Source organism: Aplidium turbinatum, chromosome 7, assembly GCF_918807975.1.
Source record: "Aplidium turbinatum chromosome 7, kaAplTurb1.1, whole genome shotgun sequence".
In the NCBI taxonomy this organism is placed as follows: Eukaryota; Metazoa; Chordata; class Ascidiacea; order Aplousobranchia; family Polyclinidae; genus Aplidium; species Aplidium turbinatum.
In genome coordinates this window covers 15366323-15419310 of record NC_137478.1, presented here as the reverse complement: position 1 = coordinate 15419310, position 52988 = coordinate 15366323, and the positions used below count along the sequence as shown (strand labels likewise).

Below are 52988 nucleotides of genomic sequence, written 5' to 3'. Positions count from 1 at the left end.
AACCAATCAACGTTTAAATTTATCAACTCGTCTCAGGATCTTAAAATGCTATATCTGGTCGACCCTATTATACAATTCTGAAACTTGGACAATGTCACAAAAAATGGAGAAACGGATCGATGCCTTCGAGCTCTGGACATACAGGCGAATGTTAAAAATTTCATGGAAACAAAAGATCACTAACGATGAAGTACTTTCCAAATTCAATTCAAGCAAAATGCTCTTACAAACAGTCAAAAGAAGAAAATTGAAGTATTTCGGACACACAATAAGGCAAAATTCATTACAAAGATCATTAATAGAAGGGAAGATAAACGGTAAAAGAAGTAAAGGCAGACCAAGAATGATTTGGACAACAAACATCACAAAATGGACAAAATTAACTTATGAATGTGCAGTACGCGCAGCTCATGGTCGAGAACAATGGCGCATTGTATCCAACCCTCCATACGAGGAAGGAACAAAATGATGATGATGAGTGAAAGCTCTATATTATTGAATTGATTTTTCTAATTTGATGTGATGTTGTTTACTGTACTTTATTTTAAATTGAGGTTGACCACATCATTTTTATGTCTTTGTGAAGTCATAATGGCTCTGAAGTCATAATTGTTATCCAAGAATTCACAACGGCTTAAATATATAATAATTATTAGCTTGCAATAGGTATGCTTACAGTTAAAGTGATAAAAACACTTAGAGAAAAATGCAGTGAAAGATATCTGATTTCCTGGTAACTGAACAATCACTTTACAAAATGGAGCCAATCAGAAAAAAAATTATGCAATCATGGGGGATTGGGGAGACCTTAAAGTTTAAAGAATTTTTAAAAAATAACATGAGAATTTTCATATCAAGCAATTGTTTTTTTGATATTTTAATAGCATAATTGAATTCCTCACCCCTGAGAACATAGGAATAGACACTTTGCTCATCATAATTGGACAAGAAATGGTGACTTTAGAGCATTTTTCACAAAATATTCCCATGCACAATGGCGCCACTGGTGGCAACAATGTAAAACTTTAAATTGCGATAACTTGAAAACGACACAAGGTACCGTAGGCTATCGAAAAAATTCCAACAGTTATGAAAATCATTTTAAAATATGTACCAAATATGTAAAAATGAAGAAAATCTAAGAGATGGCGGTGTTCACCATTTGTTGAATTATAATGGAATGACTTGGTGAGCATCTTTGATATAGGAAAATGAAATTTTGTCAAAACCACTATATCGCCGCTTTAATTCAAGACTGACTTAAGTCCACTTTTCATGATTTTGACTTTTTTGCATTTTTTTGCTAATTGGACATAAGCCCATGTTATGAGCAATTTGCTAAGCTGTACCTGCCTTAAAACCAGAGATACTGTAGGCTTATGTCCACACATTTTTCCAAGTTTTAATAATTTATAGACTTATGTCCATGCATGGACATAAGATAAATTTTTTTATAAAACATTTGGACTTAAGATATTTTTGTGGACTTATGTCCAAAAACTATCAGTGTAATTTTAGTTGTAAGTCCATTACCAATTACTGGCAACTAGTTAAGCTTGCATTGTATCAACATCATAATAACAATCACTTTGCCTTGCAACAAAACTACAGCAGTTGGCCTGCACTTCAACTGGCAGCATGGCAAGTACGGTTTAATTGAACAGTCGTATGCACATTGTATCTATGCGTTCGGGGCTTTAAGTAACTTTCAGATTGTACACCTGTACATAACATACGAACAGAAACCACACAGTCTTGCCATGATCTCTTAGGTAATAGATATTTTATACCAATACAGCATCAGAAAAGGTTGTTGGCTATACCTCCTAGCAGGGAAAACGTTCTTTCATGACAGTATGATACAGGAATGAATCAGTCATTTGTTTGTAACATCTTTAACATTTTTTGACAATCATTTCTACTTATAGCCTACCCCTACCTATGGTCATGGTATTTACAGCAGCCTATACCTGAATTATGTTGATGATTGCAAATATAATAATGTGTTGTTTTTAAATAGGTTGTAGTATTTTAGAGTATGGTAAGATAATAACTTAGGGCAGTGAAAATGGAAATAGCAGAAAGCTCAAAAGGTGCAGGTACGAGAAGTTGGATGTCAAGCACAGATAAAATAAAAGCGAATGATTGCATATTTGTTCAAGCTGATTTATTCAACAAAAGTGATGTAGGACCAAAGTATACAGATGGCTTATTGTACAAAGAAAAGTCTCTCCTCAAAGGAATTGTGTTGAGTGTATATAGTAACACACTGAGGGTAAAATTTCTGATAGATAATGATGTTACATCCATCAACAAAGAATATGCTATAACAGAACAAAGACTTGGTGATCAACAACAAAAATGTATTCTTCCAAAAACAAGCGATATTGATGATGATTCAGATATGGATCCTGCTTTTGTGCCACCTTCATAGCCCCATAATCATGCTGTTACTGATGTGGAAGTTACTGCCAATGTCAACACAGAAGAAGAGGAAGTGTTTCTTAGTGAAAGTGGACAACATTTATTTAAAGCTATGATAGATGAAAGAGATTGTGGTACAGTTCACGGCGTACAAGTTCAGTCCTTTGAAAGGCGATATTTTATTACAGAAGTGCTAAGTGATGCATATTTGTGGGAACGTTTTGATGAAGATGTACACTGCAAGGGAAGTGCAATACTTTGGAATGAAAGTGCTGTTTCAAAGGGTGATTTGAAGTATGGAGTTGAAGGAAGACCTCCGACTCCATTGGAGAAAAGAAAGCGCAAACGGAATGAAGCAGAGTGGAAGAAGAACGTTTTAAAAAAGAAGAGACAAGCAGGAGAGCAATACAGTTATAAATCAAAATGTGGTCAAGATTTCGTGAAATCTGCTAGAGCAGTAAAGCAACCATGCTCTGGAATCTGTAAAAAGAAATGTGCAGAAAACATTACAGAAGAAGAAAGAAAGCTAATCCATGACGAATTTTGGGAATTATCTAATATAGGCATAAAACGCACATTTTTAAGTAAATTAATTAATGTGTCAAAAAAGAAGAGAGAAAGGAAGCGTAAGAACCCGAAAGGAAAGTTATGCATATTGATAACGCATCATTCTGTTATGTCCAGTGAACTTGTCAATGTCATTATGCAGTATGGTGGTATATATAAGTTGTGCCAGTTAATAAGTGAAGTGAATGAAAGCGCATTGAATTTAGCAAATATGAAAAAAATTGAGGAAATTTAATAAGGAGATTGTGCTGGTGAATTGTAACGAGTTGGCAATAGTGGTAATTAATGAAGTGCAGTGGATTTAATAAACAAATTAAGTGCAGCAGTTACTATGTGCAATAGTTGAGTTAACAGTGGTAGTTGTTTAAGTATGGTACATTAAATTCAATTACAGTGACTACAGGTTGAATTGCACTAACTGTAGTCTGTATGAAATGGCAACATGTTAATTGAACAGAGAAAGATAATTCAGCACAACTAGTCAACTACACAGCAGTTTTACTCTCTTTTGGGAAAATGTTGCAAATTCACAGTTAGTGTGAGAGTTTGCTAAGAAGAAGAAGAAGAGTTTTTTGGAAGAGTTGTGTCAGTGTGATTGAATAATTAAATTTGTGATAAAGAAATTTTGAACATGAAAGTTTAAGTTAAAATTACGTTATTTTGCTGTATGCTATGATACTTTACCTCTAAAAGTGATTCATCAAATGAAAATGAATGATGCTGCACCGGTATTAAACAATTCATTCGTGTTTTTCAGCATGTAGGTATCTTAACCTTAAGGATAAATTAGACTTATGTCCATTTACATAAAAATGAATCAAAAATATTTCAGAGCAAGAAAGACTTAAGTCCAACAACATACAAAAAAAAAATTGATGGCACCACCTAGTGGCAAATTCTTCGGTGATTTTTGTGGACCAACATATTGCCTATCACTGGTAAATAGTAAGTCTCTGTGTGCACATCCATGTCAAAGAAATTTGTTCAGTTGTACAGGCAAATGCAGTTATTTGCAATTATCTCAAAACGCTAAAAATGGACTTAAGTCAGTTTTGAATTCAAGCGGCGATATCATACGACGTCTTGTTGAAGTTTTTTTTGAATCTTTAAAACATCATAACATCAGGAGATTTTGATGATTCTATTTGCCGATTATTAAACACCCGCCGACAATTAGCTCACCTGCGTGATGCCTGCATGCATGCCAGGAGTAACGATTTATTTAACTTATTTTGGATGGCAATACAGCCAGCTGTGACGTGCCCAGTATTGGAGCTGGTGGTGACTTTAGAGCATAGATGACCGTTTGGTCTTTTCGCAGTCTCCTCGTCATATGACACACAACCCATTATTGTATACTTTGTATTCTTTTCATGTTTGTGTTTGTGACAAATAAATGAACTGACTGACTGACTGAAATTAAATGTTGACTGGTAGTAGGGTTGCCAGAGGTTAATATAAAAAAGAGCCCAAGCTTATGCAAAAAGTAGCCCAATTTTTTGGGGGGTTTTGAAATGGAGCCCAAATTGGAACCCAAGCAAAGAGGCTATTATACAATATTCTTCCAGAGCGCTTGATCACCAATCCCAAATTATAAGTGTTATTCCAGTTCTTCACATCTTTCAGGCAGATTGGCAACCATGCATTCACTCAACTGTTTGTTGAAACAACTACCAAACAAGTACCGGTAGCACACCAAATAACACAAAAAATTGTTTAATTGCTTTTTGTGATGAACTAACGCATCAAGAGTGTTCCCCTCAAGACCATCAACAGTTTTGATAACCCACCAAAGTCGATCAACGTAGAAACTATCTTTCTTCTCTTTGTTTTTACTCATTAAGGGTCGAATGCAGAAAGGTAGCTCAAAACTAGTTTTAAGCAAGCCGGGCTTAAATAGTGGCTTGAGCCGAGTTTTGCGCTGCAGAAACTATTCTTACTTTAAGCTTAGTATAAAACTCGTTTCATTTCAGGTTTTGAGCCACCAATTTAAGTCGCCAAAAATGGCGACTTAACAGCGGCAGATCTTGACTTTAGCATTTTTGCAAACTGGATTTCAAAGGATTCCGGTGAAGTTGTGTGTTCGGTGGAAGTTCCTGGCCATGATGCGAAAATATTTGTAATGCGTAATTCTGCATCAACAATGCACTGGGTATTTATTGAGAAATAGCCTTTCCTGTTCCAGAAAATTTCAGCGTTTTCACCAATTGCATCTATCACACAAGGAAAATAGGCAATACCATAAAACTTCTGTTTGGTATTTAGAATTTCTGCTGGCGATGATGGAAACTTTATGTATGTGTTTTTCCTTGCAACAATGTACGCTGAAACTTTTTTTACTGTACGTAGGGCCGTAGCCAGACTGCAGAGAAAGGGGGGCCCAACTTTTTTTAGGGGGGGGTGAAAAAATTTAAATGGGCAAAGTCATTATATCTGTAGCTGTTGCTCGAGAATGTTTGGATTTTGCCAGGGGGGCAAGGCCCCCCTGGCCCCCGGCTGGCTACGGGCCTGACTGTACGGCATACAGTCGTTTGGTGACATTGAATCAAGTCACCATCACTCAGTTTAAAATGTCCAGTTGCATAGAATCTTAAGGTAACAAGCAACTGTAGCATTGGTGAGTGGGATTGACTTCGCTCTGTGAAACTATCGTATAGTTGCTGGCACAGTTCTACTACAACAGCTTTGCTAAATCTGTAGCGTGCATGAAGCTGGTCATCATCGTAATAATCAAATGGATTTTGTGCATCCCTAATCATCCTGCGTGATAAGTTAACCGTTGGTTCTTCATCTTCAATGAATCTTTCAAGCAAGTCTAATGTATCCATAAAGTACCGTATGTTATTGCTAAAAAGTAAACCGTTTTCTGGTAAAAAATAAACAAACGTTTGTTATCCTCCTCTTGCTAGCAAACAAAATATTGGATGCATGATTAACCAATGCTTATCACTTTGACAATTCTATGTTTTTGTTGTAAAAACTATTTCCAAAGTATACCTGCAGAGGCTGTAGTACAGCATGCAGGTAAGCTATTTTATGGCTATACATTCAGTAAGATGAGGCTCTGCCTTTCTACAACCATTTTTTATCAACGAAGTTCTGTAGATATAAAAAAAAAAACTCTACAGTACTTGTACTAGTTGCTGTTTGTTCATACTTGCTAGTTGATTTTTTGGCTCTCATAAAGAATCATTTCTCTCTCGCCATTTTGTAGACTTCAATAATACTTTTAATTTTTATTAATAGCCTACCCCTCCCTATTTAGCCCCTTGACAAACCTCCAGATAGTTTTGGTTCACTGCTATTTTTCAGTTACAATGTTGTTAAAAAACAACTGCTACTTGTAGCCTACAAATTGTTGTCTACCACTACATGCTTGCTAGTTGCTGTCAACATGCTTTGTCAAAAATCACCATGGCAAGTCGAGTGACGTCACACTTTGCGTCAAAAACGTGGCTTAAAACCAGTTTTATTATGAAGCGCAGCTCAAAGAGTGGCTTGGCCAAGCGACCTTGCAAATTAGTTTCTGCATCGCGCTCAAGTTTTAAACCGAGCTTGACTAAAACTCCGCTTGCCTGAGAAGAGCTTGGCGTTAAGCTAGGCTTATTTTGAGCTACCTTTCTGCATTCGACCCTAAAATTGTTAAAAAAAAGGAAGTGGCTGCGTTTACGGCGCCGTAAATACAGCCGTTCCATGCCTTTTTTCTAATCTTTACGTCGCTTTTAGTGCGCATGCGCGCTGTTGCTGAAAAAAGCTGGATATATAACTAAATTCAACTGTTTTCGCCAAGTGATTCAGTGGCGCATACGGTCTGCGTCTAATTCGTACTCCCAAGGATATGAGTTCGATACTTCCAAGAGGTGTGCTTTTTTTTAAGCTAAATTCTCACCTGAAGTGACTCAATCGTTAGGCTGCGCATTTTTGTGGCCGTTTAGTTTGTTTTTAATTCTGAACATCACAACGAAAAAACAGTATAGATGACAAACATAGCAGAGATCTAGAAAAAGGCCGAGTGGTTAGCGCGTTGGGCTCGCAAGAGTCGCAATCGAGAGCCTGCATGTTCGACTCCAGCCACCCACACTTGCTGTTGTTTCTCTGGGCAAGAAACTTTACGATAATTGCCTCTACCCAGTGATCGATTTCGAGTAATGGGTAGTACCAAATTTAAGTCATAAGTAGAGTAGACAACCGGAAACAGACATTGCCGTCGGCTGCAGTGTGGGTCAGGTGTACGTCAGAAGGCGTACACCGATGCATAGCGCTCATGTCCGCTTTCCCGCAATGCAGGATAAAGATAAATAAATAAACAAACAAACAAACAAAGGTAGAAGTGACAAAACGCGGACGTTATACCGTGCATGATACCAGATAGCCGAGAACGTCTGCGCGGCGTTCGAAAGAACGCGGCTGTGTCTCGGTAAAGACACTTAGGGTCGAATGCAGAAAGGTAGCTCAAAATAAGCCTAGCTTAACGCTAAGCTCTTCTCAGGCAAGCGGAGTTTTAGTCAAGCTCGGTTTAAAACTTGAGCGCGATGCAGAAACTAATTTGCAAGGTCGCTTGGCCAAGCCACTCTTTGAGCTGCGCTTCATAATAAAACTGGTTTTAAGCCACGTTTTTGACGCAAAGTGTGACGTCACTCGACTTGCCATGGTGATTTTTGACAAAGCATGTTGACAGCAACTAGCAAGCATGTAGTGGTAGACAACAATTTGTAGGCTACAAGTAGCAGTTGTTTTTTAACAACATTGTAACTGAAAAATAGCAGTGAACCAAAACTATCTGGAGGTTTGTCAAGGGGCTAAATAGGGAGGGGTAGGCTATTAATAAAAATTAAAAGTATTATTGAAGTCTACAAAATGGCGAGAGAGAGATGATTCTTTATGAGAGCCAAAAAATCAACTAGCAAGTATGAACAAACAGCAACTTGTACAAGTACTGTAGAGTTTTTTCTTTTATATCTACAGAACTTCGTTGATAAAAAATGGTTGTAGAAAGGCAGAGCCTCATCTTACTGAATGTATAGCCATAAAATAGCTTACCTGCATGCTGTACTACAGCCTCTGCAGGTATACTTCGGAAATAGTTTTTACAACAAAAACATAAAATTGCCGAAGTGATAAGCATTGGTTAATCATGCATCCAATATTTTGTTTGCTAGCAAGAGGAGGATAACAAACGATTGTTTATTTTTTACCAGAAAACGGTTTACTTTTTAGCAATAACATACGGTACTTTATGGATACATTAGACTTGCTTGAAAGATTCATTGAAGATGAAGAACCAACGGTTAACTTATCACGCAGGATGATTAGGGATGCACAAAATCCATTTGATTATTACGATGATGACCAGCTTCATGCACGCTACAGATTTAGCAAAGCTGTTGTAGTAGAACTGTGCCAGCAACTATCCGATAGTTTCACAGAGCGAAGTCAATCCCACTCACCAATGCTACAGTTGCTTGTTACCTTAAGATTCTATGCAACTGGACATTTTAAACTGAGTGATGGTGACTTGATTCAATGTCACCAAACGACTGTATGCCGTACAGTCAGGCCCGTAGCCAGCCGGGGGCCAGGGGGGCCTTGCCCCCCTGGCAAAATCCAAACATTCTCGAGCAACAGCTACAGATATAATGACTTTGCCCATTTAAATTTTTTCGCCCCCCCCCGAAAAAAAGTTGGGCCCCCCTTGCTCTGCAGTCTGGCTACGGCCCTGCGTACAGTAAAAAAAGTTTTAGCGTATATTGTTGCAAGGAAAAACACATATATAAAGTTTCCATCATCGCCAGCAGAAATTCTAAATACCAAACAGAAGTTTTATGGTATTGCCTATTTTCCTTGTGTGATAGATGCAATTGGTGAAAACGCTGAAATTTTCTGGAACAGGAAAGGCTATTTCTCAATAAATACCCAGTGCATTGTTGATGCAGAATTACGCATTACAAATATTTTCGCATCATGGCCAGGAACTTCCACCGAACACACAACTTCACCGGAATCCTTTGAAATCCAGTTTGCAAAAATGCTTAAGTCAAGATCTGCCGCTGTTAAGTCGCCATTTTTGGCGACTTAAATTGGTGGCTCAAAACCTGAAATGAAACGAGTTTTAAGCTAAGCTTAAAGTAAGAATAGTTTCTGCAGCGCAAAACTCGGCTCAAGCCACTATTTAAGCCCGGCTTGCTTAAAACTAGTTTTGAGCTACCTTTCTGCATTCGACCCTTAATGACAAGCCAAAATAAGGGGAACAGCTGACTCGAAGACTAAATGTCACTTCGCTGCTTCCTGTTGTCTGTTGTATCGCATCTGTGATCGCAGCGTAGGCTACTGTAGGCTATGTTATCGCAATGGGCGCAAATGAAAACACGATTATTATTATAAAGTCTTTGGTTTCGTCATCCATGACACGCAGACCTTCCACTCTCCGTTAGGTGGCTTGAAGATGGAACAGTCATTGATGATGTGGTCTGCGGTCTGTTCCTCGGCACCACATTCACAGAAGGAGGAAGAGGCCATTTCCCATTAGTGCATGGTTGAGCGGAAAAGCCCGACGTCCTGTCCTGGTAGTGTTAGGCGGATTGGGCGTGTGTCGGCGTCGGGGATGAACGAATAGAGTTTGGTGGCGCTTGACTTTTATTCAGAACTCCATTTATGGTCCGCCCAAGCAGCCGCAGAGACGTCTTGTTCTCAAACCTTTAGTTAGGCTACGTTACGATTCAATCGTTAGGCTACGCATTTTTAGGCTATGGCCGTTCAGTTTAGTTTGTTTTTAGTTCTGACCATCACAACGAAAAATCAGTTTAAAATATGGCACGGTCATAAACATCTATAAATTTTATGAATAAGTTATAGAATTTTAAAGAAAAAAAACTCACTAGCCTTTTTTTTCTTTCTAAATTTATAAAAAAAAATTATTAAGGTGTTCGACCGTGCCATATTTTAAACTGATTTTACGTTGTGATGGTCAGAACTAAAAACAAACTAAATACTGAACGGCCACAAAAATGCGTAGCCTAACGATTGAATCGTAACTTAGCCTAACTAAAGGTTTGAGAACAAGACGTCTCTGCGGCTGCTTGGGCGGACCATAAATAGAGTTCTGAATGGAAGTCAAGCGCCACCAAACTCTATTCGTTCATCCCCGACGCCGACACACGCCCAATCGGCCTAACACTACTAAGACAAGACGTCGGGCTTTTCCGCTCAACCATGCCCAATGGGGAATGGCCTCTTCCTCCTTCTGTGAATGTGGTGCCGAGGAACAGACCGCAGACCACATCATCAATGACTGTTCCATCTTCAAGCCACTTAACGGAGTGGAAGATCTGTGTGTCATGGATGACGAAACCAAAGACTGGCTGCTCTCTAGCCTTCCAGTGTAGTCCGGAAACATCGTGAATCTGGGGTGGTAAAAGGATAGACACTCGGCCCAGGGGCGCCGGAAGCGGGGGGGCAGGGGGGCGTTATTTTACTAACTGGCTTGACAGCTAATGCTTGACTACAAGATTGAATTCTCCAAGGCTCCGTCGTTTATTAATCGATCCACTATTTTCAGAACAGAGATTGTTTGTTTGTTTGTTTATCTTTATCCTGCATTGCGGGAAAGCGGACTTTAGCGCTATGCATCGGTGTACGCCTTCCGATATACACCTGACCCACGCTGCAGCCGACAGCAATGTCTGTTTCCGGTTGTCTACTTTACTTATGACTTAAATTTGGTACTACCCATTACTCGAAATCGATCACTAGGTAGAGGCAATTATCGTAAAGTTTCTTGCCCAGAGAAACAACAGCAAGTGCGAGTGGCTGGAGTCGAACATGCAGGCTCTCGACTGCGAGCCCAAAGCGCTAACCACTCGGCCATCGCTGCCATGGCTGCCGATTTAAACATAGCGAACTAAGTGTAACGTCGGCTTTGTCTATTTGATTGCTACGTTACAGTGACGTATTTTGTTTATCGTTGTTGACCTTTGCTCTCTTTGAACTGTCTAGATTGCTAACAACACGACACATGAGATTTAATTGGGTTTCACGTGTTCTTATTGTGCGTTTTTGGACAATCTTTTAAACACAGGTAACTTTGAGATTTCTTAATTTGCGACCGTCTAGACTCTAGAGAAAAGCAATTTTTGGAATGAAACAAATCGATTTAGGCTACAGTACAATTTACGAATTCCCTTTCTCAAGGATTGACAATTATTGAAAAACGAATAGGTCATAATGGTTGTATAATTCAATGAAAACTGACGTTATATCGTTGACTGATAAGTTATTGATTTAACAAAACAAACCACAGGTGCAAACACAGATGCGACAGAGGCAAAAACAATTCCAATCAAAGAAAAACAGGCAGGGCCGGATTTAGCTGATGGGGGGCCGGGGCACTTTTAGATCGGGGGCCCCTGCAAAAAAATTTTTCGCACCTACGGCTCGAAAAACCACCTCTGTGTCTACAGTAGCATCAATCCAGCACTGCACAGCATTTTGTAGAAACTTCAAAAGCTGAAAGGAAGAAAAAACAGCACAAAATCACATTTTTCCACGTAGGGGGGGCCTTCAAAAGTCGGGGGGCCCAGGGCACCTGCCCCCTCTGCCCCCCCTAACTCCGGGCCTGAAAACAGGTGGCTTTTTTAGTACAATAGACTTGCAAAAGAGACAAAAGCCAAATATTAACAAACGAGCCACAAAATGAATGCAGAGGGCTTAAATAAGAAATTTGGCAGTAACATTCCCTCCCCTTTAAGGCCTCGTACATTTGTTCAAATACACAGGTATAAACAACATGAGAAAACAAAATCAGCACAAATTTACATTGGTTTTGCAGGAACGATCAAGCATAACTTTTGAATTGGTCTGACAATCAAGGACTGTTTAGTTTGAACGCTAACGCTACGGACAATGCCATTTTTGTCGGGAAACGTTTGAATTACGCGACTCATGAGACAATTGTTTCGGGGTGTGTTTTCTGCGATTAAAACTATGTCCCCCACAGTCAGATTAGGAGATTTTTTGGTCCACCTTTGTTTTTGCTGTAGCAAAGGTAAGTACTCTTTTACTCACCGTGTCCAAAAGACGTCGGCCATGTATTGGACTTGTCTCCAGCGTTTTCGAGAGTAAAGCTCTTTTTTGTTTGTGAATGAGCCTGGAGGAAGGTTTATTTGCTGTTTTAGAAGAAGCAAATGGTTCGGTGTGAGAGCCTCCATGTCATTAAGATCGTCTGACGATTTTGTAAGTGGATGACTGTTAATAATGTTTTCTACTTCACACATGAAGGTAGTCAGCGTTTCATCTGTTAAATTTTGGCCTTTAGCCTACAGATAGCTGATAAGATTTTCCTAATGGATCTGATTTGTCTTTCCCACACACCTCCATGATGGGATGCACTTGGAGAGTTAAAGATCCACTTGATGCTTTTCTGTGTTAAAGCATCTTCAATTTAACTGTTGTTCCATGATTTGATGGCTTCTCTCATTTCTCGTTCACCGCCAACAAAGTTTGAACCATTGTCAGATCTAATTTCTTCTACTTGCCCTCTTCTTGCGATGAATCGTCGTAGAGCGAGTATAAAAGATGAAGTGTCAAGAGAGTTTGCGATTTCAATGTGTACGGCTCTTATTACAAGGCAAGTAAAAATGACACCGTATCTTTTATGTTCTGTTCTACCCTTTTTAATAATAAATGGACCAAAATAGTCTACACCAACGTAGGTGAATGGAGGTTTGTCTGGTGTCAATCTGTTTTTAGGAAGATCAGTCATTTTTTGTGTGCTGAGTTTTCCGCTTCTTTTGCGGCAATCAACACGTTTGGATAAAACCTTGCGGACTGCTGAATTGGCTTTTATAATCCATAGATTTTCGCGCACGGCAGACAGGACGTGTTCCCTGCCACTGTGACCCAATGTGTCGTGCATTTCTTGAATGATGAGAGGAACTATTTGGGAGCGGTTTGGAAGGATAATTTGATGTTTTGCATCGTGTTTGAGAGATGCAGCTTTGATGCGGCCACCAATTCTTAGTAAATTGTTTTTTAAGAAAGGGTCGAATTTTATTAAGCTACTGCAGTTGTTTAATGGCTTTTGTGCTTTCAGTTGGCTGATTTCGTTGGCAAAGTGTTTTGACTGAACAAAGGTAAAAATAAAGTTTTGCGCCTTTGTGAGCTCATCTAGAGACAAGCAAAGATTATGTGCTGGAGCATTTTGTCTATTTGCAAGGTTAGTGAGTCTTAAAGTCAAAAATTTATGCTTACAGCGGAAAAGCCAAGCAACGATTCTTTTCAGCTTGTAGCCTACCAAGAAGAATACTTACCCAAAAGATCTTCCAGAAAGTGGGATTCGCTTTGGATTGCAAAACACGTTTGTTTTGGTTGTTTAATTTCTGGGTCATTGTCCACGACTTCGAGAAATTCTGGTTGCTTAGGCCATTGAGATTGTGGTTTCCATAGAAATTCAGGGCCGTTTTTCCATTGATTACATTGAAGAAAGTTTGGAATTGAGAGACCCCTTGAAGCATGATCAGCAGGATTACATTTAGTGGGAACGTATCTCCATTGGGAAATTGTTGAAGCATCTTTAATCTGTTGAACTCGATTTGAGACGAAGTTATGAAACGCTTTGTTTGAGTTGTTGAGATAGCGCAAGACAGTTGTGCTGTCGGTCCAAAAAATTGACTCTTTATTAAGATAAGATGCCTTTAACTCTTTTTGTAGTACTTTTTCAGAGCTAATTGAGATTGTAGCAGCTGATAACTCCAATCGAGGAATCGTCATTGCCTTCATTGGTGCAAGTCGAGTTTTTCCCAATAATAGGCAACAGTGAATACTGTTTGTTGTGTCGACTATCCTAAGGTAAGAAGCAGCACCATAGGCTTCTTCCGATGCATCTGAGAAATGGTGAATTTGGGCGTTTTTGACAGCACCAAACTTTAAAGGCTTGTAACACCTTGGAACGTTAAAGGATTCGAGCATTGGCTGAAGTTCTAGCCATTTTGTCCATGTGTTTAACTCTGGTTGTGGAATAGGCTCATCCCAATCTAATTTCAGCTTACAGAGCTTTTGAGAAAGCACCTTTAGTGGTTGTACAACAGCAGCACCAAGACCAAGGGGGTCGTATATAGAATTGATTACTGAGAGAATGCCTCGACGTGAAGCTGGTTTAACCTTTTCTTTATTTTGAAGCGTAGGCTATGGTATCGTTTTCCACGTTCCAATAAAGTCCAAGAGCTCTTTCAGCAGGTAGGTCATCTCGAGAGATCCATATCCATAATTGACTTGCAGCGCTCTGACTTTGGAATTGATTGGATCACTTCTCGGTCATTGCTTATCCATTTTAAAATGCAAAAGCCACCCTTGGCCAGTAGCTCACGAAGTTCCCTTACCAATTTAACTGCTTCTGAAACATTTGCTGTTGAAGCCAAGCAATCGTCTACGTAGAAAGACTCTTTTACTGTATCTACAGTAGTTGCACTGAAAAGAGATGAGTTGTCCTCAGCTGTGCGTTTTAAAGCAAAGTTTGCACAACTTGGGGAGCAGACAGTGCCAAATATATACACGTTCATTCGGTATTCTTGTAGGGGTGCTTCTAGATTCCCATCTTTCCACCATAAGAATCGGAATTGATCACGGTCTTGTTGAAGAACCTTTACTTGGTGAAACATAGACTGTATGTCTCCTTGAATAGCAATTGTTTCACGGCGGAAACGAAGAAGAACGCCGACCAGGTTATTTGTGATGTCTTGGCCTTGTAATAGAGTATCATTGAGACAGATACCTTTGTATTTGGCAGAGCAATCAAATACTACTCTGAGTTTCTCAGGTTTTTCTGGATGATATACACCATGATGTGGAATATACCAAGTTTTTCCATGTATTCCAGGGACATTGTCACGATTTCTTTCTATCTCTTACCAGGAAAAAGACTTGGAAAGGTTCGATGACGTAGTTTAATGGGTTATAACCGAAAAGCAGTCAATTAAATTCACGGATAGTTCTACTAGTGAAATGATATATAAAAACGCTTGAAGGACTCCAACGAATGGTTCACCACTTCCAACAATTAATCAAAGTAATAGTAAACAGCAATAGATTCCAATGCTTGCGACTATTGATCGAGTTTAACATGATCCACTCACAGCTTCTCATACGATTCTAATTTCAATCAGAAATTATATTAGCATCAACTTTGCTTTACAGTACTCGTATTCAATACTTCCACTCTCGATCAACAATAATCTTTGCGTCTATTGACAACTGCTACTACTACAACAATGATCTCTCATCACCAACTCATCATAATACAACTCCCATAATAATAAACATTACACAAACTACACCACTATTTATAGTAGGTGGCTTCGGTCTGGTAACATCGAGAAGGTTACGTAATGTCACATTGTTCTGTCAAGTTGCAATAAATGTCAACAAGCAGAAGCTTATAGAAGTCTAAAGAATGTCACGTTCGCAAGAAGATTCTTACATAATAACGATTTCGCAATCGGACATTTACTGATAAACAACCTTATGACGTCATGACAAACGACGCTCAGAAATCATGGAAAACAACAGAACCTTCTAGATTTGCATGCTTACAGATGATTCTAGAAATATGTTACATAATACAGATTTCTCAATCAGAGGTTACTTCAGGTCATAACTGATAATAACACATCGCACCAGAATTCCACAACCAAATCAACACGCTCGTTGAAGATACAAAGCAAGCCATCGTGAGGCATTGCACCTGATTGTGACAGACATCGGTAACGTTTTCGGCGTATTGATTCATGATCATGTCATCAACAGACCTTTTATAGTCCATGAAGAAATTAGCTTCCCTTTCAAACTTTCGTTTCAAGCAATTAATTCTTTGGAGAGCTTGAGATTTGTTAAAGGGTAATTTTAGGTCCGGATTTCGAACGGGCAAGTCGATTTGGTAGTGCGACAAGGGCGCGGGAAGTAGGGGTGCTTAAGGGGCTTCAGCCCCCCCTAGAGCTAATTCAGCCCTCCCTGGAATTTTCTAAAATTGCTTCAGCCCCCCCTAGATAATTCTGAAAATTTAAGGTACATAACATATTTTCAGAAAATTATTCGAGCAATAATTGCTACGATGAATTGAGTTCCTGTTTACGTGTGGTCGCGCTCATCATTCACAATAAGAGTCGTCAATCACAGTGAGCTATAATACCTCGCAGTAGCGGTACCAGCCACCCTCCTTACTAACACGGCGGTCCATCGTTTATTGGACGTCATTCTGCAATATCCACTTTGCAGCATAAAACAGCAAGAGATCTGGTTGTTATAACGTAGTGCGGGCCAAACTTAAAGCATTATGCCCTGGGTCGCAGTAATCATGCTCTCGATTTGATTTTGCAAGACGTTGTAAAGGAGTTGAGGCTTATTGCAGATGCCTTAAACTTCGTTCAAAGTTTTGCAGTTGTAATTCGTGAATCGTCTAAACGTAAATCTTTATTCATGTCGTTTTTTGGTTCCGATGAAGTTGCCTGCAATTTGCTGGGTTTGTTTCCTACTCGTTGGTGCGTTCGTGCTTTTGCCCTCGCTCATGTTGTTAAGTGCTACCCTACCCTGTTTGGCTGTTGCAATGTCTGACCCACATGACAGAAGATAGTGCAATGAAAGGAGACGCACGTGCAAAGATATTCAGCTTGGTAAAATAAGCACACATGTTATAATATATTGTTTTACGTTATTTCTACGTACTTTGTTTCTGTACTGGTCCTTGTTCTACTGATTACTTTGTTGGCGTGTTTTGTCCTTCTGGCGGTTCTCTATTTTGTGTTGCTTGTTGTTGTGAGCTACCTGCCTTCATTTTTAGTATGTTTTAAGTTGGGGTGGCCGCATTTTAAGTTGGTTAAAACTTTATCAATAAAGTCATCTTTAGTTTCATGACAATTTAACCAACTTAAAAATTTTCAACTAAAAATCGCAAAGGATGGAGAGGTTGTTAAAACCTCAGCGATTAGACATTGAGCCTGGCAATGTACAAGCGGCCAGAGAATTTAGACACTGGCGACAAGTCTTTGAGAACTATATTCAGGAGCACTTACAACAGGGACCTGCCGAAAACGAAGCCAACCGTTTAAGACTTAAATTAAAAGCATTGATCAGCATGATTTCGCCCCAAGTTTTTGAATACATTGATGAGTGCGAGACTTATGAAGGAGCCATGCAGCTTTTGGAACAAATTTATATCAAGAAACCAAACGAAATATATGCGCGACATGTGCTGGCATCTGCAAAGCAGAACTCAGATCAAACCTTACATAAGTTTCGGCACCATTTAGAAAATTTAGCAAAGAACTGCAATTTTAAAGCTGTGTCTGCAGCAGAACATAAGAATATTATGCTGAGAGACGCATTTATCAATGGAATATTTTCGCGGAATATCAGGCAGCGTCTTTTGGAGAATAAAACTTTGGATTTTGAGTCGGCTTTCAACCAAGCGTTATCGTTAACTGAAGCAGAAAAAGAAGCCAAAGATTTTGAAGTTTACAACAGCCACAAAGCTGAATTCTCTGAAAAGGACGTGTTAGCGTCAGCCTCTAAGAGTGACATAAACGTTAGTGACAACAACGAAAAATTAGACAATCTATCAGCCACTTATACTCAACATCAATGTTACTTCTGTGGGAGTAAGCGTTCTCATAACCGCAAGAACTGTGTAGCGCGTTCATCAGTTTGTTTTAAGTGCAACAAGAAAGGACATTGGGCAATAGTCTGTCGAAAGAACGGGAACAGCTCTGGCCATCAAGCAAATAACACGGCGGCAGCATCGATTGATATTCAATGTCCAGCGACCAGTACCGGTACGCCCTCTCAAGGTAATGTCTGTTCAGCAAAAACTGTGAACAATGACTTGAAACAGTCAACAATTTTTATAAACATTGCTGGTCATGAACTGTCCGCTCTAATTGACACCGGAAGTTCTAAGAGTTTTATCAACGAACGATCAGTTAAAGACTTAAACCTCAAAGTTTTTCCGGCAAGGCTCGAAGTGACGATGGCTCAAATGTCAGCCAAAAGTCGAGTTCTCGGTAAATGTGTAGTAAACCTAAACATTCTTGATCGCACGTATAACAACGTCGAACTTTATATTCTAAAGAACTTATGCTCTGATATAATTCTTGGTTTAGATTTTCAAAGCAAGCATAAACGTTTAGTTTTCGAATTGGTTGGTCCTGAAAATGACCTCATCATTTCAAATAATATGTCTGGGACATGTGCCGTAGCCGCCGCCCAAGTAGAGTGTCCATCATTATTTTCAAGTGTGAAAGATAATTGCAAACCCGTAGCGACTAAATCTCGGAGGTACAGTCACAATGACTTAAAATTTATCGATTCAGAAGTTAACAATTGGCTTGCTGAAGGAATCGTTCAGCCGAGTAATTCGCCATGGCGTGCTCAAGTAGTCGTAGTAACAAATCCTGAGTCTGGACGTAAAAGACTTTGCGTCGATTACTCGCAAACAATTAATCTATTTACTGAACTCGATGCTTACCCCATCCCCCGCATCGAGGACATCGTGAACAGTCTTGCACAGTACAATAGTTTTGCGACTTATGATCTTAAATCAGCCTACCACCAGATTCCTTTGCTTGACCAAGATAAACCTTATAGCCTACTGCCTTTCAAGCTGGTGGAAGATTATTTGAATTTAATCGCATGCCATTTGGTGTTAAAAATGGTGGCCCAGTATTCCAACGCATAATGGACAATGTTGTTGCTTCGGACAAACTTGAAAACACGTACGTGTACTTTGACAACGTCATCATTGGCGGTCGTAATTCTGAAGAACTAGAGAAGACCGCTGCAAAATTTCTACAATCCATGAAACGACGTAATATGACGCTCAATAATAACAAAACCGTCTATGGTGTGGGGAACATTAACATCCTGGGTTACTGCGTAGGAAATAGACAAATTAAGCCCGATCCTGAGCGTTTAAAAGCTCTTTGGGATTTACCACCACCCACTTCTAAAAAATCGCTACAGAGAACAATTGGGTTGTTCGCCTATTACGCTAAGTGGGTTCCGGGCTTCTCTGACAAAATACAAAGGCTAAAGGGAGTTGATGCCTTTTCTTTAAGCAGGTTACAAATAAGCGACTTTCAATTCCTCAAAGAAGCTATTGCTAATGCATCCCTTCAAGCAATTGATGAGAACTCACCGTTTACCGTAGAATGTGACGCATCAGATGTAGCAATATCGGCTACTCTAAATCAAAGTGGGCGACCGGTAGCATTTATGTCTCGGTCATTACAAGGGAGCGAGCTACACTACCCTGCCATGGAAAAGGAGGCTACGAGTATTATTGAAGCCGTAAGAAAATGGTCCCATTTTCTGATTCGAAGGCATTTTACATTAATTACAGACCAAAAATCAGTAGCTTTCATGTTTGACAGCAAGAAGCGGACCAAAGTCAAAAACAATAAAGTGCTATGTTGGCGCCTCGAACTGGCATCCTTTTCTTATACTATTCGTTACCGTCCCGGCAAAGACAATACAGCACCCGACGCTTTATCGAGAGCATTTTGCGCAACGGTACCTGCTCGAAACATTAAAAGTTTGATGGATATTCATAAAGAATTGTGTTGCCCGGGTTTAACTCGTTTGTTGCATTATGTGCGTTCGAAAAATTTGCCTTACTCGACAACTGATGTTAAAAGAATATGTGAATCATGCAATGTATGCGCTGAAGTTAAGCCACGTTTCTTTAAACCCGTCCAGAGTAATTTAATCAAAGCGACTCAGCCCATGGAGAGGCTAAACTTAGATTTTAAGGGCCCCTTACCATCATGTTCTCGTAATATATATATATTGTGTGTCATTGATGAGTATTCACGATTTCCGTTTTGTTTTCCCTGTGTTGATACGTCGTCTGGCACAGTAATCAAGTGCCTTTCTCAACTGTTTGCAATGTTCGGTACCTGTAGTTTTATTCATACTGATCGAGCCCAAAGTTTCATGTCTAGGGATGTTAAACAATTCTTGTTGGAAAGGGGTGTAGCTGTGAGCCACTCAACACCCTATCACCCGCAAGGCAATTCGCAAGTTGAACGTTACAACGGAGTAATATGGAAGGCGATACAATGTAACCTCAAGTCATTCGGCCTGCCTGTAAGCAAATGGGAAAATGTCCTTCCGAACGCCTTACACGCATTGAGATCGCTACTGTGTACATCAACAAACTCTACCCCGCATGAGCGATTCTTCAACTTCTCTAGACGGTCGTCACACGGGAAGTCCCTTCCTGATTGGTTAAGCACTCCTGGCCCAATCTTACTGAGAAAGTTTAACAGGTCTAGCAAACACGACGATCAAGTCACGAAAGTGTTCTTAACCGAAGCCAACCCATTATACGCTCGGATCAAATACAGCGACGGCCGAGAGTCTAACGTGTCTCTAAGAGACTTAGCCCCACATCCTGCTAATAATACCTCTTACGGGGATATTGTGGATTCTCCTCAATCATCGGAATATATTGTGGATTCTCCTCAATCATCGGACACAGAGGAAAAGTCATTCACACCGAGTGATAGGTTGCCTTGCAGTGGCGCTTCACCGGGAAATAATTTCGATCAAGTTGAAGAAGTTGTTCGCGATCAAGCGATCGACTGCGATCCAGCAATCAATCCGCAATCAACAACGACTGGTGACCTAACCCGATCAAGCCTTTCCAATGAAAATCCAAGAAGATCGTCTAGGTCCACCAAAGGGGTTCCTCCCGTTAGATATGGGAATCCCATTACCTTTTAGAGTGGGTAAATGTTATAATATATTGTTTTACGTTATTTCTACGTACTTTGTTTCTGTACTGGTCCTTGTTCTACTGATTACTTTGTTGGCGTGTTTTGTCCTTCTGGCGGTTCTCTATTTTGTGTTGCTTGTTGTTGTGAGCTACCTGCCTTCATTTTTAGTATGTTTTAAGTTGGGGTGGCCGCATTTTAAGTTGGTTAAAGCTTTATCAATAAAGTCATCTTTAGTTTCATGACACATGATGTAGCTTTATTTTGCGATTACCTGCAGCGGTGAAGTTTTTCAGTTTGCAGAAGCCGTCGCAAGACTGCTCCAAAACAAAAAGATCTCTGCTTCTTCATCTTTGGATCATCACCATTTTCCGCAAACGGATCAAAAATCTCAGAAAAGATTAATCCGTTTCCATTCCATGCTTGTGGAAGCAGCAAACGTCTTTGCGTCTGCCTATAACCTAAAGACGCCAAAGAATCACCAAGTGAGCAAAACTCTAGCAACATTTCGAAACACAGGGGAATCGGATGGTTTGTCGTCTGCGGGAGAAGGAGCGTGGAAACGGCAATACGTACACCGAAGCCCTTGATTTGGTTCAAGCTAAGCTTGATCGAAGATTCGACCAAGTGGATCTGCTTACAGCAGCCAACAGAGAGAAGGCCCTTCTGAGCTGTGCAAACGGTGAGGAAGGATCTGATACTGAGATCAGCTTACCTGATGCCATCAGAAAAGATCGCCTAAGAACGGAACTTACCTTGCTCAGCGATGTTGTAAGTGGAAAAACCGCAAACTCCGTTAAAAGGGTTGCTGAGATACTATCGCAACTAAACCCTCAAAGATTAGATCTTTTCAAAGAAACGTGAAAAGTTGTGGAGCTCTGCCTTTGCCTCCCGGTTTCAGCTGCATCATCAAAACGTTCTTTTTCTGCTCTATGGCGCCTGAAAACGTGGTTGAGAAGCTCAATGACACAAAAAAGACTTAGGCTACTCGTCTTGCGTTGATACGTGTCCACTAAAACATTTTGAACACTGTCGATGTCAAAAAACTCATGACACAGCTCATAAAGAAAACACCTGAGCTCTTCGGAAGCGTGTGAGAACTCATTTCCACAAACTGTCGTTTTCATATCACTTTCTTATTTGTTCGTTTTCATTTTAATTTCCTCAATAGTGTTTTGTTGTTGCCGTTCTTCGTTTCTTACAATTTACAAAGTGTGTGCTTTTGGCGTCTTATTACACCCAGTAGGGGACCGATAATACCTTCTACCAGTTTTTAATGTTCCCCGACATAAGGGGGGTCTGGGGGGCGAAGCCCCCCAGAAGCTCACAACACTACGGCAGCTTCAGCCCCCCCTAGAGAAGAATAGTTCCCGCGCCACTGAGTGCGAGTCTTCCAAAAGTTTGATACTAGAGTTAACAGATTTCATGAATTGAGCTTGTTGAACAGATAATTCGGGTTTAGCCTACAGTTAACAATTGAGTCAACAACGACAAAGCACATGTCGCACATTCGATGGGTAAAAGTTTTGGTAAAGAAATTTTTAGTTCTACTTTGATCCTGTTTGCTGTTAGGACAATTCACTAGCCAACCAACGGCCGTTTTGATGGCATAATAGCCACCTTTTGCTTGTATTACTTCTTGTGGTTGGAGAACGTACGGATTGTCATTGCCGATAAGGAGTCCTACCTCTGCGTCAACATTGGGAATCGAGATGTTTGCAAATTCTGGAAAGTGTTTAGTGTCTTCTAGCGTAGGAATATCTGCATTTGAAACAGGAATTTGAAAGGTGGGGTAAAGAGAGCTTAGAGAAATGTATTTGTTTTCGTCAAAATCTGACATTTCGACATTTGTGACCACTTTTACCTTGTTACGTTTGCCAGTGTTGTTTAGCGTGATGGTACAAATATTAGTTTCTTGACAGTTGGCAAATTGTAACTTTTCTATCAAATCATTTGTTACGAAAGATGTTGTACTTCCACTGTCCAAAAACGCTTGTGTAGTGATAGTTTGATTGCTTCCTTGCAGGCGAACCTTTACTGGGATTATGGGAAGCAGACTGCAAGAATTTGTTCGTGTGTTGACAAGCCCATTGCGTATTGCTTGTGTAGGTTGATTAATTTTTTGAGTTGTTGTGTCTTTGGGTGTGATATTTGTGGTGATTTGTGTTGCATCTGAGGGATGCAAGAGAGTAGTGTGACGTTCAATGCATCCTGGTTTTATGCAAGGGTCCTTCCTTTTACATTGATATGCCCAGTGACCAGCATTTAAACAGCACTTGCAGAGTTTGTTGTCGATTACAAATTTAAGCCTTTGGTCAATATTCATCATTCGAAATTGTTTGCATTGATTGAGAAAATGTTTATCTCTGCACAGATGGCATGTCTTTTCTTGGTTCGACGATTTTATTTGCGTTGCAAAGGTTACGCTGCTCCTACGTTTGGAGTTGGAATCATCGAACTGTTTTTTAGTAGATTTTAGAATATCGCATGCCAAGTTGGTCGTTTCTCTCGTTTTGCGCGAGACGTATCGTGAGAGATCTGAAAGGCTTATTTCTTGATTTTTTTCATGCAAAATTACGTCAACTTCGCGTAACCAGCCAGAATACCAGCCACTTGGCAAGCGTCTTATTATTTTTGTTATGGTGTCCATGTTGTCCATTTTCTGCAAGTAATTCATGCCAGACAAAGTACATATGCAGGAAGTAAGTTCCGAAGAGAACTTGATTAGAGAATCCTTGTTAGAATTTTGAAGAGATGGTCCGTTTATGACGGAATCAACACATGCGCAAGCTATTTGAAATTTTTGACCGAAGGTTTGTTGTAGCAAAGCTCTTGCTTTTGTGTTACCTTCGTGGGGAAGCATGTATTGACACCCTTTTACCAAAGTGTGCGCAGAGCCTTTGGTGTATTGCAACAGATAAAAAAGTTTACGTTTAGGCTCTGTGAAATTACAATCAATTAACGTATCAAATGCGTCTATAAAACCACAGTATTCAGCAGAATTTCCATCAAAGATTGGGGGTTCTACAGACAACACTGGGGACGGGTTGATAGTAATATTTGGAATTTGTTTCGAGTTTACTAATTGATTATTGTTTATTTGATTTAGTACAGGGGCCTGGGCGTGCGACGTACTCGGCTCATGTCTCACAAACGACTTATTTGCTACTGCTTGTGCAGAATTAATTTTGTTTGAAACAACAATAGGTTTGTAGATGTTAGACGTCACGTCACTCAACGTTAAATGGGATAACATAGGAGACACAGCATTATTGTTTACATTAGTTGCTAAATTTGATTGAAATTGTCCGTTTATATCAACATTGTCTTTAAACATTTTATTGCGCTCACCACCATCTTCTTTCGAAAGTTGGGCAATCGTCTCTTGGAACTCTGCCTTTAGTTTAGCTTCCTGGATTTGTTGCAGGAATTTTCTTTCTTGTTCTTCACGTAGCTGACTTTGTTTTAGGACCATTGTTTCAAATTCTGCCCTTGCTTTCGCTTGCTCTTGCTCCAACTCGCATAGTTTTTTTGTGATTCCAGTCGAGCTAATATTACGCCTTCTTAACTTTAGCGCTCATTGTTGAGGAGCGGCTTTTGCTAGAATCTTTGCTGGCGCTGTCGCTTGGGTGCAGACTGCCCTTTGTTGCTTGTTGGAGCCTTTTGGATTGTGATCTTGTTGTCACCTTTGATGTTTGGGGTTCTGGATTTGTTGATTCTTCGGCATTTAATTTATCTGCCGCGTCTTTCTCCTTTACAGAATTTGTTGCCATTTTCTTGACATTCACCTTCGCTCACTGTCAACAACGACGACTTTCTTGATTTGATTGTCTAAAAACTGAATGTAACGTCCGCTTTGTCTATTTGATTGCTACGTTACAGTGATGTATTTTGTTTATCGTTGTTGACCTTTGCTCTCTTTGAACTGTCTAGATTGCTAACAACAACACGACACATGAGATTTAATTGGGTTTCACGTGTTCTTATTGTGCGTTTTTAGACAATCTTTTAAACACAGGTAACTTTGAGATTTCATAATTTGCGACCGTCTAGAGCAGTGGTTCCCAACCTTTTTGCCCTTGCGGCACCCTATCAAAGAAATAAATAGTTTGCGGCACCCTGGCAAAACTGGGTCAATTTTATGAGATTTCAGTATTTCAAATAACTGTATGAAATAACACAGAATGAGTTGTACAGTATAGCGCGCGTAAATAAATGTATTTATTCAAAAGTTAGTGTGAAATTTGGGCTTGACTTCTTGCACAAAGTCCCTTAATATCTCGAGGCACATTCGACAAAGCCACCCACATTTCTACCTCGACTATAAGCAGTCGTTCTCGTTTTTAGTTTTAATGTTCGTTTGTACGGAAAATCCACTAATTTGGAGACCCAATTGTAATCGCAAAGCAGTTCACAAAATACATTCATAAGTAGGCTATAAAGAACAAATTAATTATAACTTAGCCTTTTCTCGATTAGCTATGTAGGGCTGTAGGCTATCGTGTTTGTATGTGCAGGTATGGTATTCCCCATGCAAAAGTTTCTATTTTATAATGGTTCGCAAACAATCGTGCAATTTTATAATCGTGCTGGGTCACACAATCCTATAATTAATCCATCACTGCAATTTGACTTTGTGCGCCGTGAAACGCAAAATAAAATCAGGAAACCTGGCAATAATGATGCGTTTCAAGCGTTTTTATGGAAAGAACAGCAACGAGTCAAAATCTCTTTCACGCTGTTTTTCCTGGGCGAGAAAACAAAGGCCTACCGTGGATTAGAGTTAAAATAAATAAATAAATTCCACACTTAACGGGTTAAAGTTACAATATCTCGCGGCACCCTTGAGCATTGCAATTGGCACCCCAGGGTGCCGTGGCACCCCGGTTGGGAACCACTGGTCTAGAGAAAAGCAATTTTTGGAATGAAACAAATCGATTTACAGTACAATTTACGAATTCCTTTTCTCAAGGATTGACAATTATTGAAAACCGAATAGGTCATAATGGTTGTATAATTTAATGAAAACTGACGTTATATCGTTGACTGATAAGTTATTGATTTAACGAAAACAAACCACAGGTGCAAACACAGATGCGACAGAGGTAAAAACAATTCCAATCAAAGAAAAACAGGTGGCTTTTTTAGTACAGTAGACTTGCAAAAGAGACAAAAGCCAAATATTAACAAACGAGTCACAAAATGAATGCAGAGGGCTTAAATAAGAAATTTGGCAGTAACACTAAGAACACCGAACTTTCAAAGAATAGAACTTCAACTTGTAGAAATCAAATAGCCAACTTGGTTGCAACCAGAAAATAATAGCGAACCTTCTTGAATCGTCTCGAATAATATAGTTAAATAGTAAAGTAAAATCTATTACAGTAAAGGTCTAGTAAAGTTCTCGATTACAAGTACCATATCCTTTACACCCAAAACTAAAATTCTCGGTCTGTCGAATGGCCGGCCAAAACGCGATATACATAGTCGCTGAGGAATGAAACATCTGTAAGCTATAACGTTGAAAAGACGAAAAACTACGCATATGTAATTGAAGCTACAGGTTGTAAGAATGCTTTTAGCTGATTGGCAAACGATTTCTTAAGAGGCAAGCAAATTCCTAATCATACTTCAGGAAGCCCGAAGCATACTTGCCAAACTACATGAATTGGTTGACTTACAGAGTAACATTACATATATGCAACAGAACGATGATATCAAGGCGGTAACAAGCGTTAAGGAAGATTGAAAAGCCTTAAAGTGAAAACACAGGGCGCTACAGGCGCCATCCAAAAAAGAGCGCCCAACGCGAATTTTTAGCGCCTGCAGAAATCATAAGTAGCCCAACTGGGCGTTAAAGCGCCCAATCTGGCAACTCTAACTGATAGCCTAACCTGTATGGTAGCCACTTTAACAAGTCGAAATTCTGCCACTGAAATTGACTACAATGCAACCGCCAACCAATCAGAACGTGTTATAAGAGGCTACCGTCCAATTGTGACCCATCTAGCACTCATCCAGAGAGTTAATGCTTGTTTTGAACTTTATTTGGTAATTACAGAAGAAAAAGAGCAATAGCAGTGGTGAGAATCGAACACGCGTCAATGAAATGACTACTTTCTAGCCCTAACCCCTAAGCCAACCAGCTGACAAAAAATCCATCACTTAATTTGCTTTCTATGATCTTCTTTTCGCCTTTTTTACGTCACTTAAACCGTAGCTTATGATTGATTGAAATTAAAGGCATTTCTTTGTTGCTTCTGAAGGAAAACAACTTTGACATTAATTGGCAAGAAAAAAGATTAAAGACAATCGATCTGTGCTTGAAGATTCAAGTGAACGAATCCAAGCAAGTTTTGTGGAACTTTAGGACTTCATATATCCGTACAACTACGGTATTGTGCATTTAAATTCTTTTTGCATTTTTACGGTTTTTGCAGTTAAGTTTTTTATAACTACTGTAGCCTAGTAATAGTTTGTGTGTTTGTGTAACTTAATTTTTTAATTGTTAAATTTAGCCCCAATATTTAATATGTCTACACTCGGTGGCGATAGGGACTCGACCGCCGTCGACTCGACTGAGTTTAAGCCTAATGATGTTCTTTGCGGTCGGGCAGGCCATTCTGGAGAGGGACCCAGTAACGATGAGGCTAAGTCAGTTCGAGAGGTCCGGCATCTTAGAAGGGATATTTTGACTCAAATTGGGGAACTTTCTGTGGCCCTAGGTTCTTCAATTGAGTGATAAGCAGGAACTGTTAATGTTTAGATCTAAGTTCTCTACTGTGGAAGAGGATTTACGGCATTTCCATGCTCTTTTGACTAGAATTTTTAACTCTGCAATCTTGGCAGAACTTCGTGATGGGGTAGATCCCGAATTTAACTCGTTAAAAAATAATTTCGAACAAAAAGTAAGTGAGTTCTCAGATATGTTCGATGCTGACATACATCCTGAGGATAGCGCCTCAAATGTAAGCACTAAGATGTCTAAGAGTTCGTCTCGGATAGTTGCACAAATTAACCTACAACTAAGACGAGAGGAGCTCCAGATCCAAGCTGAGGCCGAAGCAAGAGCTGCTGAGGCCATGGCGAGAGCTGAGGCCATACGAGCTGAGGCTGCCATGAGAGCTGAGGCCGACGCGAGAGCTGCTGAGGCCGCCGCGAAAGCCGAAGCGAGAGCTGCTGAGTTCGCACTCAAAGACGCTCAGTTGAGGGCTGAACAACGTAAAGAGGTAGTTTTAGCTGAATATCGATCAGAGGCGGGCTCCCGGCGTAGCTCTAAGAAAGGTTCTTGTAGAATATTTTATATCTTTTTGTTTGTGCCGTAAGTTGTGTGCGACGTCAGCACGCTGGTCAGTTAAATGAAGCGTAAATTGGATTGCTAAAGGATTGTTTTCGCTTCGGCGACGAAGAGTCGATGACATCAATTTATTGGTATCTCTGGGCAGTCGAGTGTAGCGAAGAAGATTGGCAGATGGACAACACCAACGAAAGCGTCGTTTCTGTGATGTAAATTCTTTCACTGACCGAGTTTATGTACAGTATTTGATTTGTTGAGTATGGTTGCAATGTCAGAGCTAGAGGTAGGCCTAGTAGTCATAATGCAGAGAAAAGAAATAGTTGAAATATAGTTACCGTATGTTATTTGTTTTATTTCACAGCAAAACTTTGTATTAGACCTTTGCAGTGGTATTGTTTTGTTTGTTGCTGACTTGCTGTATATTGGAATCATCCGCTTAATTGCGTCACTTTGGATTATCTGCACCGTGGACACAAAATAGTTTGGTAAATAACATTGTGAATTTATTATAGTACCATAGATCCATAATTGTCAAACTAACTCAACCAAAATTATTAGCGTTCTGTCTATTTAGTATTCTGTGCCAATAGCCTATTCATATGTGTTTCGTTCTTTAATAGAAAACCGCTAAAACTCCGAACAATTGGTCTGTTGCTGTTGGACAGTGAGGAGAAAGACGAGCGTTGACACAAGTGGAGGTTGCAGATATTGACGGACGCAGCTAGGTGTATCCTGACGTAATAAGGAGAACTCTTAAGCCTGGTCTACACTACAAGCCCGAAAAGCGCAAACGCCTGCCTTGTCCAGCCTCGACTGACTAAAAACTGTCTACACTGGCAAATTTGATCTTGCAACCGTGTGCATTCAAGCGCTAACAACGTCACTTTCTGCTTGGTTACATCATCTGGCTGGAAATTCGCCTTCAATTGATTCAAACTTATCAATCAAACGCATCCATCGCTGTACTGACACAGTGTAATAGGTCAACTGAAAATAATCTAGAATAGTATTGTAGACCTACAGCAATCCTTTAACTTCTACAGTTGAACACTGCAATCAATGCAAGGCTAGCAGGTAGGCCAACCCAAGTTTGACCAAAAGCCTGGTGAAGTGCTACCTGAACCTGACCAACAGCTAAAGATAGTTTGAATCCGTCTAAGAGGTAGGACCACCATACTAGCTGGAAGGCCAACTTTAATCATACCAACATCCTAGTGAAGTGCCACCTTAACCAAACTAACAGCTAAGTAGGCCTATGTAAGACTTTTTTAAACCTAACCTTTTAATTTTTATCTACACTCACCAACTAACCTATTAACTGAAACAGAGTACCATCTTTCCAGAAAACTGAAACTGCCTTTCCGCCAAAGTCCCACAAAATGCCAAGATCTGAGCTCAAACTACATTTTGAGCCAGAACCTTGGTCAAGCGAATCTCTCCAGAGCGTAAAAAAAAGCTCGCGATGACCAGACATTTTCAAGCCGAAGGCGGCGCTGTAGACGAGAGAAGCTTTGTCTTAAATAAACAAAGAATGCGCCAAGCTCAGCTCAAAATATTGTGTAGTGTAGACCAGGCTTTAGCCAAGCCGAGCTGTACACGGCTTGTAAAATATTACGTTCATCAGTTTTCAAACTAGTGTAATTGTGCCTTTCTTACTTTATAGTGTTGTAAGATTTTGTGGCTACTGTTTAGTCTATTATTGTGGTTGTAGACTAATTTGATTTAATTGACATCTGCTATTACATTAACATAGCTTACTGATTGTGATTATTGTTGACTAGTTTGATTTAAATTGCATGTGTTTTGTTATTCACTTTATCTCAAGTTGTTCGTCAGACCTAAATTTCAAATGTCAGTTAAACAAGGTTATCCCCCTTTGCCCGAAAGTTCAGTTTCTGCTTTTGATAGCGTTTCAAATGTTTCTTCGCGAGGCAGCCGCAGCTCTGCAGCGTCGTCGACACGCTTCAAACAACGAGAGAGTAGAGTGAAAGTGAAATTGGCCAAACTCGCAAAGGCACAGACAGCAGAGCGATTTTTGGAAGCTGAAAGACAAGAAGCTGCTAAACGGGCAGCCGCCATGAGAGAGGCGGATAGGGAAATTGAAATGGCTGAATTGGAAGCCGAAGCTTGGGAAGAAGAATCTCAGAGCGGTCGCCAATTTACGGTTTTGGATGAGACTGGTTTTGAAAGTGTCAACCAGCATCGCAATTCCACTGAGCGCAGTCCACCCATTTCGATGCGAGATAATTCTGCTTCACTGCTGTCGAAATATCTCCAACAATCGGATCCGGATGGTAATTGGGACAGTAATGTAGATTTAGACACTGGACGGTCCGTTTATGTTCCCGCCACTGATGACACAAGGGAAAGCGAAAAGCCAACTGTGGTAGGGTTTTCGCAATCGCGGCAACCAGTTGATGAAAAGAGAGCTAGTCGTCATAGCGGAGGCCCAATAGAAGATTCCTTTTTGCCAAGGCCAGTTATCCAGAAATTTGATGGTGACTCGTTACAGTATTCAATGTTTGTTCATAACTTTGAAGCGCATATCGCCTCAAAACTGCCAAGCGACGAGTTGCGGCTGGTATACCTGCTTCAGCAATGTTCTCCTCGTGTTCGAGAAAAGGTTGAGCATTACACAGCCGATGAAACTCAGGGCTACAAGTTTGCACGACAGAGATTGTACTATGATTATGGCCAGCCTCATATCATAGCGAACTGCTGTGAAGAGACCCTGAAAGCTTTTAAGCAGTTACGAGCAGAAGATGTAGAGAGGTTGGCCAAATTCTTCGTTGTCCTGGACAAGTCTCTAGCAACGCTCAGAGACATTGGAGAGTATGCGAGCCTCAACTCATTGGGGACCATGCTGCATTTAGTGGACAAGTTGCCCCATGACTTGGCTGTGGAATGGGTAAAGACCTCTGTCCAAATCCAAAGAAAAACAGGTCATCAAGCAAAGTTTTGTGACTTTGCGGCTTTTGTACGTGAGCAGTCTGAAATTGCAGCCTCGCTATTTGGTCGTCATGTGTTCGGTCCCGGAAGGAAGTCTAACGAGTCTAAGCCACTACCGCCTGTCCGACGTCACAAAGTTGGGGTTTTCAACACTGGATCAGAAAGTCTTACCCCCTCTCCTAGTGGTAATAGATTTGGACAATGCTGTTTGTGCAAGGGCCAGCACAGGTTGGACAAGTGCAGCAAGTTTCTAGACTTGAATCGCTATGAACGCTTTGCGATGTTAAAAAGGGAAGGCTTGTGTTTTAGATGCCTTTTAAAATCGCACATAGCCGCTGATTGCAAGTCGAAGGAAAGCTGTACAGTGGAAGGATGCACGGGACTACATCACACGTTGCTGCACAAACATGACGGCGGTCAAGATGCCACAGTATGCACAAACGCGTGCCATAGCGTAAACGGTGAAAAGTCTTCTGAAAAGCCTTTCCTCCTGACTGTTCCTGTGAGGGTTTGCTACAAGGGTAGGGAAGTCACCACTTACGCGTTTCTTGACACAGGTTCGGAAATGTCGTTTTGTGACGTCAGCGTTGCCAAAAGATTAAACGCTACTGGGAAAGAAAGGGAAGTACCCATTCAGACTATGGCAACAAAACGGGAGACAATGAAAGGCATGATGTTGTCTCTGATTGTGAAACCACTTAATGGTGAAACAGAGGAATGTTTGTCTCAAGTCTTGACTGTTGACAAGGTACCAGTCAGAGCAAAACCTGTCCCGGACTTTGAAGAAATTGAGGAACTTAGCCACCTCAAGGGAATAAAGTTTCCCGAATTGGAAGACAAGTCGGTTGGCTTTCTAATCGGCGCCGATGCGCCATTCTTACTGTCTGTGTTGGATAGTCGCTACGGCAAAAGAGGCTCTCCTGCTGCTATGAAGACTCCACTCGGCTGGGTGTTGTATGGCCCATCCATTTGTAAAGAATCAGGCGCATTAGAGAAAACGTGCGACTATTCCTGCATGTTCTTGTCGGCTTCTCGTGATGCTGAGATCTTGTTGCCACCTCATGAACATGTTTACCCTGGAAAGTTGGACTGTCCTAACTCTAGAGAGGATAGAGTGTCTTTGGGTATGATGGAAACATCTGTTGAGTTAATCGATGGACATTTCCAACTTCCTTTACTGTGGAGAAATAAAGATATTCAGTTACCAAACAATCGCTCCATGGCAGAATGCAGGTTGAAGACATTGAAAAAACGTTTGATAAATGATGACACTTATCATAAGAAATACGTTTCTGTGATGCAAGGTTACGTCGAGCGAGGCTATGCGGAAAGAGTTCCTGAACACGAAATATTGAACGATTTGTCTTGGTACCTTCCCCACCATGGCGTTGTTAATCCTAAAAAGCCTGAAAAATTGCGAATCGTTTTCGATTGCGCAGCAAAGTACAGAGGAGATTCGCTTAATCAAAACCTTATGCAGGGACCTGACTTAATCAATAGCTTGGTTGGTGTGCTGAATCGATTCAGAAAGGAGCCCATAGCCATTACTGCTGATATTGAAGCGATGTTCCATCAGGTCAAGGTCAAGCCTGATGATAGAGACGCCCTTCGTTTTCTATGGTGGCCTGACGGTGATGTCGCGAAGCCTGCTGTCCCGTATAGGATGACTGTGCATTTATTTGGTGCAACGTCATCGCCTAGCTGTTGCTCGTTTTGTCTGAAGCACGCCGCGCATCTGTTTGGCAATGAGTTTTCCGTAAAAACTTCAGAAATTGTGAACAATAATTTCTATGTTGATGACTGTCTGTTGTCAGTGGCAACCGTAGATGAGGCTAAGTGTTTAATAAAGGAACTCCGATCGATTGTAAGCATGGCCGGTTTCAATTTGACCAAGTGGCTGTCTAACAATGAAGACGTGCTTGATGAGGTTCCCAACGACCAACATTCTCAGTTTCACAAAAGTTTAGCTATGGATAGTTGCGCTAACGAGCGTGTTCTTGGGGTCCACTGGGACGTTCGAAGAGACGAGTTTTTAGTGAAAGTGGAAATTCCTGAGAAACCATATACGAGGAGGGGGATTTTGTCTATGTCTCACTCCTTGTTTGATCCACTTGGATTTGTAGCCCCGGTGTCGCTTGAAGCCAAACTGATCTTGAGAAATTTGAATGAATACGACTGGGATGAGCCAATTGCTGAAGAGCATGCTAACCGCTGGAGGGCGTGGCTCGCCAGTCTTCCCTTGTTAGAGAACATGCGTGTACAAAGATGTCTGAAACCTCCCGGCGATAGAGTCATCACAAAATATGAGCTGCACCATTTTGCAGATGCTTCCAGTGTAGCATATGGTGCCGTATCATATCTTCGGATGGTCGATCAAAACTCAAAATCGTACTGTACGTTTTTAATGTCTAAATGTCATCTCTCTCCTTCCAATGCCACTACAATTCCAAGATTGGAACTGCTTGCCGCAGTTGCTGCTGTGAGGTTGGATGTACTACTTCGGGAGGAGCTGAGGTTGAAAGATTGCGAATCGGTGTTCTGGTCTGATTCTACCGCGGTGTTACAGAGTATTTACAACAGCCGCAAGAGATTTCCTGTGTTCGTAGCAAACCGACTGGCGGAAATTGAGCGACACAGTGAGATTGCGAACTGGAGGTATGTGCCTACAAGGCTCAACCCGGCAGACGATGTGTCTCGTGGTATGTCTGCTGGGGCACTTGTTGAATCTTCTCGGTGGTTGAAAGGTCCACAATTCCTGGTCCAGTCTCCTGAACATTGGCCGTATCAGCTGGAGAAACTATCTGAACTGTCGGATGAATTTCCTATGCTTGAAAGACGAGTTGTCCTTACCAGTCAGGTCCTTTCATGTTTCAATGCAGAAACGCCTACCGACCGTTTGATTAGTAGTTTTTCATCGCTACATCGGTTGAAAAAGGCAACTGCCTGGTGGCTGAGATACTTTGAGTTTCTTAAGTCGAAAGGTTCAAGGCCTTCTGGAAAGGTAAATGCATCTCCGCGGCTATCTGTAGATGAGCTGAAGGTAGCCGAAAAACGTTTGATACAACATGAGCAAAGGAAATGTTTCCCAGCACGTGACTTTTGTCAAAAGGTAAAGATGCATCGAAACAAAATTGTCCTATCGCTATGCTTAAGTTGAACCCTTTTTTGCATGAAGAAACCCTTAGAGTTCGCGGACGTCTGTCTGAGGCACCAGTAGACTTCAATTTGAGGCATCCAGTCATTTTGCCTCATAATTCATGGCTAACTAAACTGGTAATTCAACATTTTCATGTGAGTGCTGGTCATTCCAGTATAAACCATACTTTCACAGCGCTACGGACTGTATACTGGGTGGAGAAAGGTAGCTCTGCCATTCGAGGAGTGATAAAGGACTGTACAGTATGCAGGAAACAGAATGCGACACCTGGTGAGCAACTGATGGCAGATTTACCGACGTGTCGTATGCAAACAAATCAACCCCCCTTTTTTGCCACGGGCGTTGACTACTTCGGTCCTATCAATGTAAAACAGGGTAGGAGTTTAGTTAAGAGATATGGATGTATCTTTACCTGCCTAACAACAAGAGCAGTTCATTTGGAAATTGCACATTCCTTGACTATTGATTCCTTCATAAACGCCTTGAGACTATTCATCGCCAGAAGAGGCGAAGTAGCTCACATTTATTCGGACAATGGAACGAATTTTGTCGGAGCGGAAAAGGTTATCAGAAGTGCTATGCGCACCTGGAATCAGAAAAGGATTGAAAACTTCCTTCTTCAGAAGGAAATAGACTGGCATTTCAATCCCCCTTCAGCCAGTCACCACGGAGGAGCGTGGGAAAGGTTGATACGCTCAGTACGAAAAATCTTGTTGTCTTTGTCTCCACGCAGTACATATACGGACGAGAATTTGAGCACACTGTTTGTGGAAGTAGAAGCAATTGTAAACTCTCGACCCTTGACTCCCATCACCTTTGTAGAAAAAACCGATAAACCGCTATCACCAAACGATTTGCTAATGGTAAAACCAAATAACAATTTGCCCTTGACTGAGACCACGGAAGGTGATGTAAACTGGTCTAATCGTTGGAGACAGGTACAATACCTCGCTGATGTCTTTTGGAAAAGGTGGATCAAGGAGTATTTGCCAACAATTGCTCATCGTCAGAAGTGGAAAAAGCTAAGACAAAATCTGGAGCAAAATGACATTGTCTTGTTAGTTGATCAATCTGTTCCGAGATCACAATGGCTTTTAGGCCGTGTACTACAGACATATCCTGACAAAAATGAAGTGGTTCGGTCGGTTTTGGTAAAAACAAAAAACAACGAAATTAAACGTCCCATCACCAAATTGTGTTTAATCATACCTGCTGACGAACAACTTAGAGGCGCGCCACCCATGTGGTTGTGTAGAAATGAAGAAAATGATTGTTAAAATATTTTGCTTGTAAAATATGTTGTTTAGATGTAGTACCATATTTTGGGTGGAGTGTAGAATATTTTATATCTTTTTGTTTGTGCCGTAAGTTGTGTGCGACGTCATCACGCTGGTCAGTTAAATGAAGCGTAAATTGGATTGCTAAAGGATTGTTTTCGCTTCGGCGACGAAGAGTCGATGACCTCAATTTATTGGTATCTCTGGGCAGTCGAGTGTAGCGAAGAAGATTGGCAGATGGACAACACCAACGAAAGCGTCGTTTCTATGATGTAAATTCTTTCACTGACCGAGTTTATGTACAGTATTTGATTTGTTGAGTATGGTTGCAATGTCAGAGCTAGAGGTAGGCCTAGTAGTCATAATGCAGAGAAAAGAAATAGTTGAAATATAGTTACCGTATGTTATTTGTTTTATTTCACAGCAAAACTTTGTATTAGACCTTTGCAGTGGTATTGTTTTGTTTGTTGCTGACTTGCTGTATATTGGAATCATCCGCTTAATTGCGTCACTTTGGATTATCTGCACCGTGGACACAAAATAGTTTGGTAAATAACATTGTGAATTTATTATAATACCATAGATCCATAATTGTCAAACTAACTCAACCAAAATTATTAGCGTTCTGTCTATTTAGTATTCTGTGCCAATAGCCTATTCATATGTGTTTCGTTCTTTAATAGAAAACCGCTAAAACTCCGAACAATTGGTCTGTTGCTGTTGGACAGTGAGGAGAAAGACGCGCGTTGACACAAGTGGAGGTTGCAGATATTGACGGACGCAGCTAGGTGTATCCTGACGTAATAAGGAGAACTCTTAGCCAAGCCGAGCTGTACACGGCTTGTAAAATATTACGTACAGCTCTTCTAGGCATTCCAGAAGTGAACATCAATCGCAGTTAAATGTACATAACCTTTTCCAGACGCCTGTTCAATCTGTAAGTAGACCAGTGCAATTCACACGTTTTCAAGCTGTTTCAGGAGGTCTCGGGGCCGCGGCTAAGGGTCTTCCGAAGGCTCTAGAAGAGCCAAGGCCTGCGAATTTTATCCGAACTCCTCCCCCAGAGCGTACAGGTCACGAGGCCGCGATTAGCAGTAATGCTTTGCCCCCTTCACAGTTTTCTGCACCGCTAGTTTTTGATCGCCCAGCTACACGTAATTTGAGTGGTTGTGAGAGACGTGTCGCGTCTATTGATTTTAACGTGTGTGAGGAGCGTGATCGGGCTGTGCATGTGACTGAGCCCTCTCAGCCCCTTAAAGGATATAGCTTGTCTTCTCCCGCTAAATCGAGTTCTCAACAGCAGGATTGCTTTTTTGAATACCAAAATAGTAGGACGTTTTTCGATAAGGCGGCCTTGATTGGTTACGATGGTAGTAATATGCCATTTATCGTTTTTAAAAATCGTGTTACAGCCTTAATGGCAGCTTCGCCCTTTAAAGGAACTCGTTTGACTTTGTTACAAGCAGCTTGTGTTAGAACAGCTGCGCAAACGATTGTTAATTTGGTTTCCGACACTCCTGGCTTGTCAGAAGAAGACAGGATAGAAATGTCGTTAGCTCGCTTGTCCCAGCGTTTTGGGGTTCGTGGAGGTCTTTTCGCCGAACCGGAAATTAGAAAGTATCGCTATGGTAGCAAATTGACTTCGACCTCTTCCAGTGATTTGAAAGAGTTTAAAGATGAATTGTCGCAGTGTCTGCTTTACGTGCAAGCTTATGGTCAGCGTGATAAATTGGAAGGACGTTTTGTTTTGGCTTTGGCTAAGCGACTCCCGTTTGACGCTAAGCAGCGTTATCTTGACTTTTTAGGTGATCAGTATGGCGGTACTGATGAGCCTACTTTTCAGGGTTTGTTCGATTTTGTAGTACGGGAGGAAACGCGCAAGTCGACTGATTTTAGCATTATGTTAATGGCCGATTCTGGTGAGTCGCAGCATTTTAAAAAGTTTGGCAAAGGAAAATTGCCTTCTTGTTCGGTTTGGCAGACGTCGGTAAAACCCCATGATAATGTGATTTCAGGGAGTTCGCAGTACTCGACTGCTGTTGGCGCACCGCGCGGCGGTGTGGCCAGACGTAGAGACATACCAGCATGTATTTATTGTTCGTCACGTGGTCAAGTTGAATATCATTTTTTGTCTAATTGTAAAGAATTTTTGCGCTTGACACCTAAAGATCGGAGAGATGTCATTGTGAAAGCTGGCAAATGCTTGAATTGTTTGCGCCAGCATATGGTTAGGGATTGCGTTCATGCAAACAACTGTCGTCAGTGTGGCCCTAACAACAATAGGAAACACTAGTTTCTTCTGCATGATTTTTATATGACGTCACGTGATTCTCTGGATTCGATTGGCAAAGAGGATGCTGGTGCCAGAGTTCCTGTGCGTAATGTTAAGATTGGAAATGTTAAAGCAGCTTTTAACCGCGTTACTGCTGCTCGTGTTTTGAATCCAATGACGTGTTTTGAATCCAAATCCAATGACACTACCATTTATATTGCACTAACTAACACTAACATTTATATAACTACCATTGCACGAAAATGTCTAGTCATCTGAGACGAAATGCTGATTGTGAAGGGCAGGAAGGTAGAAAAATGACCAGTTCAGGTTTAGAAAATTCGCAAATAATAAAAACTAAAAGTCAAGAAATTTCACATTTCTAGCATTATTCCTTCGGTGAAATATTTCACTAATAGAGTGGGGTGTCCTCATAAAACCCCGTGTCGTATTAAGATAGGGTTGATAGACGCAAAGATTATTGTTGATCGAGAGTTGAAGTATTGAATACGAGTAAAGCAAAGTTGATGCTAATATAATTTCTGATTGAAATTAGAATCGTATGAGAAGCTGTGAGTGGATCACGTTAGACTCGATCAAAAGCCGCAAGCGTTGGAATCTATTGCTGTTTACTGTTACTTTGATTAATTGCTGGAAGTGGTTGGTCACAGCGGTAAACCATAATTTCTTCGTGGGAAAATTGTGACATAAGATTCCCGAATCCGTTCGTCTGCATGTAATGACCGAAAAAGAAACACTCCTTCGAAACGTTTATTCAAATTTGTATTTCTGTAAAAATAGCTTCAAAGCTGTCGAAAATGGGGTGCAACGCCGTACACCACTAAAACTTGTCACTACAGAACAGATTACTTAGATAAAAGACGGAAAATTTGTCCAGCTAGCAAGCACCAAGCAAACAGTTAAATATGCGACTGACTTCCAACAAACAATTTTACGAATAACCAGAATGATTTGCAATATCTCAAACTCACGTACGCAGTACTGTGACGCAATAATAAAAGACAATTATGAAGTCATTCAAACTGGTGTTCAAGCGGCTAATGCAATATTTCATCAGGTCTTACGACCGATGGTGCAATATTTGGACATTTTCTAGCAATTTCCATGACGTAAGATGCCAGCTAGGTTAAGTAGACCATAACGGTAGGGACTTTATATTACGGGACGCGAAACTCCGCTTATCCGCCAACACTAGAAGGGTCACTGCACAATTTAAGTAGATACGCAGTCACATCGAACAGCACCATCAATTTTGAACATATGAATGTATTGTCACTAAAGAATGGCAACAACGTTCTAATAAAGTAATAAATGTATCAAAACGCTTATATGACATTTATTAATAAACTGACATAGGCCTATGCATATTGTATGCTACAGGCTATATAAAGCTATGTTGCATACATTTCACATATCAGAGCATTATAAACAATATTCACATATCAAACATTGTCATGTACATAACATAAGTAAACAATTACACAATGTATAATAAATATGGTTCTTCTATAACCAAGCAACCTCTTCTCAATATATATTTAATGATTGCTTACAGTTAGTTTTTTGAAGGTAGTTTTTGAATTTTTCGCGATGAACTGGCAACCAAATCTTTTTTAATGTCTTCAAAACGTTAAGTTCATTCTTTGCGACACAATTGAAAGCAGTTTCTACAATCATTTTAAAGCTTGCATGACCAGAATCACACTTTAAAGATACGATGACAAGAAGGTAATTAAACTGAGACACTGCGCATTCCGTGAGAGCGGAAACAAAAATATTACGTTGATTTCCAATAGTGAACAGTCCTCCTTTTAAATTCCTTTTAATTTTCCACTCTAACACTCTAATAACACAGCATAATAATGGTGCACTGCAAGAGAGGTTACAATAAAACATAGTTCTGTTGGCTTGGATAAACCACCAAGATCAGCTAAAGCAAGAAGCTTGCAACACTCATTGCTTTCTTCCACTAAAGTGTCATCTTGACCGGCAACAAGAAGTTCCTTGCAAGCATTACATTTCCTACGAGGACAAATGCTTCTGTCAATATACCCAGCAACATAGTATGCCACATTCATGTCAGATGTGGATAGGTCATCTAATGTCACAATCCTAAAAAAATCAACCAGCCAAGTTACTGACAATGCAACTTTTGTTGCTGTAATCGCTGGGAAATTTAAGGATGACAATTTGGCTCCAGCTAGCAAAGCTTCTTGTTGAAGTAAAGACAGCATCATCTTGTATTTTATTACCTGAAACATTGAGTAAATGTAGTATCTATCTAAGAAGCTTCAACTAATTTCGGCATAAGCATAATCTTTGGGTAGCCTAATGACAGTACTTTATGAAGATAATGTGTTCTAATATGTATATTTTTTCTTTGTAATCAGTCATACAAATTTTGGAGGTAACATGCCAGAAAGCTTCAGTCTCCACAAATAATTAAACAATTAAGAATAAACAAATATACTTCTTCATGTGTGCCTTTGCAGCAAAATGTTATATAATATTTATGTGAAGTTGCTCTAACCTTTAAACTGATGTTTCACAAACATCACTTTCCACAAATTCTCCACCATTTTGATAAATCGAGCGGTTTCAAGAAAAGATGGGTGATCCTCAGCATAAAATTCCAATCCTCGACTAGTTGATTCATGGAAAATGTCTTAAAATGTGTCATATGTTTAAGAGTTAATACATTGCAACTTTCAAGAACACTGAAGTTAATGTAAATGACAGTCATGCAAAATTGATAAGCAAGCATATTTCTTTATATTGCAAACAAGCATATTAGATTACAATATAAAATAGACAAAACCGGATAATTGCATAGTCCAATTGTCAAATTTTTTATGATACATGCGATTATCCAATTGTGCTATGGTTTAGTATTCAAGAATCTCATGCGATAAAACGGTTTGTGTATTTAACCAAGATATATATTGAACCATAGGCATACGAAGCCGAGCAACGTTATCAAGTTTAGCATATATTATATAAAGAATATTATATTTACAAAAACACAAAACTACGCAACAATTAAATATCGAACGTTTTCGACATCACAAGATGTCCTCTTCAGGAATAACATACATACAACTTCAGGAATAACATACATAAAGTTGTATGTATGTTATTCCTGAAGAGGACATCTTGTGATGTCGAAAACGTTCGATATTTAATTGTTGCGTAGTTTTGTGTTTTTGTAAATATAATAATCTTTAAATATGCTAAACTTGATAACGTTGCTCGGCTTCGTATGCCTATGGTTTAACAAGACAAACTCTCTACCGAAGCTGTATCAAGATATATATGTGATAAATCAATTTTATCTGCACAAGTCAAAATTTTAGTTTACGATTAACAAAACGAAATAAAACAAAGTAACTTCAGTTACTTAGATTAACAAAAAATACTGTAAACATACTTTTTGACTTACTGAGAGCATGTGTCAGAAAAACATGGCTTGCATGAGTGTTCCAAAATGTGTTCAAAGCAAGAAGTTGGAATATCAAAATCAATCAATCAACTTCCAATTTTTTCATGGTATTGCTCGCACCCATTTTTCCTCAGTTCAACATCATTGGGAAATTTGAACAGAGAAGTTTTAACCTCGCTACTTGATTTATATCCAGTTGTACATCCGGGTACATAGCAAGTGTTAACCATTTTATGAATTAATGGTCAAATGCATTATATAGTTATACATAAATAGTACTAAAAGTATAAGAATGATTAGTACGTTAAAACTACAGAATTACCTATGACATCAATACCTTGCCTAGGTTTTATGTGTGAAGCATTTTCTGGTATAAAAACTGTTTTATTTGAGACAAGTGACAGATTTTACATAAATAAAACAATTAAAAAGTATATGGGCAATCCACTTAGTTTTCATTCTGCTAATAACAGGATTTCTGCTTTATTTAGAATTTTACACAATTTTAGAATTTTACACTTTTACAATTTTTACACTTTACAATTTTTACACAATAGAATTTAGAATTTTACACAATTTGCCTTAACATTATAGCGTACGTGAACAATGAACATCAAGTCTTGTGCAACATCATAACATTTGATGCATTCCTTCGGAAATATGTTTTTTCTTTTGTTGGAAGATGTGAAGTATCATCTAACTCTATTGTTGCCTCCTTGATGAGGTCCGACTGCCATCGTAAATCAAATTACTGTCTTCAGTATAATAATTCTATGTATTCTATTATTTAGTTTTGATGGCTGCCATGTCATCTGATTGTTTTTATCGTTCTGAATACTTTCAGTTCTTCTAACTTGTAACACTACCGTACCATTGTCTGTAAACTTGTAACAGTTGATAGCATATTTAGTGAGATTTTGTGCATTTGCAGTTTGTGTATTATTTGTTGTTTTTCGTTGTTGTTGTTCGATGTTTGCAGTTTGTGTATTATTTCGTTGTTTTGGATATGGACAGCTTTGTCTGATGCAAATAAATATTGTTATTATTTGAACAAATGAATAATATTTATTACCTACATTACATGACATCTAATAATATTTATTACCTACATGACATGACATCTAAGGTTTAACAAATACCAACATACCTTCAATGTCATCATTATTATAAACTAATTGACTACTGTCACTGACTGACTAAAATATAGAGCAGACTATAAGACTAAAGAAAAGTTTGAAAATAGTCTCCACTGCTAAACTGTGAACTGGTTTGAAGTGCAATAGTCACACCAACAAATTGTTGCCACAGTTGATACCTATATGATATATCCCACACCAAATTAACGTGTTAGGCTTTACTAGTGAATGCTACAGTCCATAAGCAAAAGGTGGCCATAGATTCAATGCAGACATTATAACTTGTTTTAGCAAAGTCCAAAGCCAACCAAACTATAAGCCTGCCTTGGGCTAACGTACTTCTCAAAAGCACTTTAACAAATTTGTATAGTTAACAACTTATTTCCTTTAACTTCTCCAAATTGAAGTACCACAGCAACAATCTTTTGGTTACTTCTCACTTGCAGATACGCTGCACGCTAGCTTATTGCTAATCACTAAAAGGAAGTATCCTGAAACTAGCCCTTCTAGTGTTGGGATAAGGAAAAAAACGGATGAGGCTTCGTATCCCGTAATATAAAATCCCTACATAACGGTTTTATATGACGTTTGATTTGGTGAATAATTGTCGGGAACAGTGTTGAACCATTCGTTGGAGTCCTTCAAGCGTTTTCATATATACAGTATATCATTTCACTAGTAGAACTATCCGTGAATTTAATTGACTGCTTTTCGGTTTAACCCATTAACTCTTTGAAGGTTGGGGGGGGCTGTCAATTCAACTTTTTTGCATCAACAGTTGTATCTCTAAAACCACTGAGACTGCGACTACGAGATTTCTTGACTTTTCCTAACTTTCATTCACCTCTATTGAGCTGAAATTTTGAGCGAATAAAGGTTATAAATTGAGAGATATAAGGCATTTGTCAGCACATCCTCTGAAATATTTCATATTCTATTGTTCAAAATTTTCCCATCAGCTGGATGAAAGTAATTAATTTGGCCCATGTCTCGTTAATCCTAACTGCTTCACAGCGTGAAGGAAATTGACAGTATGCGTGGACCTTTTGTTCTCACCACGGCTTATAAGCGACGTCGATACAAGAAAAGCTTCAACTTTGATACGATGAGTTACCGATGCTTGCGGTTGAAGTTGCGTAAAATTAAACATAAGACTTGATGCCAATGCATCTAGAGCGAGAATTGTTTTTCGCAGACAATTATGTCCTTTCAATCAAACAAAGCATAGGCTACAACGTTATTGCAATGACTCAGCGTCATTTGGAGTAGATTTGATGTAAAATGTAAGATAAGTATTGAAAGTGATCGACTTGTTTTGTTTCACTCTCATTTCTCGTGACATATTCAACGTTGTGGACTGTTTTTAGATTGTTCTGTTTGGGCCACAACGCTTTTTTGAATAATTACAAATTTACCTACTATAGAAGCTGTGCAGTAACATATTATGATTTTGGTTTCAAATCTTTCCTTTTGTCAGACACACTATCAAAAGCAGAAAAGGCGTCGATGTTCCCAAAGCTTCTCACATTTACTTGTAAACATTTATTTCCAAGTCGACATGTAAAGATTTGAAATGCAATACGCTTCTCATTTGTGTAGGATAAACCAGAACATCACGCTTTTGTGAAAAGGACGATCGTTCCACCACGTTTATACGTGATGCGGCTTAGTTGAATCAATATATTCGAGGCTTCTTGTACCAGGTTCACCGTCACTGATAAACTAAACCGCAATGCAGTACCTCGCAAAGTAATTGTAGCGTAACATTTCCATGTGCTATAACTCGTCATAAATTGTGAAAACTTGTGTATTTACTTGTCAAGTTGTCTCATGTGAAATATAAGTTTGCATAGCAATGTCACAATGAAATCTTATCTCCGTTTACCAAACTAAAGATATGAACTTATGCGACGTCTTGCAACGTTGAATCGGCGGAAAGGCGGGTAACTGCCAAACTGAACTGAGAATGCATGAAAGAAATCGTTTATTGTCGAATGGACGTGACGTCAGAAAACGATGAATCGACATAGGCAAGCGGCGAGAGATATTTTAGTTAGATAATGACACGCGGCAGCGCGTTTACGTTGAATAAAAATACCTTTATTTTATCCATTTCTATTTCCATTCTTCCTAGTTTCGTCTCACAATAACAAACAGATGAAGTTACGCATATTTACTAAATTATTCAATAAACAATAATGCATCATCCAGCATTATGTCAGCGCTGATTGACTAGACATATTCACGAGTTGTGTGAGAATTGTATTCGATTAATCGCATTATTTATTGTAGGTAACACCTGCAAAAATTCAAGTAATTGCAGACTCTGCCTTCATAAGTGTAGTTTAGAAGTAGCCATCTCATATTGAGCCAATCGAATCAATGTAAAATAGAACGCTTTTACTTGATAGCGCGTGTGATATGTAGGTTTTATCTAACAACTACTTTCAGTTACATTGAAAGTGAATGAGTAAGCATTATGCAGTCTGTGACAAGGACTGGAAATGTATAATCAGAAAATATAATATCATAAAGTATATTGCGTTATGTACATCTAGTAATTTTTATGAACATGGTATCATTTTGCAGGCAGGCGTTTTTATAGGGATACAAACTTATTCCATAGTTTGATTTATGGCACTTATCCAACTGTTTCATAATGCGAATAGCTGTTTTAGTTGAATTTAGAAAAAAATATAACTTACAACCGCAGACAGATGCAACTTTTTTCATGCTTTAGGCAATCGGCAGTACGGTGAACTATAGTGGTACATAACATAACCCATATGCGGAGTAATCGCAAGGGTCAACCCAAGTAATGGAAAGGTTCTTTTTGAATTATGGTGATGGAATTCTTGTAATGCTATTGAACTTCATCTTGTTATGAAAAACTTATATTGTTGGCATTTGCAAGAAATATCAAACTTTTGGATTTTTTTATCACAGAACTGTCCGTTAGTAGAATGTTTCTTTATTACCTTAGTTAGGCCTATTGGTAAGTCAGGAAAGTATTTGTTGATGTGACATATGAAGATATTCTAAGAGACCGAGTTATTTTGTAAATAATATTTGACTTTTGGACACCATCAAAATTTTCACACAATACACAAATGCGCATCGAGATATAGTGCTCATAGTTGGGAAAAGTTAGATTGTGATAATTACAACTTGCCTGAGTAGGCCTACAGCAAGGGACAATCAAAATAGATGAAACCGCATTCATGGTAATCTAGACGTTTTGCAAACTGCTCTTTTCATTTTCAATATAATAACAAGAATGACAGGTTATTTTCAATAAACATATAAACAAATATCAAAAATTATGGATGAACAGCGCATCTACATTTTTTGGTTTAGGTTCAACAATGCATTCTAGCCGTCAAAATGATGGAATATTTGGTAATTTTGTTGAGACATACCATTGCCCAATCGTTGAATTTACATCAGAGATAATTTTATTAGATAGATTATCAGTTTCATGCACATGGTTTCATTCAGCGTTATAATGTTGTTTTTCAAGCCACGTGGCGTTCATGGTCATAACGCAACATTGCAGAAACAGCCAATATTGATACCAAGTAGGCCTACTAATTATTACTCCGCTTTTGTCGAATCTACGTCGCTAAACGACGAAATTGTGCAAACGCCTGTTGGATTTCCCTTCTACGTGTAGTTTATCATAGACGTGAAGCATTGCTCAAGAAGCTAATCTGAATCACCATAGATAACCATAACATTCATATAGTTTCATCATCAGTAAATATGTAAAGTGCACTTCACAATTTTTGACAAAGGTCTGACAATTTATTATATTGCAAAGTTTTGGTTTATTCTTGATTTTTATAATTCTGTGTAACAGTTTTTTTCTAACTAGTTCCATGGGACTAACAATTTGTTTCATTATACATTTTCTTTAGTATTTCAACGCCATTATTAAAAAAATTACGTCCTTTTCGCTTTTAAATAAAACATGGCAAGGCAAGGATTCAGTGCTGAAAAAATATTGCAACATGTTTTACTGGATTCTGACGATGAAAGCCAGGCGGATGATTTGGAGGATTTATGGCACTCCGATTCAGATGAAGAAGCGGATTCTTCTCCGTCAACTTCCGCAACAGCGATTCCGATCGAGATTGACGACCAGTTACCTTCCATGGGCGATGTTCAACCGGAGTTTGCGCCACCACGACGGATTATAACATCGAAAAGACTGGTGAACAGCATAGATTCCTCTCTCGACATGAACAACTACGATGATGTTGAGTTTCCCGACACACTGAAGTCTTATACAACTTTTGTAGAAAAGCCAAAGAACAGACAAGAGGGCGGCGTCAGCATTACTTGGTCTAATGCGAGACCGGTGCACAATGGGAGAAGGGGCCGGGCTAACATTATATCTGGCCCGATTGGTGTTTGAGGAGAAGCCAAAGAAGCCAAGACTCCTCGACAAGCATGGGAACTATTTTTTTCTTTAAACATTTTGAACATTATTGTTCAAGAAACAAATAGAAAAATTGCCACACTCATTTCTCAATTGCCAGAGAGAATTTTAGATGACAGCAGGTACTGCTATTTTGGCCCAACCAACAACGAGGAGATGCTGGTCTTTGTTGGATTGGGGTATTTTCGGGGGCTTTTAGGACAGGCTGGTCATTCCACGGATGTATTGTTCAATCAACTGCAAGGGCATCCCGTGTTTAGTGCAACAATGAGCAAGAACCGCTTTAAATTTTTGTTTTCGAACATTTCGTTCGACGACCAAAATACTAGGCCGCAACGTTGGAAGAATGACCGGTTGGCCGCATTTCGAGTCGTTTTCGAAATGTTTAACGAAAACTGCGGCAAACATGTCATTCCAGGTGACTACTTGTCGTTGGACAAAACGCTATACCCCATGAGGACACAAATTGCCTTCAAGCAATATAATCCAAACAAGCCTGCGAAATATGGCCTTCTGTTCAAGTCGGTAAACGCCAGCAGATTCCCATACACATTTGCGGCATCGGTCTATTCAGGTAAACCGAAGGAAGAGCCATTTAATTTTTACGTTCGTGGAACAGAAGAACTGGTAAAAGGAATGGTGATGAGCCTGGAACAACACGGTGACCTTCAAGGTCGGAATATTTTCTATGACCGCTTGTACACCTCCATACCACTCGCGCAGTGGTTGCTTGACAGGGGTATAACGTCAGCTGGAACCCTCAACGCTATACGTAGAAGAATGTTACGAAATAAACCAAACTAGAAACATAACTTGGCTTTAATCAACTTAAATTCGTGCTAAACAAACAAAACAAATATAAGGTTAACTAAATATATCTACGGTAGACATAGTTCTGCACAATTCTATTCTCCTCGTTCTGCCAGTACAACTGCAAGATGAAACAGTGGCAAGGCTAGAGTACAGAACTAGAAAAGCGTACAATTACCTAGGGCACACAAGATTACGTAAGCGAGTAAACAAGGTGAACTACAGGCAAGCAATCATCACATTCCTCCCCGCTGATTTATGAACATGTTTAAAATTTCGATACTTGTTGTCTCAAGAAAATAGATACATCAATGTTTCACATAAGCTCCATATCGGTCAGGTTCTTTTCGTACCCGAGAGGATCTGCGAAGGGGAGGAACCTCAACATCGATTACGGCCGGTTTCTGCGAGTGTTCAACCACCGGATTTTCAGGTGTAGACTTTGGAGATTCAAGTCCGGACTTTGGTGATTCTGGTGCAGGTTGTGAATTTAAATCCAGTAGTTCAGGTGAAGCGGTAACGTTGTTGTCTTCTGCTGGTTTTTCTTTTTGCGGACAAGGAGCAAGGTCTGTAGTCGATACAGTTGATTCTCTGCCATTTGGATATCGAACATGTGCAAAGCTAGGGTTCGCATCGAGCAATTCAACTTCATCTACTAATGGCTCGTCCTTGTTCCTGACAAACCGACGAAGCAAGACAGATCCTGGGTTGGAGCAACCAACCAGGTAAACTCTTCCCGAGCATTGAACGTCGTTCAAACCTAAGAAAACGTTCGTGCGGCGTAGCATTTGTGCTGGTACATAATAATGATCGCGCTGAATGTAGAGCGTCAGGTAGGACTTCTTCCCACCTCTCCTGCGGAAGATGACGATCATGTAACATTAACTGTACGGTTTGCCAAATAGTTTGATTTGTTCTTTCTACTTGTGAATTACCAGTGGGATGATATGGTGTGCTCCTACTGGTAGCCACACCTTTACTCGTAAGGTAGGTTTTTACATCATTGGACATAAAGGCCGAACCTCTATGACTATGTACGTATCCAGGAACGCCAAATAGTACAAAAAGTTCTGATAAACACTTTAACACCGTTGATGAGGATTGGTCTTTGCATGCGAAAGCAAATGGATAACGAGAATACTCGTCAATAACCATTAAAATGTATGGTTTGACACCTTTTACTGGACCCTTGAAATCGATACTTATTCTTTCCCAGGGACTCGTGGCACGTATTAAATGTTGGTTTTTATCCAAGCTGTGATAGCGAGGCTTCACTTCACAACACGAACGACAGCTTTTGCAAACATTTTTCACATCATCTAAAGAAAGCGGCAAGTTTTTTGAACGAGTGAATTGCCAAAGACGAGTAACTCCCGGGTGCCCAAGTTGGCGATGAATGTCTTTTAGATTGGGTTGTTGAGAGTAGCTAGCGATTACTTTGGAACGAGATAGAGTGTCAGGAGCAACGTTATCGACTCCTGGCCGATGCTCTACACTGTAGTCGAAGCAACCCAATTCTGCTCTCCAAAGTTGAATTTTGGCATTTTTGACTTTACCTTTGCTAGTTGGGTCAAGCATAAATGAAAGAGCTCGTTGATCAGTAATTAATTTAAACTTTTTACCATGAAGATAGTGACACCAACGTCTAACTGCTTCGATTATAGCTAAAGCCTCTTTTTCTACAACAGGGTACGCTCTTTCACATTTTGAAAGTGTTTTTGAGAAAAAGGCTACCGGTCTCCCCCCTTGGTTTAAAGTTGCAGCTATTGTATGTTCAGATGCATCACAATCAACCTGAAAGGGCAAGTCATCACGAATAAACGATAGACAAGTATTCATAAGTCCTTGTCTTAATGATTCAAAAGCTTGTAACGCCAGTTGAGATAAGGGGAAGGTGTTTCCAGTAATTGCAAGGTTTAGTGGACGTACCTTTTGTGAGAATTGAGGTATCCAACGAGCGTAGTAAGCGAACATCCCAACGACTCTTTGAAGTTCAGTTTTACACTTTGGAACGGGTAAATCCAGCAGTGGTTGCAATCTTGAGGGATCTGGTTTGATTACTCCGTGAGAAACCCTGTAGCCAAGTACGTCGATTTCGTATTTGCAAATAAGAGATTTTGAATCATTAAACGTTAAACCTTCTTCATCAACAGCTTTCAAGAGAGCTTTGAGCTTATGATCATGATCTTCTTTACTTGTTCCAGCAACTGTGATGCTGTCTAAATATGCATATGTCCCTCGGAGTTTATGCTTGCGGATAATATCGTCTATAATTCTTTGAAATGCTGATACTCCATTTGTAACTCCGAAAGGGAGTCTACAGTATTGGAACAGTCTCCCTACGGCTTCGCATGCAGTGTATTCTCGATCTTCCATGCACAGGGGAACTTGGTAATAAGCTGACTTTAGATCTAATGTGCTGAATATCTTTCCGTGGGCAATGGCATTCACTTGGTTATCAATTCTTGGTAAAGGAAAGGCGTCAAGAAGTGTAAACTGGTGCGAGAGTGCGAGAGTAATCTAGTGCGAGAATAATGGTGCGAGGTAATCTATTACCATCCGCTTTTTATGGCGTCCGTCATCTGCGATTAGAACTTGAGCTCTCCAAGGTGAAGTAGAAGGCTCTATAACCCCGTCAGCAAGGAGTTTGTTGATTTCCTGACGAATAAAATGCTGATCTTCTGGATTAAAACGTTTAGACTTCGTGACGATTGGTCGGACTCCTGGATCCAGATTCTTGAATAGACGAGGTGCTGTGACTTTAGCCGCTGCAACACTACAGTTTGAAGGTGCTATTATGATATCATCTTTTTTACCGTTAAATTCAAAAATCTCCCGTCAATGCAGCGCCATGAAGTCTTGTCCGAGGATGATGTCTGCACAAAGTTCGCGTTCAACTCCCAGTTGTAAATCATATTCGCGATTAAATAAAGTCATTTTAGCAGCAGTCTTTCCTAGACACTCAAAATTTTGAGTTACGCGAGCTAGTGAAACTGAAGAAGTGGGTCCTGATGGAGGATCCAGCCCAAGCCATTTCGCAACCTTCCAGTCAATACGGCTATGAGATGCCCCGGAGTCTAGAAGAGCAGGGATGTGTTTCCCGGCTATTTCCACCGAAACTGAAGAAGACGACAAACAGGATGGCACACCGGCTAAAACCGACGATAAATAAGAAGAAACTGTTGAAGCGACAATGCCATCTTCAGATCCAGACGATAAGTGCTGATCTCCCAGTATTGAAGCAGATGTAGATTGTGCTTTGATACGATTGTTTTGTCTTTTTTGTGATTTTAAACAGGCTCTTTCGAAATGATCCTTTTTTCCACATGCTCGGCAAGAAGCGTCCCGAGCAGGACATTCCATCCTTCCACCTGGGTGCAGTTTTCCGGAGCAAAAGTAGCATTTCCTTAGTGGAGTATTGGCATTTCTTGACGATGCAGCGACGGAAGATTGAAGAGTAGTTGAAAGACATCCGGATTGATTGTGCGCTTGTTCGAGTAATTCAGCCTTAGCTATAGCATCTTCAAGGGTGAGTGATTTTTCTTCTAGTAGTTTCTGCTTGATAGCTGAAGAAGAGATTCCAGTAAAAAATGCATCTCGAATTAATTCCTTTTTGAAATCTTCCGCGCTGATAGCTCGCCACTGGCAATCTCGGGCAAGTGCCTTGAGTGCTCTTGCGTACGATGTGATGGTTTCATCATGCTTCTGTGCTCTCGTGCTTCTCGTGCTTCATGCTTCTGTTCCCTGGTGAGTAAAAGATGACGGGCAAAAGTTTCGTTTTTCTCCTTTAAGTAGGCTCTATCGAGTACTTCCTTTGCTGCGTCGAAGGTAGAACAGTCCTCAACAAGGTCGTACACTTCAGGTGACAAATAGCAGTGCAGTAATGCTAGTTTATCTACTGCTGAGAAATTCTGAGAGCTATGGTTGCCTTCAGAGGGTTCATGGCTTGGCACAGAACGCTGAACTGCTTCAAGAAAGGCGTTAAACGTTTTCAGCCAATGTCTGTAGTGCTTAGCAGCAAGTGCGTCACTCGGGTCAAGGTCTAGCACTTTCGGTTTCAACAAACGTTCCATCACCAGATAAATAAGTTGATTAAATTGTTACGAAATAAACCAAACTAGAAACATAACTTGGCTTTAATCAACTTAAATTCGTGCTAAACAAACAAAACAAATATAAGGTTAACTAAATATATCTACGGTAGACATAGTTCTGCACAATTCTATTCTCCTCGTTCTGCCAGTACAACTGCAAGATAATAATAATAATAATGTTATGGTTTTATTTATTGTCGCTCTACAACAGCTAAGGTCTTTTAGCGACAGGGCTCATTTTAAATTTATATCAGGTTTACGATGTTATCACAGTATTACCCGACTCATTCTCACTGCGCTATGCAGGATAGAACACAATCGGTACCGTTTTTAAAGTCTTCGGTTTGACCCGACCTGGAATCGATCTCAGATCTACCAGCACCAGAGCCGAAGGCGAAACCACTCGGCCACTGAGCTGGTAACTGCAAGATGAAACAGTGGCAAGGCTAGAGTACAGAACTAGAAAAGCGTACAATTACCTAGGGCACACAAGATTACGTAAGCGAGTAAACAAGGTGAACTACAGGCAAGCAATCATCACAAAGAATACCCCTGGAAGTGAAGCAAGTGAGTGGTAGGGAGAAATTTTCGTACGAAATTTATTGTCAGACGAGTGAGGCCGATCTCAGCCTACATTCTTATGTAGTAAAAACGAAGAATTCTGGCATGCGGAATGTGTTGATGTTGACGACCATGCAACCTCTATTGGGGATTACCAAGGATGACGGAAAAAAGAAGCCAGGCTTGTATAAGCTTTACGACTTCACAAAGGGTGGCACCGATATCATCGACCAAAGGATGGGTTGGTTCATTCACGTGCAAAGCGAAGTCCCCACGGTGGACAACTAGCCTACTGCGTTTGCTTATTGAGAAGGTGCCAAAGCCAGAAAAAATAAACTACCAAAAAACCGTGGCCAATGTCAGTGCTGTGAAAAGCCTTTATGCCCTGCACATTCCATACGAGTATGTCAAGCTTGCTTTTGCGCAGAATAAACTATTTAAATGATTGCGGTTTTATACACTTTGGCTTCAACCACAGCCTAAGTAAAACGCGGAGCTCAATGATAGATTTTCCTTTTTTCCTTTCATTAGACAGATAGCTATTTTTACGTTGATTCAACATATCAAGACGTTGAATATTTGTAAACATGCGCGGTTTTGCAATTAGATTGCTTATCAAAGTCATCTATCCTTTTTTGTATAAAAAGTGGGTCATAAAACTAATCGTAATACTCGATGTAAAATTCAGCATTTTTATATGCTGAAACAGTATTGTATTTATATTTTATAAATCCATTTTCTATTTAGAAAATATCAATATAATGCGGTTTGAGCATAGCTGAATTTT

The 52988-nt window shown here is 39.9% G+C and overlaps 3 protein-coding genes and 1 long non-coding RNA gene across 5 annotated transcripts; 2 read left to right on the top strand and 2 right to left on the bottom strand.

Annotated features, from left to right (window-relative positions):
• Window positions 1–12427: 12427 nt before the first annotated feature.
• LOC145773783 (uncharacterized) lies at window positions 12428–13755 on the bottom strand. The gene is made up of 2 exons (XM_082584912.1): window positions 13296–13755; window positions 12428–13152 (listed from the first exon to the last, which is right to left on the bottom strand). The coding sequence occupies exons 1-2, from the start codon at window positions 13753–13755 to the stop codon at window positions 12428–12430; spliced, it is 1185 nt and encodes a 394-aa protein (XP_082441038.1).
• A 3178-nt stretch (window positions 13756–16933) lies between these two features.
• LOC145773782 (uncharacterized) lies at window positions 16934–18709 on the top strand. The gene has a single exon (XM_082584911.1). It carries the CDS (start codon window positions 16934–16936, stop codon window positions 18707–18709), a length of 1776 nt encoding a protein of 591 aa, XP_082441037.1.
• An 11184-nt stretch (window positions 18710–29893) lies between these two features.
• On the top strand, window positions 29894–35427 carry LOC145773780 (uncharacterized). The gene is made up of 2 exons (XM_082584910.1): window positions 29894–34046; window positions 34325–35427. The coding sequence occupies exons 1-2, from the start codon at window positions 29894–29896 to the stop codon at window positions 35425–35427; spliced, it is 5256 nt and encodes a 1751-aa protein (XP_082441036.1).
• A 3195-nt stretch (window positions 35428–38622) lies between these two features.
• LOC145774691 (uncharacterized) lies at window positions 38623–41426 on the bottom strand. Of its 2 annotated transcripts, none has more exons than XR_014290038.1 (3): window positions 41160–41426; window positions 40251–40385; window positions 38623–39972 (listed from the first exon to the last, which is right to left on the bottom strand). It is a non-coding gene; the product is annotated as an uncharacterized LOC145774691 (long non-coding RNA). The 2 variants fall into 2 exon arrangements; XR_014290039.1 differs by having other exon boundaries at window positions 38623–39832.
• Between the last annotated feature and the right edge of the window lie 11562 nt (window positions 41427–52988).

What these genes read in the sequence shown, in the direction of transcription:
- LOC145773780 (XM_082584910.1), top strand. Translation starts at nt 29,894, where the DNA reads ATGTCAGTTAAACAAGGTTATCCCCCTTTGCCCGAAAGTTCAGTTTCT. An exon ending in GCTGAAGGTAGCCGAAAAAC is followed by an intron (nt 34,047 to 34,324) that starts GTTTGATACAAC and finishes ATACTTTCACAG; the next exon opens with CGCTACGGACTGTATACTGG.
- LOC145773783 (XM_082584912.1), bottom strand. Translation starts at nt 13,755, where the DNA reads ATGACGATTCCTCGATTGGAGTTATCAGCTGCTACAATCTCAATTAGC. An exon ending in CTTTCTGGAAGATCTTTTGG is followed by an intron (nt 13,153 to 13,295) that starts GTAAGTATTCTT and finishes GCTTGTCTCTAG; the next exon opens with ATGAGCTCACAAAGGCGCAA.
- LOC145773782 (XM_082584911.1), top strand. Translation starts at nt 16,934, where the DNA reads ATGGAGAGGTTGTTAAAACCTCAGCGATTAGACATTGAGCCTGGCAAT.